Source organism: Heptranchias perlo, unplaced genomic scaffold, assembly GCF_035084215.1.
Source record: "Heptranchias perlo isolate sHepPer1 unplaced genomic scaffold, sHepPer1.hap1 HAP1_SCAFFOLD_52, whole genome shotgun sequence".
Lineage (NCBI taxonomy): Eukaryota > Metazoa > Chordata > Chondrichthyes > Hexanchiformes > Hexanchidae > Heptranchias > Heptranchias perlo.
In genome coordinates this window covers 3,580,642-3,652,730 of record NW_027139537.1, presented here as the reverse complement: position 1 = coordinate 3,652,730, position 72,089 = coordinate 3,580,642, and the positions used below count along the sequence as shown (strand labels likewise).

Here is a 72,089-nt window from a genome sequence, read left to right as displayed (position 1 = left end):
GATACCAGGGGTGAGGGACTTATGCGGAGAGTTTGTAGAAGCTGGAATTGTTCTCTTTAGAGCAGAGAAGGTTATGGGGAGATCTAATAGAGATGTTCAAAATTATGAGGCGTTTTGACAGAGCGAATTGGGAGAAACTGTTTCCTTTGGCAACTTGGTCAGTGACCAGAGGTCATCGAATTAAAATAATTGCAAACGAACTAGAGGGGAAATGAGGAGAAATCTTTTTACACAGATGTTTGTGAAGGTTGGGAACGCAATTGCTGAAAGGAACTTCCAAAAGCTAATTGGACATGAACTTGAAGAGGATTAATTTGCAGGGTGATGTGGATAAAAGTGTCATTAATAGAGTTATTAATAAACACCGCACATTTTTATTCGTATCAGTAATAGTGTAGTTAATAAACACTGCACATTATTATTAGTTTCACTAACAGTGTTAATAATAAATACTGTGCATCATTATTAGCGTCAGTAATAGTGTTATGAATATACACTGGGGATTTACATTGATTCCTGTTATTTCTTTCTCTCTGATCCCCAGTATATGGGATGTCGGTCTCACAGATTCTTGTACCGAGGATCTCTCCTCCGCTCTCAGTACAAACCGGTCACTGACGGATCTGAAACTGGGTAATAATAAACTGGGAGATCAGGAGTGAAACTATTGTCTGCGCCTCTGAGGGACCCGGACCGTAAAATACAGGAACTGCAATAAGTATCAGATTGTGTGAGTTTGTGTTTATAATAACTGGATGACTAACACTGTACATTAATATTCGTACCAGTAATAGTGTTATTAATAAAAACTGTACATTATTATTAGTATCAGTAATAGTGTTATTAATAAACACTGTACATTATTATTAGTATCAGTAATAGTGTTCGTAATAGGCACTGCACATTATTATTATCAGTAATAGTGTTACTAATAAAAATGTACAGTGTTTATTAATATCAGTAATGGTGTTATTAATAAATTCTGTACATTAGTATTTATCAGTACTAGTGCTACTAATAATCCAGATTATTATTAGTATCAGTGATATTGCGATTAATAAACACTGCACATTATTATTAGTATCAGCAATAGTGTTATTAATAGACACTGTACATTATTACTAGTATCAGTAACAGTATTATGAATAAACACCACGTTATTATTGTTATCAACAATAGAGTTATTAATAAACACCGTACATTATTATCAGTAAGTGTTATTAATAAACACTGAACATTATTATTAGTGTCTGTAATAGTGCTACTAATAAACTACATTATATTAGTAACAGTAACAGTGCATTAATAAACACTTTAAATCATTAGTATCAGTAATAGTTTTATTAATAAATACTGTACATTATTATTAGTATCAGTAATAGTGTTATTAATAAACACTGGGGATTTACCCTGATTCCTGTTATTTCTCTCTCTCTGATCCTCAGTCTGGATGATGTCGGTCTCACAGATTCTTGTACCGAGGATCTCGTCTCCGCTCTCAGGACAAACCGGTCACTGATGGGTCTGTCCCTGGGATCAAACTCCTTCACAGACCGATCTGTCCCCGCTCTCCGCTCCCTTACTGACCCGCAGGAGTCTGGAGCGGATCCGGTGAGTGTTTGTGTTAAAAATAAAATATCAATGGGATTCAATCCCTTTTATGGGTAATATTTGTCTGTAATTATTATTGGAATATTAACCTCAGTCTCCCTGTTAATCACACTGTTGTTCAATTTGTTTATTTCCTGTTTAATCTTTAATCTGTTTCAGGTTGAGGGGGAATCGGTTCAGTCCAAATGGAAAGAGACACCTGGAGTCACTGCGGGAATCCAGACCCGGACTGAGTGTGGGAGTGTGAACATTTCAATTTATAACCATTCCCGGTCTCATTATATGAACATTTCAATTTATAACCATTCCTGGTCTCATTATATGAACATTTTTGGCCGATTCTCTGTCCCTCCCCTTTAACCGGCCGCGCTCCAGGTTTAAATCCGAACGGCCCCTTTAACGTTTTCCAGCTCGAGCTGAGCGAGCGTCGTCTCCCATTGTGACGTCAGAGGCCCAGCGACAGGGTCACGAGACTCAGTCACCCGGTCCCACAGCGCTGATTCTGCCGGATATCCGGGACTGGATGGTCCCCAATGGGACACTGGGTCAATGTACAGACAGGAAGGTCCCAGGGTGGGGCTCAGTCTGGACTGCAGTGGGACACTGGGTCAATGTACAGACAGGAAGGGCCCAGGGTGGGGCTCAGTCTGGGCTGCAGTGGGACACTGGGTCAATGTACAGACAGGAAGGGCCCAGGGTGGGGCTCAGTCTGGGCTGCAGTGGGACACTGGGTCAATGTACAGACAGGAAGGGCCCAGGGTGGGGCTCAGTCTGGGCTGCAGTGGGACACTGGGTCAATGTACAGACAGGAAGGGCCCAGGGTGGGGCTCAGTCTGGGCTGCAGTGGGACACTGGGTCAATGTACAGACAGGAAGGGCCCAGGGTGGGGCTCAGTCTGGGCTGCAGTGGGACACTGGGTCAATGTACAGACAGGAAGGGCCCAGGGTGGGGCTCAGTCTGGGCTGCAGTGGGACGTTGGGTCAAAGTACAGACAGGAAGGGCCCAGGGTGGGGCTCAGTCTGGGCTGCAGTGGGACACTGGGTCAATGTACAGACAGGAAGGGCCCAGGGTGGGGCTCAGTCTGGGCTGCAGTGGGACACTGGGTCAATGTACAGACAGGAAGGGCCCAGGGTGGGGCTCAGTCTGGGCTGCAGTGGGACGTTGGGTCAAAGTACAGACAGGAAGGGCCCAGGGTGGGGCTCAGTCTGGGCTGCAGTGGGACACTGGGTCAATGTACAGACAGGAAGGGCCCAGGGTGGGGCACAGTCTGGGCTGCAGTGGGACGTTGGGTCAAAGTACAGACAGGAAGGGCCCAGGGTGGGGCTCAGTCTGGGCTGCAGTGGGACACTGGGTCAATGTTAAGACAGGAAGGGCCCAGGGTGGAGCTCAGTCTGGGCTGCAGTGGGTCAATGTACAGACAGGAAGTGCCCAGGGTGGAGCTCAGTCTGGGCTGCAGTGGGACACTGGGTCAATGTACAGACAGCAAGGGCCCAGGGTGGGGTTCAGTCTGGGCTGCAATGGAACACTGGTTCAAAGTACAGACAGGAAGGGCCCAGGGTGGTGTTCAGTCTGGGCTGCAGTGGGACACTGGGTCAATGTACAGACAGGAAGGGCCCAGGTTTGGGCTCAGTCTGGGGTGCAGTGGGACACTGGGTCAATATACAGACAGGAAGGGCCCAGGGTGGGGCTCAGTCTGGGCTGCAGTGGGACACTGGGTCAATGTACATACTGGAAGGGCCCAGGGTGGGGCTCAGGCTGGGCTGCAGTGGGACACTGGGTCAATGTACAGACAGGAAGGGCCCAGGGTGTGGCTCAGTCTGGGCTGCAGTGGGACACTGGGTCAATGTACAGACAGGATGGGACCAGGTTTGGGCTCAGTCTGGGCTGCAGTGGGACATTGGTTCAATGTACAGACAGGAAGGGCCCAGGGTGGTGCCCAGTCTGGGCTGCAGTGCGACATTGGGTCAATGTACAGACAGGAAGTGCCCAGGGTGGGGCTCAGTCTGGGCTGTAGAGGGACACTGGGTCAATGTACAGACAGGAAGGGCCCAGGGTGGGGCTCAGTCTGGGATACAGTGAGACACTGGGTCAATGTACAGACAGGAAGGGCCCAGGGTGGAGCTCATTCTGGCTGCAGTGGGACACTGGGTCAATGTACAGACAGGAAGGGCCCAGGGTGGGACACAGTCTGGGCTGCAGTGGGACACTGGGTCAATGTACAGACAGCAAGGGTCCAGGGTGGGGCTCAGTCTGGGCTGTAGAGGGACACTGGGTCAATGTACAGACAGGAAGGGCCCAGGGTGGGGCTCAGTCTGGGATACAGTGAGATACTGGGTCAATGTACAGACAGGAAGGGCCCATGGTGGGGCTCAGTCTGGGAAACAGTGAGACACTGGGTCAATGTACAGACAGGAAGGGCCCAGGGTGGGGCTCAGTCTGGGCTGCAGTGGGACACTGGGTCAATGTACAGACAGGAAGGGCCCAGGGTGGGACTCAGTCTGGGCTGCAGTGGGACACTGGGTCAATGTACAGACAGGAAGGGCCCAGGGTGGAGCTCAGTCTGGGCTGCAGTGGGACACTGGGTCAATGTACAGACAGGAAGGGCCCAGGGTGGGACACAGTCTGGGCTGCAGTGGGACACTGGGTCAATGTACAGACAGGAAGGGCCCAGGGTGGGGTTCAGTCTGGGCTGCAACGGAACACTGGTTCAATGTACAGACAGGAAGGGCCCAGGGTGGGACTCAGTCTGGGCTGCAGTGGGTCACTGGGTCAATGTACAGACAGGAAGGGCCCAGGGTGGAGCTCAGTCTGGGCTGCAGTGGGTCAATGTACAGACAGGAAGTGCCCAGGGTGGAGCTCAGTCTGGGCTGCAGTGGGACACTGGGTCAATGTACAGACAGCAAGGGCCCAGGGTGGGGTTCAGTCTGGGCTGCAATGGAACACTGGTTCAAAGTACAGACAGGAAGGGCCCAGGGTGGTGTTCAGTCTGGGCTGCAGTGGGACACTGGGTCAATGTACAGACAGGAAGGGCCCAGGTTTGGGCTCAGTCTGGGGTGCAGTGGGACACTGGGTCAATATACAGACAGGAAGGGCCCAGGGTGGGGCTCAGTCTGGGCTGCAGTGGGACACTGGGTCAATGTACAGACTGGAAGGGCCCAGGGTGGGGCTCAGTCTGGGCTGCAGTGGGACACTGGGTCAATGTACAGACAGGAAGGGCCCAGGGTGTGGCTCAGTCTGGGCTGCAGTGGGACACTGGGTCAATGTACAGACAGGATGGGACCAGGTTTGGGCTCAGTCTGGGCTGCAGTGGGACATTGGTTCAATGTACAGACAGGAAGGGCCCAGGGTGGTGCCCAGTCTGGGCTGCAGTGGGACATTGGGTCAATGTACAGACAGGAAGTGCCCAGGGTGGGGCTCAGTCTGGGCTGCAGTGGGACACTGGGTCAATGTACAGACAGGAAGGGCCCAGGGTCGTGCTCAGTCTGGGCTGCAGTGAGACATTGTATCAATGTAACGACAGGAAGAGTCCACGGTGGGGCTCAGACTGGGTTGCAGTGGGACACTGGTTAATTTACGGACAGGAAGGTCTCAGAGTGGGCTCAGTCTGGTGTGCAGTGTGTCACTGATATTTGGACTCAGTGCACCTGGGTGCCTGTCCCAGTGAGGATTCAGAATCTGGAACGTGTTCCTGTGTACCTGCCTTCCGCTGCCGAAGCTCTAAGCTCTGGAATTCAGTCCCTAAACCTCTCCATCTCTCTCCCTCTCTCCCTTCCTTCCAGATGCTCCTTCAACCCTGTCTCTTTGACCAAGCTTTTGGCCACCTGTCCTAATATTTCCTTATTAGTGTCAAATTTGTCTTATTGCTCCTGTGAAGCACTTTGGCACGTTTTGCTACTCTGAATGCGCTATATAAATATAAGTTGTTGTCAATGTGCTGTGTTAATAAAACTCCATCATTAACATCAGCACAGCCCTCGTCTCCTCATTATTAAATTACTGGTGTTTGTATTTGAAATATTCCACGAAATTACATCACACCTCCTCCAAATGGCATCATACATGTGACCGGTCGACCTATTTAACTGGGTGGCTCTTACCTGGGGTGTGGGGCTGGATATGGAATTTGCACAAAATGGTGCGACGGACTGTGAGCAAAACAGCTCAACTGGGACTCCACAAAATAACTTCCCAACATCAATGTAAAATGTCCGCCACGCACCTGTCACAAAATGGCCGCCATGAAGCTGTCGCAAAATGGCTGCCGTGAACCTGCCACAATATCACAGAATGATACATTACATTATTTATGCAATTCCCTTTTGAAATTTACTTTTGAATCTGCTTCCACCTCCCTTTCCGGCAGTAAATTCCAGATCATAACCACTCGCTGCAGAAAAATAATCCTTCCTCATGTCACCTCTGGCTCTATTGACAATTATTTTGAATCTTTGTCCTCTGGTTACAGACCCTCCTGCCACTGGAAACATTTTCTCCTTATTTATTCAACTAAAACCCCTCAAATGGCCGCCCTGTCCCCTCAAAGTTGTCCCATCTCTCCGAAACACAAGCATCATTTTGAAATTATAACAAACCCTCGAAGCCCGTACAGGGAGGGGTTCACGATTCAGACGTTAATCTCCTCTCGGCCCCTGTTTGTCTCACACTGGGTTAACGTATTTGTATAACATTGCAGGCCGGGCTACTTTAACCCCAGGCTTGAACCTGATTATATCACAACATTCACAATCGAACAGGAACATGTTAAACCGAGGCCCCAAACACAGGGCCCAGAGAGGAAATTAAAGCCCAGGGCAATAAGTCGACCGAGCTCACATGTGCCCTGCTTGGGTGCAGCCTATGGAAGAGGCTTCGGTCGGTTCCCCCTAGAGGAGGCCTCGGTCCGTCCATTCTGGAGAAGGCCTCGTTCGATTGCCTCTTAGGGAGGCCTCGATCGGTCCTCTCCAGGGAAGGAGGCCTCGATCGGTCCCCTCTGAGGGAGGCATTGTTCATCCCAGAGTGATCCCAGAGTGGCTGTCTTTGTATTTAGACCACCGCCACCACAACTAATAATTCAACAACAACAACCTGTGCTAGTACAGTGGCCATCTGGGACAAAATGGCGGCAAGTACCGGACAGAGTGTCCCTAGTGACACCACAGTAACCCCACAATGTCCCAGTGACCCCAGAGTGCACCCAGTGATCCCAGAGTGCACCCAGGGAAACCAGAGTGCACCAGTCACCCCAGAGTGATCCCCGAGTGGCAATCTTCATAATTAGACCACCACCACAGCTACTACTCCAGCAACAACTTGTATTTATAATATATATAATATATATGATACATATTATATCTATTTGGATACGGCCAGCATGTACGGCGGCCATCTTGGACAAAATTACTGCAAGTACTGCGCAGAGTGTCCCCAGTGATCCCAAGGTGACCCCAGAATATCCCAGTGACCCTCCAGAGATCCCAGCGTGCACCTGGTCAACCCAGATTGATCCCAGCGCGCACATCGGTATTCCAGGGTGCACCCAGGCACCCCAGAGTGGCAATCTTTATATTAAGACAACTACCACAACAACTACTACCATAACAACAACGACTTGTATTTATAATTGATATATATGTAACTATGATATATGTGTATTTACAAACGGCCAGCAAGGCGGCAAGTACGGCAGCTATCTTGGACGAAATGGCGGCAGGTCCCGCGCAGAATGTCCTCAGTGATCCCACAGTGACCTCTGAACGTCCCTGTGACCCCGCCCCGCCCCCGGTGACCCCAGAGTGCACCCAGTCACCCCAGAGTAATCCCAGATTGCACACAGGGAACCCAGAGTGCGCCCAATCACACATGAGTGATCCCAGTGTTCACCCAGGCAGCCCAGAGTGTACGCAGTGAGAACAGAGTGATCCCAGAATGGCAATCTTTATATTTAGATAACCACAACTACTGTTACAACAACAATATCTTATATTTATAACATATACACATGGACAGCATGACGGCAAGTACGGCAGCCAAATTGGACAAAATGCAGCAAGTACGGCGGCCACTTTGAACAAAATGGCGGCAAGTATGGCCGCCATCTTGGACAAAATGGCGGTAAGTACGGCTGGCATCTTGGACAAAATGGCGGCAAGTACGGCAGCCATCTTGGACGAAATAGTGGCAATTTCCTCAAAGCTGTTTGACAGGAACATGAGGAGGTCATTCAGCTCCTCGAACCTGTTATACGGGAACTGAAGGCCATTCAGCACCTTGACTATATTTCACTGGAATAGGATTAGGCCATTCAGCACCTCAAGCCTGTGACACTGGAACATGAGTAGGCAATTGAGCTTCTCGAGCCTGTTCCGCCATTCAATTAGATCATGGCGGATCTGCATAACAACTCCATCTACCCGCCTTGGTTCCGAAATCCTTCATATCCTTGCCGAACAAAAATCTTCAATTTCCGTTTTGTAATTTCGTATTGACTCCCAGCCTTAACAGACTTTTGTGGGAGAGAGTTCCAGATCTCCACTACCGTTTTGTGAAGACGTGCTTCCTGACATTACCTCGGAACGGCCTAGCTCTAATTTTAAGTTTATGCCCCTTTGTTCTGGATTCCCCCAACAGAGGAAGTAGTTTCTCTCTATCTACCCTATCAACTCCTTTCATCATCTTAAACACCTCAATTAGATCACCCCTTAATCTTCTATATTCAGGGGAATACTAGCCTTGTCCATGGAACCTGTCCTCATAATTTTACCCGTTAAGCCCCGATATAATTCTGGTCAATTTGCACTGAACCATCTCCAAGGCCAATATATCCTTCCTGAGCTGCAGTGCCCAGAACTGAATGCAGTCCTCCAGATGGGCTCGAACCAGAGCTCTGTACAGCTGGAACATAACTTCCACCCCTTTATATTCCAGCCCTCTTGAAATAAAGGCCGACATTCTATTAGCCTTTTTAATTATTTTTGGAACTGTCCACTAGCTTTTAATGATTTCTGTACTTGGACCCTAAATCTCTCTGCTCCTCCACAGTTCCGAGCTCCTCACCATTTAGAAAACTCTCTGATCTATCTTTCTTAGATCCGAAGTGGATGACCTCGCATTTTCCCACATTGATCTCCATTTGCCACAGTTTTGCCCACTCACATAATCTCTCAATGTCCTGGGAATGCTTGGTGCTTTCGTTTGGTTGGAGAATGCTTTCTATCAGGTCGTTATTTTAAAAAGATTACAATTCATTTTTATTTTGTACTTTTTGAACAAGATCGTTATTCCTCGATCAGTAAAATGACCGTGTTTTTCTGATAGTGGAGACAGTTCAGAGATAGTTTCCCTTTTGTCTACTTTAATTAAGTGAAATTTTGATGATTTAAAATCAGCTGTATTTCTAAGCTTGAAAAAGCAGCTCATCTGTTAGGTGAGGCTTCACTGCCAATGTCTCAGTGTTTCCGCTTGTCCTGATATCAATGTAACATTTGAAGGGCTCCAGGTAATGAACAGTGAAACCCCTTCAGATTATCTCAGCCCACTCGTTCTATCCAGTGCCGAATAGTGCCTGATTTTCAGAGGGTGACAGAGTCACACTACACTGGACCTTGTTTTAGACTTTAACTGCAAAACAAACAGATGAAACAGTAAGAGAACAAACAAATAGTAGCAGTAAGACAACAATTTTACTGTAAAGCTCAACCAGATCCTTACTGTAAAAGAAAATTATCAATAATTCACAAATACTATACGAAACTGTGACCGAACTATCGAACATCCTGGTTCTTTGTTGTCTTTTTCTCACAAACTATGGAAGCTGTCGACTTGATTAACATTCTGAGAGATTCCAAACAGACTCATCAGTTTGAAAAAGGCACGCTGATAAATGGCTTCAAAACAGTGACTGGGAGCCAGTCATTTTAAGCAATGGTCTGTTTAATTCAAAAGAAGCTGCCAATCAGAACTGTCCGAGAAGAAATGACCCCGGAGGTGTGTATCTGAATCAAATGTTTGACTTTGTGAGGTGCGGTCTGTCTTTAAGAGGTGCAGCCTGCCTTTGAGACGTGCAGCCTGCCTTTCAGATGTGAAGCCTGCCTTTAAGAGGTGCAGCCTGCTTTTAAGAGGTGGAGCCTGCCTTGAAGAGGTGGAGTCTGCCTTTAACAGGTGCAACCTGCCTTTTCGAGGTGCGAACCACTCACGCAATATCGGGGCTCCCGTGCAGGTGAGAAGCCGCTCAGCAGCGCAGCCAGGCCTGACTGCTCCCAGGAATCAGGTAAATCACCAGGCAGCACCAATCTCATGGTCTGTCTGCATCTCAACGACCGGGTGCAGGTTAATCACGTGGGGGTTAATCGACCCCCGCGCCCGGATTCGGGGGTGATCGAATTTAACCCCGTACATATCTTTCTATATGTATTGCATAGAATACAGCAAGGCACAGAAACAGGCCATTCAGCCATCTGGGTAAAGAAATTCCCCTGAATTTCTTACTTGACAACAACAACTTCTAGAGTAGAAAATATAATAAAATATATAATCTAACAATATATTTATATATATTGAACATCTAATGTACAGTGCAGAGCAGTACAGAGGTCATTCGACCCGACTGCTATTTCTATTTTATGACAACTACTTCTTGTACGTATTATACAATATAATATATCTTCACATAAATATTACATAGAATGCACCACGTCACAGAAACAGGTCATTCGGCCCATCTGGGTCAAGATTTTCCCCTGAATTCCTCATTTGACAACAACAACAAATTCTTGAACATGCAGTATAAAATAATATATAATATAATTATATAGTTATATATATTTTACATTGAATGTACAGTACAGCACAGTGTAGCACAGAGTCCATTCGGCCAAACTGCTATTTCTATTTTACAACATGTTCTTGTACATATAATATATTTATCTATCTATATATATAGCATAGACTACAGCACGCCACAGAAAGAGGCCATTCTGCCCATCTGGGTAAAGAAGTCTCTCCGGGAGTCCCTGCTTCACGACAACAACAACAGCATTATATATATTTGTATACTACATAGAATTACATCGAATGTACAGCAGAGAATCAGGGGATATTCGGCCCAACTGGGGTAATAAATATCCCACAGTGTTCCCACAGTGACCAAGTGATCCCACAGTGCACCCAGTCATCCCACAGTGATCGCTGAGAGACCCACTGATCCCACAGTGCAATCAGTGATAGTGCCCCAGACATGCACAGTGTCCCTGTGATCCACCGTGCACCCAGTGACCCCACAGTCACCGCAGAGTGAACCAGTGATCCTACAGTGCACCCAGTGATATTGCCTCAGTGATGAAAAGTGTCCCAGTAATTCCAGAGTGTCCCAGTGTTCTCAAAGTGATCCCAGTGATCCTACAGTGCACCCAGTGTTCCCACAGTGCACCCAGTGTTCCCACAGTGCACCCAGTGTTCCCACAGTGCACCCAGAAGTCCGAGTATCCAAACTGCATTTGTGCAAATGTTTGACAGGCTTTCATTTATACAACAACTTGTGTGCATAAAATTTCATGTATATATACATGTTTATAATATTTATATATGACATAGAATGGGTATAGAAGTTTCTCCTGTAACGCCATGAAGCTGAAACAAAATGGCGGCCAGTAAGGCGGCCATCTTAAATAAAATGGCCGCCACTGTCGCAGTGATCCCACAGTGTCCCAGTGATCCCACAATGTCCCAGTGATCTCACAGTGTTCCAGTGATCCCACAGTGCCCCAGTGATCGCACAGTGTTCCAGTGATCCCACAGTGTCCCATTGAACCCACAGTGTCCCAGTGATCCCACAGTGTCCCAGTGATCCCACAGTGTCCCAGTGATCCCACAGTGTCCCATTGATCCCACAGTGTCCCATTGATCCCACAGTGTCCCATTGATCCCACAGTGTCCCATTGATCCCACAGTGTCCCATTGATCCCACAATGTCCCAGTGAACTTGCAGTGTCCCATTGATCCCACAATGTCCCATTGATCTCACAGTGTCCCAGTGATCCCACAGTATCCCAGTGATCCCACAGTATCCCATTGATCCCACAGTGTCCCATTGATCCCACAATGTCCCAGTGATCCCGCAGTGTCCCAGTGATCCCACAGTATCCCATTGATCGCACAGTGTCCCATTGATCCCACAGTGTCCCATTGATCGCACAGTGTCCGATTGATCCCACAGTGTCCCATTGATCCCACAGTGTCCCATTGATCCCACAGTGTCCCATTGATCCCACAGTGTCCCATTGATCCCACAGTGTCCCAGTGATCTCACAGTGTCCCATTGATCCCACAGTGTCCCATTGATCTCACAGTGTCCCATTGATCCCACAGTGTCCCATTGATCCCACAGTGTCCCAGTGATCTCACAGTGTCCCATTGATCCCACAGTGTCCCATTGATCCCACAGTGTCCCAGTGATCTCACAGTGTCCCAGTGATCTCACAGTGTCCCATTGATCCCACAGTGTCCCAGTGATCGCACAGTGTCCCATTGATCTCACAATGTCCCATTGATCGCACAGTGTCCCATTGATCTCACAGTGTCCCAGTGATCCCACAGTGTCCCATTGATCCCACAGTGTCCCAGTGATCTCACAGTGTCCCAGTGATCCCACAGTGTCCCATTGATCTCAAAGTGTCCCATTGATCCCGCAGTGTCCCAGTGATCTCACAGTGTCCCATTGATCTCACAGTGTCCCATTGATCCCACAGTGTCCCAGTGATCCCACAGTGTCCCATTGATCTCACAGTGTCCCAGTGATCCCACAGTGTCCCAGTGATCCCACAGTGTCCCAGTGATCCCACAGTGCCCCAGTGATCCCACAATGTCCCAGTGATCTCACAGTGCCCCAGTGATCCCACAATGTCCCAGTGATCTCACAGTGTCCCAGTGATCCCGCAGTGTCCCAGTGATCTCACAGTGTCCCATTGATCCCACAGTGTCCCATTGATCCCACAGTGTCCTATTGATCCCACAATGTCCCATTGATCTCACAGTGTCCCAGTGATCCCACAGTCTCCCAGTGATCCCACAGTGTCCCAGTGATCCCACAGTGCCCCAGTGATCCCACAATGTCCCAGTGATCTCACAGTGTCCCAGTGATCCCGCAGTGTCCCAGTGATCTCACAGTGTCCCATTGATCCCACAGTGTCCCATTGATCCCACAGTGTCCCATTGATCCCACAATGTCCCATTGATCTCACAGTGTCCCATTGATCCCACAGTGTCCCAGTGATCTCACAGTGTCCCATTTATCTCACAGTGTCCCATTGATCTCACAGTGTCCCAGTGATCCCACAGTATCCCAGTGATCCCACAGTGTCCCATTGATCCCACAATGTCCCAGTGAACTTGCAGTGTCCCATTGATCCCACAATGTCCCATTGATCTCACAGTGTCCCAGTGATCCCACAGTATCCCAGTGATCCCACAGTATCCCATTGATCCCACAGTGTCCCATTGATCCCACAATGTCCCAGTGATCCCGCAGTGTCCCAGTGATCCCACAGTATCCCATTGATCCCACAGTGTCCCATTGATCCCACAATGTCCCAGTGAACCTGCAGTGTCCCAGTGATCCCACAGCACGCCCGTTGATCCCACAGTGACCCAGATACAACTCACATGAGCCCCATTGTGTGCAGCTTGTGGTGAAGGCCTCAGTCTGTCCCATGTGGAGAGAAAGCTCCTTGTCCAAGGATTCCACCTCCTCCCAAAAATTCTCTTTCCACATCTTCATGTTACAGCATTTCCACAAAAAAAGTCCTCTGGAGGGAGAGAGAGATAGTGAAAAGGGATTGATTAGAAACAAAGCAAGCGATTAAAACTGCTCAGCGAGAGCACAGAGCTACCTCACACTCACTCACTCACACACTTTCACACTCACTCACTCACTCTTTCCATTACACAGGCAGCAATCCCTCAGCAAATACCACTGACAAACAAACTCCCCAGTTACAAAGCAGAAAATCGAAAGAAAAGAGAGAAAAGTTGGGAGAAAGAGAGAGACAGAAAAACACTCAGGACAGACTGAAGAGCACAAGTTGCTTCTCTCTCTCTCCAATACAAGTTTGCAGGGTTTTCTCTCCTGTTTTGCCACTAATTGCCTCACTCACCACCCCCACCCCCCGCCTTCACCAACCCTCCCCTAAAAGGTGCTGGTCTGTCTGCCTGTGTTTGCTGCAGTGTCCAAATTGCCCCTGTGCTCATTTTCTCTCATGTTCCTGCAGCAGGGGACAAAAAGCCTGGCCATATTTTGCTACTTCACCCTTTATGTTGCAGTTTGCAAAGGTGAACGAACTTTACCTTTGCTCTTTTCTCTTGTTTTAATTAGCAGTGGACAAACAGCCTGTAGTTTGTGGTCAACTTGCAGTTTGTGGCTTTTTCCAATTAACCAAAGAGTTCAAACAAATTCATGACATTCAAAACAGCCAAAGTAAAAATGTTTTTTTTAAAAACTAATACAAAACAACATCCCTCACACAGTTACAGAAACAATCTCTCAGCAACATTCATTTACACAGAAACAAAGCCCAGTTTATAAAGGAGAAGAATCTGAAGAGTAAAAGATTGAGAGACAGTCTATCGACAACAACAACTTGTATATATATATTAGAGCAACAACGACAACATAAATTTGCATCTATACATATATATGTATTTCCATAGCACAACTACTATTACAAAGCCCCCATAAAGGCTGTGGGGAAAGGGCAGAGGGGGACATGGGACTAATTCGACAGCCCTTTCGAAGAGCTGGCACATGCACAGTAGGCCGAATGGCCTCCTCTTGTGCTGTACCGACCATGAAACAATGAATCTATGAACAACTTCAATGTCATGAACCTGAAACTAAACTGACACCAGCAATGCAGTAATCTTACTGAGGGGCAAGGCGGCCATTTAACTGAGGGGCAAGGCGGCCAATTAACTGAGGGGCAAGTTGGCCATTTATCTTTGAGGAAAGACGACCAACTTACTGGGGGGCAAGATAGACATATTGAACAAATTGTCCGCCATGAAGCTGAATCAAAATGGCGGCCCTGATCCTGAAACATAATGGCCGCCAATAAGGCAGCCATCTTACTGAGGGACAAGGTGGAGCTTGTCATGGTGAGAGACAGGGAGAGGGTTCATTTGCTGTTCCTGTTAAATCACTGTTGCACTACAGTTAAAGATACAAACTGAGTGAGACTGGAACTAGCTGGTGTTTAACGCAAAGACAGCGGTGCAGTGAGGGAATCAAAGACCAAAATGTGAACTTCTGCAAAAAAATGGATTAACACTTGGTTATTTGGACTTAATTCTTACAGAGAAGGAGAGACCAGACATTCGGAGGAAAGGTCAAATGAGCCATTTGGTGTAGAGAATGCAATTCTTGCTTGTATTAAATAAATCAACGGAAAATTGGACTCAATCTGAATGTCGTTCTGATCTGGGATTTGGTTTAATTCTCTATTATTCATATTTTTCTTTAATCTGAAACAATAACAGTATTTGTAACAGTAACAGGTCAGGAGAGTGCTGAGGGACCCTGTCCAGTTTAGTAACACAGCAGAAGGGGTAAGAGTACATTGTGATTAATTACAGAATCCAGCAGCTCACTGGGAAAGTTACACATGGTCCAGATGGAGGAGCAAAAAGGTGCAAAGTGATTTTACACTTTAATTTGGGGCAATTCCTTTTTATCTTCACAAGGTTTAATTTTACATTTAAATAATGGGCTCTTTATCCTAAAGAAACATCAGTCACAAACCATGGCTTTATGAACAAAACAATAATTTATTATTCTGAATACACTAGAAAAAATTACATTTCAATTTAATCAACACGTTGGATTTCTGTCCGATTTAGAATTGCTTTAACACGAATAAAACAACACATTCCGAATTCCCAAAATGCATAATCGTTTGGAAATCCAATGTCTATCTTCGACGAAGCTGATAACGAAAGTTATATCCTTATGGTTGACTCAAGCTTGCCTGGAAGATTCCAGGTATTTTGATGGATACCGTTATAGTGTACCCTGTCTTTGTCTTGTATCCAGCTCATCTGCTTCACAGGCAATCTGTGAACCAGCATCGAGGCATCAAGCTGGGAGGTAGCGAGCAGTCATGAAGATTCCAGGTGAGGTGGTGCTGCGAGGAAGCGAAAGGTGAGTTTGGAGCGGCAGTGGTGGATCTGCGTCTCTCCCCACTCAACTTCTGCCCAGCTGCTTTGTAACATCGAACCACACCTCTGGGGACGGTGGCTTATCAAAAATAGGTTCCTACAAATACAACCCACGATTGTTTTCTCTCAGTGTCCACAACGTAACCAAGTCAAGCCGGCAGGTGTTCAAACCATCTCCAGCCCTCCTGGAATCGTTATTATTTCTATGGTGATCTATCCTCTGCTGTGTGGTCTTTTACAATGTGTCATTAACAATCCTTCCAACAGCCCTTTCTCCTTTTAATCGTTCTTTTACTTCAGACATGCTGAAGCCGATTTAGTCTCAGGCTTTCGCTTATCAGATGACTTTTTTTACGACACAGAGCAGCTGGGAAACTCCTGCAGTAAGTAATGGTCAGGGTCAGGTACACAAGACTGAGTGACTTTATTGAGCTGCCTCCCGGCATCACCTCTCTCTTTGTTTCTCTCTGTGGATCTACTTTTCCCTTTTCCTTCTTTCGATCTGTCTCTTCCTCCTTCCCTTTCCATCTGTCTTTATTTCATTCTGTTTGCTTCTCAATCTCTCCAGCTCTAATTCTGTCTACTTCTTTCTCTCTGTTTCTATTTGACTTTTCGAACTCTTCTTTGCATCTGTTACTGTATTTCATGCCATCTTTCTCAGTCTCTGTTTTAATATTTGTATTTCTCCTCCTCTCTCCTGTTTTCTATTTTCTCCCTGATTTCTGTTCCTCTTTTTCTCTTTCTCTTTTTCGTTTTATGTCCGACACTCTCCTGCTCTGACTCTCTCTCAGTCTCTAGTTATTTTGAATTGATTTCATCTGTCTATTTACCTATCTTCTCCAATCACTTTGTAATTACTTGGCAGTGTCTCTCTCTCTCATTATATGTAATGAGAGAGAGTAAGAAAGTGTATATATATATATATATATATACACTTTCTTTCTCTCTTCATTTTTCCCTCTTGTCTTAATAATTTACTCTTTATTTCTCTCCGTCTCTGAGTAACTCTCTCTGCCCTTCTTTATTTCTGCACTCTTCTAATTGGTACATATATTTTGTCCTTATGTTCTCTCTCTGTCTGTCCCTCTCTCTGGCTCTCGTCTCTCACTCTCTCTGTGTCTCTCTCTCCCTGCCTCTCTCTTTGTCTTTCTCCTGGTCTCAATCTCTGTCTCTCTCTGTGCCACTCTCTCTGTCTCACTCTCTCTCTGTCCCTCTTTCCCTCGCTTCCCACTCTCTATATCTCCCTCTCTGTCTCTCTGCCTCTCCTTCTTTATCTCTCTCTCTCTCTCTCCCACCCTCTCTCCCTCCCTTGCCCTTTCCCACTCTCTTCCCCTTTGTCTCTCTTTCTCTGTCTCTCTTTCTCTGTCACTCTCCAACTCTCTTTGTCTCTGACTCTCCCTTTCTCATTCTCCATGTCTCCCTCTTTCTGTCTCTGTCTCTCTCGAATTGCCTCGCCCTTTCTCTCCCTCTTTCTCGCTCTCTCACTCGCTCTTTCTCACTCTCTCTCTGTCTCCCGTTCTCCCCCTCCCTCTCTCTCTCTGTCCCTCTCTCTCTCTGCCTCTGTCTCCCTTCCTCTCTCCCTTCCTCTCTCCCTCTCTCTCACCATTTATGTGAAGTACACACATCCTGATCAGGTCCACAGAAATGACTTTGATTTCCAGCTTTGCCCATTTTGTCTTGCAGTCAGTTAATTAAAGTCCAGCTGAGCTCTTTAATGCCGCCATTTTGAGCAACAATTCACGTGTTTTCTGCAAAGCAAACCCTGCCTCAATAGGTGAGATTATCAATAAAATATAATCTCAGAATAATATTTAAGATCATTTCATATTTCTGTGCTGCTAATATAAAATGTACTTTCCATCCCCCGGGAAGTGTAGGGGTTGGAGTATGAAATGGGATTTAGTTCTCGTGCTTGAAACCCTTCAGTTCTTTCTTTGATTTCATTAATTTAACAATTAGATTGAGCGGGTATTTCACCGCGTTCTTCAGCTCCTCTCTGAATTTAGTCTGGGTCAGGACATAAATACACGTGTTTGTGCAGGAACTGAGAAGCTGCAGCATCTTTGATGTGTGATCTGTGAGATAACCAGGGTCGATGAAGGAGTAAAAATACCGAATGTCTGCAATTCGCAGATAAATGAAAAATACAACCTTTGTCAGCCACAACAGTATAAAACTGCCCGATATACTGAAGAGTAAAATGATGGATTTCTTTCGGTTCTCCATCTCTGGATCACTCAGATTCTCTCCATTGCTGCGGCCCCGGAGTCCCCTGCGGACTCGACTGGACACTAAAATACGCCTGACTGTCAGAACATTGAACAGAAAAATCAGACAGAACGGGATAAAAGGGGTTAAAATGAGGTGAAACATCTCAAATGCGGACCATGCGGGGGAAGTACGGAAGCTCGGTTTAACCTCACAAAACCAGGGAACATTATCAATTATAACGTAAGGTTCAAATGTAAAGTACGTGGGGACATTCACCAAACAGCCCAGCACACTCACTGTTCCCAGAACCACAGCCGCCGTTCTCTCGGTGCAATATTTAGTTTTCAGCTTCTCACAACAAATGGCCACAAATCGATCAAAGGTGAAAGCGACTGTGAACCAGACAGAAACATCTGTGGCAGCAGCACTCAAGGAGGCAAGAAAACTACACGCGGGAGTAATGAGCAGGAATGAATCTCTGAAATAAATCAGACCAATCCAATTCAATATCACACCAATGATAACGACCAGGAGATCGGCCACTGCCATTCCCACCAGGTAGGCACTGATACATCTGGAGAGACCGCACTTTCCTCGGGACAGGATCACAATCGCCACCAAGTTAACTGTAAGGGAACAGAGAAATTACTGATCAGACCTGCAGTCATGAGGGGAGGATCTGAAGTGAAATTTCCAGCTTTGTTGCTGCATCGAAGTGTGGAAAGTGATTTATTGACCTGAGCAGCGCTTTCGGGCAGAGAGATGTTTTCAAACACAATGATCAATAATGAATTGGGAGATGGATACAGAAAGTGAATAAAGTGAGCACCGGATCCACTGGAAGGGCTGAGTGAGAGCTCAGTGCCGGTGGGGAAGGGAGAAGGGGTTTTACACACCGGCAATCCAGCGGATTAAAGCCAGATTTGGGCTCCAGACGGATGGAAAAGAGAGGGAAGTGTCGGAAGGTGAGAGGACGCGGGAGGTGCAGCTTGTGTGTTACTCTGGGTTAAGAGAGCCGAGAGTGAGTGAGATTGGGAGGGAGTCAAGGAAAAGAGTGGTGTGAATGGACGAGTCGGAGCTCGAGAGGTGTCAGGATTAGATGGTTTGGGAAAACGGACAAACTGAAGGAACTGACGAGACAGAGGATTCATTGCAGTGAGAGCAGAGGCTGGGATTCACAGGGAGAGACTGTACATAATCCAACTATTACATTTCTGTAGTTATTGGTGTCAGGGAACCTGTGTTTGATACAAAATGTGTTCAATAAATTTAATTTGCAAATTCAATGAAACTTAAAATGAAAAGTATTAATACAATTAATCACGTTGTTATTGAACTTATCCGAGCTTGAAAAAAACAGTTTCCGAATAATTGATTACAATCAAGAAATTTCTGATTCTATTTTTGAAGTAAATTTTTAATTATGTTTACTGTTAAGTTGGAAAGTAAGGAACATTCACAAAAACAGTCTGAGGACCTGACAATGATATGAACATGAGGAGCGAGTCCCACAGTAAAAACTCACCCAATCTGACCACATCATAAAAACACCTTCAAATCACATTTTCTCTGTTTAATTTTACTGGAAGTTTCAGCAGTTCATTCGGATGAATTATTCACACCACAACCTCTCGCTTTCCCTCTCAGTCGCCCTCTCGATCACTCACTCTACTCTCTTTCTCAAGTCCATTTTCATATCCTATTAAATCCTATCATCCTGTGCCTGCATTCTGTTCACCAGCCCCGTGTTCCAACGATCCTATTCTCAGTGTCAGTTTATTAAATAGTGAAGCCTCTGTGGAATAGTTTAATGTTTCTACAGATCATTCAATTCTCCACCTGTTCAACAACACTGTTCACTTCATCTACAAATCATGGAATAAACAGAATCGAATGCCTCTCCGAGGCTGATCTCACAATAATTGAGATTCCTTCTCCTGTAATGATAAAGTAAAGTGATAGATGGCGGGATTTTTCAATTAACAAAACGCCAACATCATACTTATAATCTACAGATACACAGAAGGCCTCCTGATTCCAACAGGGACAGTGCAAATTGAGACAACAAAACATCAAAACATTTCATTTTACAATGAAGTCCAGTGACAGTCAGTGAATTCATCCACAGTGAAGCAGAGAAGGAGATGTGAAAGATTCAGCAGCAAACTCAGTTCAGTAACCAGACATCTGAAACGGCGTCAGATACACACATAATGAAATAATATTTCATAACAGTGATCACCAATAAATACATTGAAATCCCAGTTAAACTGAAGCATGTTATTGGGGAGGGAGGACACTGCACTGCCTCCTTGTAACACTGAGACCGTGAGCTGTCTCATTATCAATCATTGAAAACACATTGATGAAAACATATTCCAGGGCAGGTTGGTTCCACAACAAGAAAACCTTAACAGCTCCTGATAATATGATACCAACTCTTCGCCCAGAATCCAGATTCCAATATATTCAGTACAGAGAATGATCCAGTAAGAATGCCAGTGTTGGATATACAAAGTTCATGACAGATATAATGCACCTCCTACATTCCACCATTCAACCAATAGTGCAGAACAGGTGACTATGAAATATGCAGGGGGGAAAACAATTTGCCAAGTACAGCAGCAGAGTTAACACCGATTTACACCATTAACAGCTGAAAGAACGGCTTACCCGGAACTCCAACGGCTGCAAGAACAGGATAATAAATACGTTCTATCTGAACCATCACTGGATATTCCATTTCTGTGAGAAGCACTGACTTCTGTTGGCCTGGAAACCACAGCTCCAGCAGGCACTCTGTGCTGATCCATTCCACCAAGCCCTGATTTATACAGGGGATAAGTCTCCACTGACACGGTTATACTCCTGATCATTGTTATTAGTTACAGTCAGTTTAACAAACACATTATATCAGCAGCTTTGACTCCGATGTAAATAATGTGGTGAATGTAACACAAACATCTCAAAGCCCAGGTTATCAACTTAATCAGATCTCTCTCAGGAATAAAGTTTAAATCTGATCTCATACAGGACTGATCCAACAATAATGAGCAGCTCCATTTACAGTTTTTATATAATTGTATTGACCATGTTCACTCCTGGAGATTCAGTTATAATTTAGACCGATTTCTCCGCTGTGTAGACTGAATCCAGGGACAAAAGCAGACCCGTTTCACTCTGTTCCTGCAGTTTCCCCAGTTAGAATATGAATTGTGAGTCTTTGACAGAAATGACTGTGGGTGATATTAGGGGACGTACACTGAACGTGTCCCATTGACATGCCTCTCTCCGCTATTTTACTGCAGATGTTTACTCGTTTATTCCACATTGGTTCACGGCTCCAGTAAAATTGTCCCCGTGCAACACCGAGATCAGCTCATGACCCGATTTGACCTCCTTCACATAGGCCCCGTGATTTCCTCACCCGCCTCAATTCCTTCCTCAGCCCATTGCCATTGAAACCCTCATTAATGCCTCTGTTCCCTGCACCCCCCCACCAACAGACTCCATTCCTCCGGCACTCCTGGCCGGCCACCCAACCTCCACCTTCCATAAACGTGAGCTCATCCAAAACTGTGTAATCCGTGTCCAACCAGCACCTGGTCCTGCTTGGCATCCCTGACCCTCACCGACTCCCAGTTCCATATTCCTTAAATTTAAAATTCTTATTCCTGGGATTAGATCCCTCCATGGCCCACCCCGCCTTACCGACAGACAACCCATCCAGTTACCTCCTCATTCTCCAGACACTGGCCTCTTTTGCTGGGACTACCCTCAATTGGTTCCACTCACCTATCTGATCATAGTCAGGAGAAGCTTCTCTTCCCAATCCTTGGCTCCCTCCTCTTCATCATCTACATGCTGCCCTTTGGTGACACAGTCCACAGACATGGAGCAGCTTTCAGATGGACGCTGACAAAACCACCGCCTCCCTTGACCCTTCCAATGTCTTTGTGTTGTCAGACCCACACCCTGATTGAGATGAGACACAATTTCCTCCAGTTAAAAATTGGGAAGTCATCATCTTTGGCCCCAAAATCTTCACATCCTTGCCACAGATTCCATCCCCACCGCTGGCTTTTTGATTGGTGAGTTGCTCACCAATCACCAAAGCCCTTACTGACCTGCGTTGGATTCTAGTCTCCAAAGCCTGTCGCTTATTTTTATTCTTTCTTCCATTCAAATCCATCAGAGCCTCACCACTCCCTGTCTCTGTCACCTCCTCCATTCCGATACCCCCTCCCAAACACTCTGCTCCTCCACCTCTGGCCGCTTGTGCATCCGCAGTCCATTTGCCATACTTTTGACAGCCGTGCCTTAAGCCATCTCAACGTTCCAGAAAGCCCAACCTAAGTCGCTCCATCTCTCTCTCCCCCTTTCAGGTGTCAGACGTGGATCAGTGGTAGCAGTCTCGCCTCTGAGTTAGAAGGTTGTGAATTCAAATCCAACTCCTGAGACATGAACACACAATCCGGGCAGACACAACAGTGCCATTCTGAGGCAGCGCTGCACTGTCAGGGGGGCAATACTGAGGTAGTGCTGCACTGTCGGAGGGTCAGTACTGAGGGAGTGTTGCACTGTCGCAGGGTCAATACTAAGGGAGGGATGCATTGTCGGAGGGGCTGTATGGACGCACTGCTGCACTGTCAGAGGGTCAGTACTGCAGGAATGCAACACTGTCAGAGGGTCAGTAGTGAGGGAGCACTGTACGGTCGGAGGATCAGTACGGAGGGAGCGCTAAACTGTCGAAGGAGCAGTATTGAGGGTGTGCTGTACTATCGGAGGATCAGTACGGAGCGAGCGCTATCCTGTCGAAGGGACATATAGAGGTAGTTCTGCACTGTCGGAGGGTCAGTAGTGAAGGAGCGCTGTACTGTCGAAGGGGCAGTATCGAGGATGTTCTGCACTGTCGGAGGGTCAGTTGTGAAGGAGCGCTGTACTCTCCAAAGGGTAGTATTGAGGTAGTTCTGCACTGTCGGAGGGTCAGTAGTGAGGGAGCGCTGTACTGTCGAAGGGGTAGTATTGAGGAAGTTCTGCACTGTCGGAGGGTCAGTAGTGAAGGAGCGCTGTACTGTTGAAGGGGTAGTATTGAGGAAGTGCTGCACTGTTGTGGATGCCGCCTTGCAGACGAGACGTTAAACTGAAGCCCCATCTGCCCTCCCAGGTTGATGTAAAAGATCCCACGGCACGATTCGAGAAAGTGCAGGCGAGTTCTCACCGGTGTCCTGGGCAATATTTATCCCTCACTAAAACCGATTTTCTGGTCATTTATCTCATTGCAGTATGTGGGATCTTGCTGTGTACAAATTGGCTGCAGCATTTCCTACATTACCACAGTGTCTACACTTCAAAATCGGAGCATTCTATATTTGTTACAGCACAGGAGGAGGCCATTCGGCCTATCGAGCCCGTGCGGTTCTTTTTAAGAGCAATCCGTTAGACCCAATCTCCCGCTCGACCCTGTAGCCCTCCAAAGTTTTTCACTTGAAGTATTTATCCAATACTTTTTGAAGGCCATGATTGAATCTGCTTCCACCACCCTTTCAGGCAGCGCATTCCAGATCATAACAATTCGCTGCATTAAAAATTGTTTTCCTCATGTCGCCTTTTGTTATTTTGCCAATCACCTTAAATTATTTTGAACGCTTCTATCAAATCACCTCTTAACCTTCTCTGCTCTAAGGAGAACAACCTCAGCTTCTCCAGACTCTCCACATAACTGAAGTCCCTCATCCCTGGGAACATTCTAGTAAATCTCGTCTTCACCCTCTCTATCTTCTTCACTTCCTTTCTAAAGTGTGCAGCCCAGAATTGGACGCAATACTCCAGTTGTGGTCGAACCAGTGTTTTATAAAGGTTCCTCATAACTTCGTTGCTTTTGTGCTCCATGTCTGTATTTATAAAGCCCTAGATGCCACATGCTTTTTTAACAGATTTCTCAAACTATCCTGCCACCATCAAAGATTTGTGCACATACACCCCCAGATCTCTATGTTCCTGCATCCCCTTTAGAATTGTACCATTTAGTTTGTATTGCTTCTCCTCTTCCTGCCAAAATGTATCACTTCGCAATTCTCTGCGTTAATTTCATCTGCCACGTGTCCGCCCATTCCACCAGCCTGTCTATGTCCTCTTGAAATCGATCACAATCCTCCTTACTGTTCACTACACTTCCCGACTTGGAAATATATCGCCGTTCCTTCATTGTCGCTGGGTCAAAATCCTGGAACTCCCTTCCTAACAGCACTGTGGGAGAACCGTCACCACACGGACTGCAGCGGTTCAAGAAGGCGGCTGACCACCACCTTCTCGAGGGCAATTAGGGATGGGCAATAAATGCCGGCCTTGCCAGCGACGCCCACATCCCGTGAACGAATGAAAAAAAAATCGTTGAGCCATCTGCAAAATTTGAAATTGTGCCTTGTACACCCAATACCAAGTCATTGATATATATCAAGAAAAGCAGTGGTCCCCGCACCGACCCCCGGGAAACACTTCCTCCAGTCAGAAAAACAATCGTTCACTACTACTCTCTGTTTACTCTCACTTAACCAATTTCATATCCATGCTCCCACTGCCCCTTCAATTCTTGCGCTTCAAACCTGTTGACAAGACTATTATGTGGAACATTATCAAACTACTTTTAAAAGTCCATATACACATCAACGGCATTGCCCTCATCAACCCTCTGTTACCTCATCAAAAAACTCAGTCAAGTTAGTTAAACACGATTTGCCTTCAACAAATTCGTGCTGGCTTTCCTTTATTAATCAACACTTGTCTAAGTGACTGTTAATGTTGTCCCGGATTATCGTTTCTAAAAGCTTCCCCACCACCGAGGTTAAATTGACTGGCCTGTAGTTGCCGGGTTTATCCTTACACCCTTTTTTGAATAAGAGTGTAACATTTGCAATTCTCCGGTCCTCGGGCACCACCCCCATATCGAAGGATGATTGCAAGATTATGGCCAGAACCTCTGCAATTTCCACCCTTACTTCCCTCAGCAATTTGGTTGCATCCCAGCCGGACCGGGTGACTTATTTATTTGAGTACAGCCAGCCTTTCGAGTAGTTCCTCTATCAATTTTTAGCCCATCCTGTATCTCAACTACCTCCCTTTTTTCTTTGACTGGGCAGCACCTTCTTCCTTGGTAACGACAGATGCAAAGAACTCATTGAGTACCTCAGCTAGGACCTGGTGACTTAGCCAAACACTTCGAGCCAGGACGTGCAGGAGTGAAGGTAGGAAATGCTTCTACGCACAAATGGTGGGTTAAGTTTGGAACGCTGTTCTGCAAACGGCAGTTGATGTTAGCTCAATCGAGAATTCTAAATCTGAGATTGATGGATTTCTGTGAACCAAGGGATATGGGGCTACGGCGGGTATATGGAATTAGGTCACAGGTCCACCCTGATCTGATCGAATGGTGGAAAAGGCTCGAGGAGCAAAATGCCACCGCCACTTGCTGCCTCCTGATATGTGCCAGCTTCTCCTGCAAGAAAGTGCCGAGTGTGTCTGGGTAATTTTCCTATCATGTTTGAATAGCTGCCAGTGTATGTGGCCTGTGAGTTGTGGGTGGGCGGCTTGCAACGGTGGTGGTGGGTAAGGGTGAGAAGGTTGAGTACTGATGGAAATAGTTTGTTGTTATGTGGGTGATGGGGGGTGTAGTTCATGGAGCAGTGGGTGCAGCTATATGTGTAGTTGGTAGGAGACGCCACTTGACAGTTGACCTCACTCATCTTGACCACTCATGTCAAAGCATTTAACTTCTTCCTGTACTGCATCCATGTTCATGATGCTGTGCGCCTGGCATTGACCTCATCCTCTACTGCCTCCCACGACCTTTTGGGTGTATGTCTGGAGGATATCTTGCCCTCCGCAGATATAGGATGTCACTCGTCAGTCCACCTCTTGCACCAAGGCCTCTGGTGAATCAGCAGAGAACCTTGGTGCACGGACTCTCAGACCGGCGGATTGGTGAGGTCCAGCATGCAGATTTGGAGGATGTGGGATTTAATGGTGCACAACCTTTATTCAACATTTTAAATTAACTCATCAGTATGTAAAAATAGGGATGGGACCTGCATCTGTGCTTTACGTGTGGGATGTCTGATCTCTGTTCAGACTCTGTACAGATATATTCGGCATAAGCTGCACAGAGAGACCTCTGGTGATCAGCAGCCTGAAGGAGGAAGAGGGCTCGGTGCCATCTTCACAGACCGACATGCTGAGGATCAGCAAGTCCTTTCATGCCGGGCTGTATGACGCGAAGCCCAGAGACAACACGACCTCCCAATCCTTCCTGTCCTCTCTCTCTTGGAGGAGAGCGAGCGGGAGAGCCTGGATTGGTCACTGACCTTGGACGAGTTGACAAAGGCCGTCTGGTCCTTCGAGAAGAGTAGATCTCCCAGGAGCGATGGTTTACCCGTTGACTTGTACTCGGCTCTCTGGAACTGGATAGACCCAATCCTACTGGATGTCTACGGGGGTATGCTTCTGGCAGGCAGCATGTCAGAATCCACGAGGAAAGGCATCATCACCCTCATCTACAGGCAGAAGGGGGAAAGGGAATAAATCAGAAATTGGCGACCGATTTCCTTGCTAAATGCTGACTACAAGATTCTGTCGAAGGCCATCGCCGACAGGCTCGAATCTGTTCTGGGGCGGGTGATCCACCCGGATCAGACCTGTAGTGTACCCGGCAGGAAGATCTCTGATAGCCTTGCGCTGCTCAGGGATACGATCGCCTACGTGCAGGACAGAGAGCTGAACACCTGCCCCAGGAGAAGGCCTTCAACAGAATATCCCACGCACACATGATTGACGTGCTATCCAAAATGGGGTTTGGGGAGGGAATCAGCGATTGGAGCCGACTGCTCGACATGGACATCCATTGCACAGTCCTAATCAATGGGCAGGAGTCAGAGCGTTTTCCGATCAGATCTGGAGTCCGACTGGGTTGTCCTCTCTCTGCGGTCTTGTTCATGTGTTGTGTCGAGCAATTTGCTGCGTCCATCAGAAAGGACAGAGTAATTAGGTAGGGTGACGATCACGGGCAACGGAGGCTCTCAGGTTAAGGCCTCCCTGTAAATGGATGACGTCACCGTCTTTTGATCCGATCAGCAGTCGATCCACAGACTGATGGACATCTGCGATCGTTTCGAGCTGGCCTCGGCGTCCAGAGTGAACTGCAATAAGAGTGAGGCCGTGTTCTGTGGCAGGTGGGAGACCCGATCCTTTGATCCCTTCACCGTCAGGTCCGACGACTTGATGGTGTTGGGGATCGGGTTCGGGGGCCCCAGGACTCCACCAATAAATGGGAAGAGCGCGTCGCCATGGCTAAACAGAAGCTTGGTATGGTGGGGGGACGATCCCTCTCCATAACCAACAGGAACCTGGTGATAAGGTGTGAGGTACTCGCGGTGTTGCTCTACGTGGCCCAGGTCTGGCCCATTCCCCACAGCTCCGTCACCACAGACACCCGAGCTTTCTTCCCCTTTGTCTGGATGTCCTAAGTAGAATGCGTCCACAGGGACACCATGTACAACACACTGAGAAAACTGGGTCTATCCAACCGAGCAGACGCAGGAGGTCCCGTTCAGCTGGACTGCCCCCCACCACCTGTCCCAGGTGTAGAAGTTCCTGAGTTGGAACCACTTCGACCACAAGGCCGTCAGACAGTGGAACGTTCAGGGGGCTCTGCAGGAAAATGAGAGGGTGGATCCGATCGACCAGTTCCCCGACCAGAAGGTCGATGCCATTTGGCAGAACGTCTCGTCGCCAGAACTGACCAACGGGCACCAGGATGTGGCCTGGATGATGGTGAGAAGGGCCCTCCCAGTGTGGTCCTTCCAACATGCATGGAAACTCAGCATCACCTCGAGCTGCCTTCAAGGCTGCGGGAATTGGACCGTCGTCTGTTTCCTGGTGGACTGGACCTTCATGCAGAATGTGTGGGGAGAGATGCGTTGGTATCTGTCCCAGTTCATCCCCAACACCTCAGTAACACAGGACGCTGTGCTCTATGGACTGCTCCCCGGGAGGCACACCGAGACAGATATCAACTGCTACTGGAAGACCATCAACTCGTTGAAGGAAACCCTTTGGTCCGCCCGAAACCTGCTGGTCTTCCAGCTGAAGGAGCTGTCCACGACCGAGTGTTTCCGACTGACACACTCCAAGGTCCAGGGGAATGTGCTGCGGGACGCACTGAGGCGCGTTGCGGCCTACGCACGGGCTCTATGGGGAAAGAGCATCGTGTAAAGGCATCCCACCTTTTATTATGCAGAATGTACAATAAGACATACACTGTGTATTGTATTGAAACAATGGGATCATAGTTTGTGCGATCTGTTTTGTATTGTTTTGAATTGAAATTGCGATTCTTACCCTGAACTGCAGGTATCATTAAATATTATGAAATAACGTATATTTTGAAAATTAAATTGCCGCTCAACAGCACTCCTTTGAGCAGCGAGAGACCTGTCCGAAAGACTGAGAGAAGTCTTTTTTGCCTGAAAGTGAGTCCGGTTTGACGTGTTGTTGCACAAAGGCTCTCCCTGCTGGTGAGCAGAGGCAAATGCTCGAGCAAAACAGCCGTGTTCGGACAGACAAAGAAAGATTTCAGGTTTGAGAATGGACAAGTGGCAACATTTTAAGCAGTAAGCAGTCTGCAAAGTTAAGAGAGCGGCCTTGAGCTCAATACTGCTCAATCCAAAAGCACGTTCATTATTTTGAGCCAGAATTAAACCAACGATTTAAGAGTGATTTTGCTTTCAAGTTTTAATCTCTACAAGTTTTCCACACTACCAGCTGAGCTATCGATGGGAAGCAGCAAAGGTCCCTCTCTTTGGTGATTGTTCACCGTGCGCCTTTTGACACTCCCGGACTCGTGGAGTCGCGTGGGCATGACCGAGACTGACTCGGGACCTGCTCATACCGCAGCGCTGTGAGCGTGTGAGCTCCGACTTACTCGACACACCTTTGGCCAGTCGAGCAATGGGGAACGTGTCTGACCAAAATTCAGAAGATTGTTGGTTCGATTTCCACCTGGATGGAGAGTTTTTGCAAACTGCCGATTAGTTTATGATTTTACACCTTGCAAACTGTCCTACTTGATAGAGCTGCCTGGATATTTATACAGCAAGTGCCTTCTTAGTGCAGTCGGCAACGCGTCAGTCTCATAATCTGAAGGTCCTGAGTTCAATCCTTAGAGAAGGCATCATTAAGCTTTTTTTTTCCATCTTTGCTCAAGACCAAAATCAATATTTTTTTCTTCCTGCTGCACACCAAAAGATTTGCTGCCCCTTGACCTCTCTGTACCGTAGCACGCAGTGAAGCTTAAGAAGTACATGGACCATGGGCTCGCAGAAAACTGATGCCACTTTTGTTTCTGGACAATTGACCCAAGTCAAAAGGTGAGTGGAGAATGGAAGAATCTATCTTGCTATCTCTCACCTGCTCAGCGAGCATTCGACTTGAATCATAGAAAGAATACAGCACGGAAGGACGCCATTCGGCCCATCGAGACCACACCAGCTCTCTGCAAGAGCAATCCAGCTGGTCCCACTCCACCGCCCCATCGTTTTTCCTCATGTCATCTTTGGTGCTTTTGCCAATCACCTTAAATCTATGTCCTCTGGTCCTTCACCCTTCTGCAAATGGGAACGATTTCTCTCTATATACTCTGTCTAAACCCTTCATGGTTTTGAAAATCTCTCTCAAATCTCCAGCTTCTCCAGTCTATCCACGTAACTAAGGTCACTCATCGCTGGAATCATTCTAGTAAATCTCTTCTGCACCCTCTTTAATGCCTTCATATCTTTCCTAAAGTGCGGCGCCCAGAAGTGGACATAATACTCCAGTTGTGTCTGAACCAGTGTTTTCTAAAGGTTCATCATGACTTCCATACTTTAGTACTCTCTGCCTCTATTTATAAAGCCCAGGATCCCGTATGCTTTTTTAACCGCTTTCTCAACCTGCCCTGCCACTTTCAATGATTTGTGCACATATACCCCCAGATCTCTCTGTTCCTGTATCACTGTTAGAATTGTGCCCTCCAGTTTATTTTGCATCTCCTCGTTCTTCCTACCGAAATGCATGAATTCGCATTTTTCTTCGTTAAGTGTCATTTGCCATGTGTCCGCCCATGCAACCAGTCTGTATATATTCTCTTCAACTCTATCACTATCCTCCTCACTGTTCATTACCCTTACAAGTTTGGTGTCATCTGCAAATTTTGAAGTTGTGCCCTGTGCACCCAAGTCCAAGTCATTAATATATATCAAGGAAAGAAGTGGTCACAGCACCGACCCCTGGGGAACACCACTGTACACCTCCCTCCAGTCCGAAAAAAAACCGTTCACCACTACTCTGTTTCCAGTCCTATAGTCGATTCTGTATCCATGTTGCTACTGCCCCCTTTATTCAATGCCCTTCACAGTCGCTGCTTCGCACTCGCCTCCAAGTCGCTCCACGATCAGCAGAGAAATCTCGCCTTGGGTTGGCCCCCTCCCTGACGACAATCAATACTTTGCTCCAATCGGTAGTATCGAGAATAAGCAAGTGAGCAACAGCAGTACGGGAAGCCACAGTAATCGTGAATGATGCTGAGAAGAGCCCGAGCCTGCGGAAGGTAGATGAGATCTCAGGAAAGGAACAGCGGCCCCGAGCTTGAGGGAGCAGCGAGAGCCCTGTCTGTCTGCCTGATCGAAGACATTTTTGCCTGAAAGCGGTTTGAAGTGTTGTTGCGCAAAGGCACTCCCTGCTGGTGAGCAGAGGCAAATGCTCGAACAAAACAGCCGTGTTCTGACAGACACAGAAAGCTTTCAGGTTTGACAAAGGAAAAGTGCTCTCCTGTGCCTCAGCGCCAACATGTTAAGCCGCAGGCTGCCTGTAAAGTTAAGAGAATGGCCTAGAGCTACTTACTCCAAAAGCAAGTTTATTACTTCGAACCAGCAAACTTTGATCTGTTAATTGTACTATCGTCCTCCGCTCTACAAGCTGAGCGATCGAAAGGAAGCAGCTTCTGTCTCTCTCTTTGGTGATTGTTCACCGTGCACCTTTTGACACTTCCGGACTCGTGGAATCGCGTGGGCATGACCGAGACTTACTCGGAAACTGCTCATTCTCCAGCGTTGTGGAAGTGTGAGTTACTGCATGCTTTTTGAAAACTGGGCCAATGGAGCAATGGATAACGTGTGGAGGTTCAATTCCCGTTTGATTCGAAAGTTTCTGTGAATTTTTTTTATTACAAAACATACATTACTGCATAAAATTTAAGAATACATAGAGTTAAAACTAAATTTCACAATTTCGAAGCAATACAGTACAATACAGACCGTATCTCACGGTATGAACCGTCCAGTTAAAGGGATCTCATACTGTGATCTCACGGTGTGAACCGACCAGTTAAGGGGGCCTCATCCTGTGATCTCATGCTGTGAACCGTCCAGTTAAAGGGGCCTCACCTTGTGATCTCACGGTGTGATCCATCCAGTTAAAGGGGCCTCATCCTGTGATCTCACGGTGTGATCCATCCAGTTAAAGGGGCCTCACCTTGTGATCTCACGGTGTGATCCATCCAGTTAAAGGGGCCTCAAAGATTATCTTTCGTTCCAGAGTCCGCTCCGTGGAGCAGGACGAGAAGTGCTCGCGTTTCTTCTTCCAGAAGCTGCTCAGGGAGACTTCTGTGATCAGCAGCCTGAAGGAGGAAGAGGGCTCGGTGACGTCTTCACAGACCAACATACTGAGTCCACCCCACCTTGTAATTGGCTAATTTACCTCATGCTCATGCATTAATGTCGCATTTTTTTTTGATAAAGATTAGAAAGTTATTTGAAAAATGTGAGTAATGAAGGAGGAGAGACAGAAAGCGATATAGAATCAACAACAGAGCAATAAACAGGTGGAGGGAGAAACAAATATAGAGAGATAGTGAGATAAAGGTCGATAGATAGATAGATAGATAGCTATATCGATAGATAGATAGATAGATGGATAGATAGATAGATGGATAGGTAGATAGATGGATAGATAGGTGGATGGATAGATAGGTGGATGGAGAGATTTATAGATAGATAGATAGATAGTTAAACAGATGGATGGATAGATAGATTGATAGGAGATATATAGATAGATAGATAGATAGATAGATAGATAGATAGATAGATAGATAGATAGATAGATAGATGGATAGAGAGGTAGATGGATAGATAGATAGATGGATAGAGATATATATAGATAGAGAGATAGATGGATAGTGAGATAGAGCAATAGATAGATAGATAGATGGATAGAAAGATTGATAGATGGATGGATAGATAGATCGATGGAAAGAAAGATAGATAGATAGATAGATAGATACATTTAAAGCAGTGGAGAGACAACGATACATACGAATCGGTCGAAGGAGATTTATATTGATTTTAATAAGGTGAAAAGAACAATGGATATAGTTGAAAGAGGTAAAGAAACATAAAATTAGTCGAAAGAGAGCATGATCGGCAGATTTATAATTAGAGACAGAGGTGGAGATTGGCAGAAGCAGCGATGGAGAAGTGAGTAAGTTGGAACATTGGGTGGGGGATCGTCGGGGAGTGGGTGCAGGAATAGTCCGTCTTTTTGTGATAGTTTAATTGAAATATATTGATTCAATTGAAGATCAATTAGCAATGGGCACCTACAAATTGCCCGGTACAAACTCAAATACCCCTCGCCCCAATAAAGCTATGCTGGTAAAGAAACAACTCTATTCAAACCCAAACTGAACTGCAACAAATCAGCAAAGGTTACTTGAAAGGCATCTGGTGATGAGCTTGAGACGAAATGTCCTGGGGATGTTGTACTGAATTAGGCCGACCATGGAAGGCCCTGCGGTGATATTACGTACCACGTGTTTCTCTGTTCCAATGTTGAGAAAAGACTCGAAATTAATTGAATACAACTGCAGTTCCTGAACGGGACTTCCTCCTGCAGCTTAATATCCTCTTAACAGATTCGCCGCCTGTCAAGGTCAACCTGCTTGTCCTGTTCGGACTTTGACATTTCAGTTAATGATTAATTTTGAGGTACTGTATTCGTTTGAGGTGCTGGATTAGTTTGAGGAAAACTATTAGTTTGAGGTGCTGTATTTGTTTGAGGAACACTATTAATTTGAGGTGCTGTATTTGTTTGAGGAACATTATTAGTTTGAGTTGCTCTATTGTTTGAGGAACACTATTAGTTTGAGGTGCTGTATTTGTTTGAGGAACACGATTAGTTTGAGGTGCTGTATTTGTTTGAGGTATTGTATTAATTCGAGATACTGTATTAGCTTGAGGTACTGTATTAGTTTGAGGTACTGTATTTGTTTGAGGTACTGTATTTGTTTGAGGCACTGAGTTAGTTTGAAGTGCTGTGTTAGTTTAAGATGCTGTACTAATTTGAGGTAATATATTAGTTTGGGGTACTGTATTAGCTTGAGGTGTTGTATTAGTTTGAGGTGTTCTATTAGTGTGAGGTGTTGTATTAGTGTGAGGTACTGTATTAGTGTGAGGTGCTGTATTAGTGTGAGGTGCTGTATTAGTGTGAGGTACTGTATTAATGTGAGGTGCTGTATTAGTGTGAGGTGCTGTATTAGTGTGAGGTGCTGTATTAGTGTGAGGTGCTGTATCAGTTTGAGGTGCTGTATCAGTTTGAGGTGTTCTATTAATGTGAGGTGTTGTATTAGTGTGAGGCGCTGTATTAGTGTGAGGTGTTGTATTAGTTTGAGGTGTTGTATTAGTGTGAGGTGTTGTATTAGTGTGAGGTGCTGTATTAGTGTGAGGTGTTGTATTAGTGTGAGGTGCTGTATTAGTGTGAGGTGTTGTATTAGTGTGAGGTGTTGTATTAGTGTGAGGTGTTGTATTAGTGTGAGGTGTTGTATTAGTTTGAGGTGTTGTATTAGTGTGAGGTGTTGTATTAGTGTGAGGTGCTGTATTAGTGTGAGGTGTTGTATTAGTGTGAGGTGCTGTATTAGTGTGAGGTGTTGTATTAGTGTGAGGCGCTGTATTAGTGTGAGGTGTTGTATTAGTGTGAGGTGTTGTATTAGTGTGAGGTGCTGTATTAGTGTGAGGTGTTGTATTAGTGTGAGGCGCTGTATTAGTGTGAGGTGTTGTATTAGTGTGAGGTGTTGTATTAGTTTGAGGTGTTGTATTAGTGTGAGGTGTTGTATTAGTGTGAGGTGCTGTATTAGTGTGAGGTGTTGTATTAGTGTGAGGCGCTGTATTAGTGTGAGGTGTTGTATTAGTGTGAGGTGTTGTATTAGTTTGAGGTGTTGTATTAGTGTGAGGTGCTGTATTAGTTTGAGGTGCTGTATTAGTGTGAGGTGTTGTATTAGTTTGAGGTGTTGTATTAGTTTGAGGTGTTGTATTAGTGTGAGGTGCTGTATTAGTTTGAGGTGCTGTATTAGTGTGAGGTGTTGTATTAGTGTGAGGTGTTGTATTAGTTTGAGGTGTTGTATTAGTGTGAGGTGCTGTATTAGTGTGAGGTGCTGTATCAGTTTGAGGTGCTGTATCAGTTTGAGGTGTTCTATTAATGTGAGGTGTTGTATTAGTGTGAGGTGCTGTATCAGTTTGAGGTGCTGTATCAGTTTGAGGTGTTCTATTAATGTGAGGTGTTGTATTAGTGTGAGGTGCTGTATTAGTTTGAGGTGTTGTATTAGTGTGAGGTGCTGTATTAGTGTGAGGTGTTGTATTAGTGTGAGGTGCTGTATTAGTGTGAGGTGTTGTATTAGTGTGAGGCGCTGTATTAGTGTGAGGTGCTGTATCAGTTTGAGGTGTTCTATTAATGTGAGTTGTTGTATTAGTGTGAGGTGTTGTATTAGTGTGAGGTGCTGTATTAGTGTGAGGTGCTGTATTAGTGTGAGGTGTTGTATTAGTGTGAGGTGCTGTATCAGTTTGAGGTGTTCTATTAATGTGAGGTGTTGTATTAGTGTGAGGTGTTGTATTAGTGTGAGGTGCTGTATTAGTGTGAGGTGCTGTATTAGTGTGAGGTGTTGTATTAGTGTGAGGTGCTGTATTAGTGTGAGGTGCTGTATTAGTGTGAGGTGTTGTATTAGTGTGAGGTGCTGTATTAGTGTGAGGTGCTGTATTAGTGTGAGGTGCTGTATTAGTGTGAGGTGCTGTATTAGTGTGAGGTGTTGTATTAGTGTGAGGTGCTGTATTAGTGTGAGGTGTTGTATTAGTGTGAGGTGCTGTATTAGTGTGAGGTGTTGTATTAGTGTGAGGTGCTGTATTAGTGTGAGGTGCTGTATTAGTGTGAGGTGTTGTATTAGTGTGAGGTGCTGTATCAGTTTGAGGTGTTCTATTAATGTGAGGTGTTGTATTAGTGTGAGGTGTTGTATTAGTGTGAGGGGCTGTATTAGTGTGAGGTGCTGTATTAGTGTGAGGTGTTGTATTAGTGTGAGGTGCTGTATCAGTTTGAGGTTTTCTATTAATGTGAGGTGTTGTATTAGTGTGAGGTGCTGTATTAGTGTGAGGTGCTGTATTAGTGTGAGGTGTTGTATTAGTGTGAGGTGCTGTATTAGTGTGAGGTGTTGTATTAGTGTGAGGTGCTGTATCAGTTTGAGGTGCTGTATTAGTGTGAGGTGTTGTATTAGTGTGAGGTGTTGTATTAGTGTGAGGTGTTGTATTAGTGTGAGGTGTTGTATTAGTGTGAGGTGCTGTATTAGTGTGAGGTGCTGTATTAGTGTGAGGTGTTGTATTAGTGTGAGGTGCTGTATCAGTTTGAGGTGCTGTATCAGTTTGAGGTGTTCTATTAATGTGAGGTGCTGTATTAGTGTGAGGTGCTGTATTAGTGTGAGGTGCTGTATCAGTTTGAGGTGCTGTATCAGTTTGAGGTGTTCTATTAATGTGAGGTGTTGTATTAGTGTGAGGTGCTGTATTAATTCGAGGTGTTGTTGTAGTTTGTGGTGTTATATTATTTTCAGAATCTGTGTCAGTTTGAGGTGCTGTGTTAGATTAAGGTGTTGTATTCGTTTGAGGTACTGTATTAGTTTGAGATACTGTATTAGTTTGAGGCACTTTATTAGTTTGAGATACTGTATTAGATTGAGATGCTGTATTAGTTTGAGGTATTCTATTAGTTTCAGGTTCTGTATCGGTTTGAGGTACTGTATTAGTGTGAGGTATTTATTAGTTTGAGATGATGTATTAGTTTGAGGTATTATATTAGTTTCAGATTCTTTATCGTTTGAGGTACTTTATTAGTTTGAGCCACTGAATTAGATTAAGATGCTGTATTAGTTTGAGGTATTATATTAGTTTCAGGTTCTGTATCGGTTTGTATTACTTTAAGGTGTTGTATTTGTTTGAGGTACTGTATTAGTATGAGATGATGTATTAGCTTGAGATATTATATTAGTTTCAGAATCTCTATACGTTTGAGGTACTGTATTAGTTTGAGGTACTGTATTAGTTTGAGGTACTGTATTAGTTTGAGAAACTTGATCAATTTGAGGTGTTATATTAGTTTGGGGTATCTGTATTGTAAGGAAAGAGTTAATCTTTATATTGAAGTAATACAAACCTTTAGCTTTTGCCTCTTAAGTAAGGAAGTATAAATCTCTGTTGGGAGAATGAAACTACAATCATAAGACAGATTTGCTTCATTTTATATGCATGCATATGTTTAATATAGAGACGAGTAGATTCTGAAGTCCAGAAACTCTTGGACTGCAGCTGATATCATAATACTCGTAAGTTTAATTATCCTTTTGATACAAACAATTCTCTGACAATCATAACAAGGCCTTTAAATTATTCAGAGCTGGTGTGTATGTGTTTCAGACAGCATTGTGTGCTATTCGTCTTAGCAGCTTCACAGGGAAGCAGGAGAGGTGTGACATCTGTACGATTGCTCCGTATAATTCCATACTGACGCAGCGGGAAAGGGCTGTACTGGTGAGAGATAAACCCCATTCTGCAGAACACGTGGCTGTGTGGAAGGAGCCTGTTTGCAACATAAGGCGACATATAGTGGAGGAGTGTAGTTAGGTGATGAGGGAAGTGATACTCTGATAACATCGAAAATGCTGGAAACCCTCAGCAGGTCAGGCAGAATCTGTGAAGAGAGAAACCGAGTTAATGTTTCAGCTCAATGACCTTTCATCAGAACCAAGTTGGGCAGTTGTGTTAGGTAATGGTATGAAACATAGGAATTGTTTCACTCATGTGAGGTGATTTGGGTACTTTTCTGTCTTTGGACGTTCAAGATCAAAAGTAAAATAAGGGCTCGTCCGGGATCTCTCACATATTTGGACAAACAACCCCGAAGGGAGAATCATAACCCTGGACCAACATGCCCATTGGCAAAAGCCAATGCACTCAAAAGCCATCGTAAAACCCCTTTTGGTGGCTATCCTTGATAAGCAATTATGAGGACAGGTTGCATAGACTGGACTTGCATTCCCTTGAGTATAGAATATTAAGGGGTGATCTAATTGAGGTGTTTAAGATGATTAAAGGATTTGACAGGGCAGATAGAGACTATTTTCTCTGGTGGGGAAAGTCCAGAACAAGGGGGTGTAACCTTAAAATTAGAGCTCGGCTGTTCAGGAGTGATGTCAGGAAACATTTCTTCACACAAAGGGGAGTGGAAATCTGGAACACTCACCCCCATAAAGCTGTTGAGGCCGGGGGTCAATTGAACATTGCAAAACTGAGATTGATTGATTTTGGGGCTAATTCGGGAGTTAAATGACTTTGACATTTTTCCCTGTGACTTGTATAGTTTCGATCGATGAAATATTCGTGAAAAGAGTCAGTGTGAAGAGACTCGGCAGTTCATGTTTCCCCGAGACACTTCCTTCAGACCTGAGACCGACAAGTTTGTCCTTTCCGTAGTGTAGCGGTTATCATGTTCACCAGTTACATGCAGAAAGTCCCCGATTTGACCTCGGAGGGAAACATTTTGTTGGGACTTGCTCCCCATAAACCTCCAGGGTCGAGTTTGTTCATGCGTGAAAGGGGCGACAAACCTTTTTAAATTTAACAACGGCTACACCAGATTCCTTGTATAATAAGCATTAAACATTTTTAAGCAGACTCCTAAAATACAGTATGTAAAATGGGAAGGGATAAAAGTTCATGACATGCAAAGCTCAAAGATTTATTGACGTTTTAATTGTCACTTGGCAAACAAGTTAACATTTCCTTCAGTGTGCAACAGAACGTATTAATGGCGATTAAAGAAAACATTAAATGTCTCACAGACTTGAATTATTTTTGTGCAATGAACTATTCCCAACCACAAGGGAACACTGCATCAAATATTTATATATTTAAGGATATAATAAGTTTTCATACATATATAATCTATGCCATCAGTAGACCTCGTGGTGAAACGGTAGCGCGTCTGATTCCAGATTCTGAAGGCTGCGTATTTAAATCATGTCGAAATCACTATTTATCTTACCATTCATATCAACCTGGATAATTTCGGAATCACTGCTTTTTAATAATAAACGGAACTTTGGTCACTCGTTCATTGTTCATTGCTCCCTGTCATTGATAATTGAAATGAAATGTTAATCTGGCAAAACCGGAGAACAAAATATTAAACAAGCGAAACAAATACTGAGCAAAATTATTTGCAATGTTTTGGGGAAGTGCAGCTGAAAAGCAGAAGATCTGAATGGAATGATCAATCATTGAGCGGAATACATTGCTCGACTTGTTACTCGATTGCCTTCTACACCATGGAATTCAGGAGAACCTGTTTCATGGTTTGCACTGAACCCTTGGAGCGGAGCCAACAGCCGGCTCGCTGCAACAACAGACAAGGAAGTAACAGTTTCCTCAGGCTTGGCTAGCTCAGTCGGGAGAGGCATTCCCCTCGGGATCGTGGGTGCGAGTTGCATCTTTTACGCTGCACTCATGAGCGGACCCCAGCGCTCCATTTTCGCTGAAATGGAGAATTTCTCCGCCATCTTTTTCTTGATATCACAATTGCTGGCGTGCGAGGGAAAAGGGCCCTCCGCTTCACTGTGAGTGCAAGAGACAAGTCTGGAGGTGCCGCGTGGCGTCCAATGAATGTCAAAACTTTAAAAGAAGAGTTAGCGATTCAGGTACACAAACCTCGCTGGTGGGCAAGAGATTTATTGTCAGAGGTTCCAGCCTTGCCTTCATCTCTTGCCCTCTGCGAGGCACTTGTTCCGGTTTAAATTTACAAACTGGGTGAGTTGGTGATCGGGGGGACTGCAGGAGACTCAGCGGCCCTGAGTGAGACACAGAAAAATCCGCCCAAGCCCTGTCCCAATGTACGTATGTGGAAGTAAAGACGGGAGGGGACGGTGTGACGCTCCAGTCATACCCCCTCTCCGGGAACGCCTCGATTTTAAAATTCTCATCCTTGCTTTCAAATCCCACCATGGCCCTCGCTCCCTCACTATCACTGTAACCTCCTCCAGCCTTACAACTCTTCGAGATCATGTGTCCACAAGAGCAGGTCAGAGGCTGGGTATTCTGCGGCGAGTGACTCACCTCCTGACTCCCCAAAGCCTTTCCACCATCTACAAGGCACAAGTCAGGAGTTTGATGGAATACTCTCCACTTGCCTGGATGAGTGCAGCTCCAACAACAGTCAAGAAGCTCGACACCATTCAGAACAAATCAGCCTGCTTGATTGGCACCCCATCCACCACCCTAAACATTCACTCTCTTCACCACGAGCGCAATGTGGCTGCAGTGTGTACCATTCACAGGATGCACTGCAGCTGCAGCAACTCGCCAAGGCTTCTTCGACAGCACCTCCCAAATCCGCGACCTCTACCACCTAGAAGGACAAGGGCAGCAGGCACATGGGAACAACACCACCTCCACGTTCCACTCCAAGTCACACACCATCCAGACTTGGAAATATATCGCCGTTCCTTCATCGTCGCTGGGTCAAAATCCTGGAACTCCCTTCCTAACGGCACTGTGGGAGCACCTTCACCACACGGACTGCAGCGTTTGAAGAAGGCGGCTCACCACCACCTTCTCAAGGGCAATTAGGGATGGGTAATAAATGCTGGCCTCGCCAGCGACGCCCACATCCCATGAACGAATAAAAAAAATCTCTGTGCTCCTCCAATTCTGGCCTCTTGCGCATCCCCGATTTTAATCGCTCCACCATTTGCGGCTGTGTCTTCAGCTGCCTCGGCCCTAAGCTCTGGAATTCCATCCTTAAACCTCTCCGCCTCTCTCTCCTTTAACACATACCTTAAAACCTACCTCTTCGACTAAGCTTTTGGTCACCTGTCCCAATATCTCCTTATGTGGCTTAGTGTCAAGTTTTGTTCAAAAACTCTTCCTGTGAAGCACTTTGTGAGGTTTTACTGCATTAAAGGTGCTATATAAATGCAGGTTGTGTCCTCTGGTTATCGACCCTCCTGCCAATGGAAATAGCTTCTCCCCATCCATTCTATCAAAATCCCCTCATAATTTTGAACACCTCTATTAAATCTCCCCTTAACCTTTTTTTTTTGCTCGAAGGAGAACAATCCCAGCTTCTCCAGTCTCTCCACATAACCCATCCCTGGACACGATGGAAGGCGGAGGGCTGCAACCAGGTTTGCAAATTATTGCCAATCGGGAGCTGGACAAATCGAAAGGAACCGAAATGACAAAGAGCTTTGTGTATCTGTAGATACGCTTTGGGAAACGGAATTGTAGGCGAATAAAGGACTGAGCAGACAGGCGGCCAAGACGCAGTTGAGTCGGCATGTCCCCCTGGAACAGTTACTCTGATGTTGTGGGTGAAATTAAGAGGTCGGTCCATTTAAAGCGCTCCCAGTTACTGCAGATCAGGCATCAAAACCTGATATCAGCGTCAGGTTCAGAATACTTTTTCTTCATTCGTTCATGGGTTGTGGGCGTCACTGGCGAGGCCGGCATTTAATGCCCATCCCTGATTGCCCTTGAGAAGGTGGTGGTGAGCCGCCTTCTCGAATCGCTGGAGTCCGTGTGGTGAAGGTTCTCCCACAGTCCGACTCAATAACAGACAAAGCACCGGTGGGCACGCCGGTTGCAGGAGAGCTGGTTCGCGGTGATATCGATGCTGTGAGCGAGACCAGACCGTTTCCATAAACAATGTCCCATCCTTTATTTCTGGAAAAGTAACACTGATAGTGGACAATTGCATTTCTGTGGCTGCAACATGTAACTTTGGCTAGGTGACACGCTGCTTTAGTGTATCTCGCAAGAAAAAACACCGGGCGGTTTCTGTGGCGCAATCGGTTAGCGCGTTCGGCTATTAATCGAAAGGTTGGTGGTTCGAGCCCACCCAGGGACGAAAATTGCGCTTTTTTTCTTCCCACTTTCGGATTCATTGCCTCATTCTGATCGACCTGAAGCCGGTGCCAGGTTTTAATTCCTGATCTGCAGCAACTGGGAGCACTTTAAATGGCTCCGATCTCTTCATCTCATTTCACGTTTTCTAATGTGTGATTTGGCTGCAAGAAAGCATTCTGTGAACAATGTCATCTGAACATGTCTGATTCGCCATAATTTACACTGCGGTCGGATATCAGGCACATGAAAAAAAACAGTGAAAAGTTTGTGTGGGCGCGATGCTCTGGGATTCCCTGCCTGACCATCGCCACCGATCCTTCTCTGCAGCCTTCCGAAATACAGCGCAGTAAATGTATCCCTGTGAAATGAGCTCCTGGACAGTAATACGGAAATTAGTTTGGCTGAGGGGTTATATCCCTAACACGGAGTTTGCAGTATCAGGTTTCCGTAGTGTAGTGGTTATCACGTTCGCCTTACACGCGAAAAGTCCCCGGTTCGAAACCAGGCGGAAACATTTTAAAACCTTGTTCCCATTAAAAATTAGTAAATATTTAACGATTCACATTGCTGAATAAGATGAACAAAGTCCATATCTCCCAGCCCGGTTAATGCAGTCCGCTGAGAGCAGGCGATGAAAGCCAGCGTGATCGTGGGGGTGAAGGCTGCTTCCAATACTGTCTCATTCCCGGTGGGATCTGGCGGAGATTTGATAAGCCCCATCGATTCAACCAAGGTGGGAGAAATGAAACGGTGTTTGAGAAACATTCATATAAATGATAACATCCAGGATCCTGTCTTCAGAGCGCGTGGTGCAAAGGTCTGACTCCAGATCAAAAGGCTGCGTGTTCACATCACATCGGGGTCAGTGTTTCTTTCACCGCTCACATGAGACTGGATCATTCCCGAATGAAGGTTTTAATTGCTTTTTCACAAAAAAACCCAGAAGTTTGGTCGAAACCCTGACTCAGTACCGACCCAATGGCAGGGAGGGGAGCGCCTGATACTCTCATTTATTTCATGCAACAAACTGACATGAACACTGGTATTGATTCAAAATTGACCTGCAGATGGACACACATAGAAAAAAGACAACCACAGAAACAGACAGCAACGACTTGCATATATTACATATATATACATATTTATATATATGTATATAGCGCCTTTAACGTGGTCAGACGATTTAAGCTCGGTGAACTTGCTTCAGCTTTCTGAAATGTACTTGTACATCCTCCAGAGGTCACGGGAAATATATTTTTTTCCCTTTCGAAAAAAGACGCGAAAAGCAGAGACATGTTTTGTTTTCAAAACGGCTGGAGAAATGGCGGACGATCATAAATTAGGAGTCGCCTTTGAAACATTTCAAGGCGACGACCTAAAAATCACTGAGTGCAAATTTCAAATCACGGTTACTATTTATTTAGGTCTGAAATAAATAACAATAAACATGTCAGTCAGCGCCCGCGGTGAGACGGTGATGAACTTGTTTGTTGTGAAGTTCACCGCTGGGCTAAAGTTGACGCCGTTCAAAAGACGTGAACCCACTCAATGTAAAGGATGAGCTCATAACCAACAGGTCCCGTCAACGTCAAACACCTCCTTTCTTGTTCAATAGAGGGAGCAGAGGCGTGTTCATCATCAGACACCAGCAACTTTAAGAAATGGAACAGATAAAGGCACAGATGCAAGTTCCAAATCTTTTCAATGCAAAGTTATTTCACTTTACTTAAAGTGCCGTGAGGCTGAAACGGGTCCCAGATGATTTGCGTTCACTCGTGACTTGTTTTCCAGTGTTGGTCCGTCAGGTTTGCAATTCAATTTGTGTTGGATATTGAAGATATTTCAGGATGATTGCACAACATACCATGTGTAAAGAAACATCTTGATAACTTCAATCATCGAAAACTCTACATCGACGCTGCAGAGGCCCCAGCACCCCTTTCAATATTGTTTTTTTAACTCACAGTTTTCAAAAGGGAATTGGATAAACGCTTGAATGGAAACATTTTCAGGGCTATGGGGAAACAGCAGGCGAGTGGGACTAACTGGACAGCTCTTTCAGAGAGCTGGCACAGGCACGATGGGCCGAATGGCATTCGAATGGCGCTGTCCTATTCCATGATTCCATTAATAGATCAATTTCCGCCTTTCACTGAGCCTCTCTAAATGGTGCACAGTAATCGTGTCCCTGTGAAATGAATCTGAACAGTAATACGGAAATTAGCGTGGGTGAGCGGTTTGAAACTCTGGTTAGGCACCTAACAGGAAATTTCCCCTCTCAGTTTGATGAGATTATCAATTATCTCCCCCCCTTTCGATCTTAAATGTCTTTATATTTTTTTGATCTCTTCTTCCACTGTCATGCACTCAATGCTAGTCTCCCCGGTAAATACTGAAGAAAAGTGATTATTTAATATTTCTGCCATTTCGCTGTCATTGCCTGTGAGTTTGTCCTGTGTATCCCTTAGTGACCCTATTCCTATCCTAAACTTTCTTTGGCTGTTGATGTGTCCAGAATACTTTGCTTTTTTTGATATTCCTTTTTGCCTTTCTAATAGTTCTTTAGACTTCTTTCCCAGTCTTTTCACATTCCCCCTCTCCTTTATTGTCCAGTGTGGGCCTTTTTCTTTCGTTTCAATTTTGCCCTTATTTCTTTATTCATCCCTGGTGTGTCATTTCTGGCTAGTTTGTTCTTACTTTTTAGTGGGATATATTTCTCCTGGACTCTCTTGATCACCGTTTTAAATGTTTCCCACTGCTGTTCTATTTCTTTGTCCAGGTCATTAATATGTCAACCATTTCACCGTTCGAAACTTCTCAAGTCACATATCCATGACAAAGCCAGTTGCTTTTGTGGGAGGAGCAAATCGACTTGGCAGTAAAATCAGCTGCAGCCCAATCCACAAATAAAATATTTCCACGTAACAATAAAGATAACAAATGTCAGAAGTGGGATTCGAACCCACGCCTCCAGAAGAGACTACGACCTGAACGCAGCGCCTTTGACCGCTCGGCCATCCTGACGACCGATTTCATGTTTCATTCTGCATCATTTCTGCACTGTTGGCCAGTGAAAGCATCACAAAAGTTTAAAATGGCACTCGCCTAACGTGGGGCTCGAACCCACGATTGAGAGCTTCCTGCTCTGTCCGACTGAGCTCGCCGGGCCTGAGTGTTGTTCACCGCCTGATCTGTCATCACAGCAAGCAGGAGAAAGACTCCATTTCGAATTATTGCAATCAATTCTGAGGGATCGGATGAACTGTCACTTCGAAAGTCACGGATGAATCAAGGGCAGTCAACATGGATTTGTCAAGGGGAGGTCGTGTCTGTCTAACCTGATTGAATTTTTCAAGGAGTTGACAAGCAGGATCAATGAGGGTAGCGCAATTGATGTCGTCTACGTGGATTTTAGCAAGCCTTTTGAAAAGTTCCCACATGGCAGATTGGTCAAAAAAGTAAAGGCCCATGGGATACAAGGGAATGCGGCTTGTTGGATGCAAAATTGGCTCAGTGGCAGGAAGTTAATGGCCGACGGGTGTTTTTGCGGCTGGAAGGCTGTTTCCAGTGGGGTGCCGCAGGGCTCGGTACTTGGTCCTTTGATTTTTGTGGTATCCATGAACGATTTGGACTTAAACGTCGGAGGCATGATAAAGACATTTGCAGGTGACACAAAAATAGGCCGTGTGGTTGATAGCGAGGAGGAAAGCTGTAGACTGTGGGGGTTCAGGCAATTTTCTGATAACAAAGCACTCAATCTATCTCTGAACGAATCTTGAACGAATACGTGTGTTTGACCCGGCACAGGCACGATGGGCCGAATGATCTCCTCTTGTGGACTAACATAATACGATGATACCAAGTGTTATCAGATGGAAAAGCAACACATTCCAAATAAAAGCAGAGAGAGGAAACTAGTCTAACAGCAAAACAGCACGGTGAGATATTGTATTTGGGAAGGATGAGGAGGGTTAGTTTATCATGGTGGTAGTCACATAGGGTATCAATTGTGACTTTGATAAGGACCATTTCATGCTGCGACAGTCTCTGGTACTGTGTGTGAGTGTGGGATTCATTCTGTATCTGTCTGTCTCTGGTGCTGTATGTGAGTGTGGGATTCATTCTGTATCTGTCAGTCTCTGGTACTGTGTGTGAGTGTGGGATTCATTCTGTATCTGTCAGTCTCTGGTACTGTGTGTGAGTGTGGGAGTCATTCTGTATCTGTCAGTCTCTGGTACTGTGTGTGAGTGTGGGATTAATTCTGTATCTGTCAGTCTCTGGTACTGTGTGTGAGTGTGGGATTCATTCTGTATCTGTCAGTCTCTGGTACTGTGTGTGAGTGTGGGATTCATTCTGTATCTGTCTGGCTCTGGTACTGTGTGTGAGTGTGGGATTCATTCTGTATCTCTCAGTCTCTGGTACTGTGTGTGAGTGTGGGATTCATTCTGTATCTCTCAGTCTCTGGTACTGTGTGTGAGTGTGGGATTCATTCTGTATCTGTCAGTCTCTGGTACTGTGTGTGAGTGTGGGATTCATTCTGTATCTGTCTCTCTCTGGTACTGTGTGTGAGTGTGGGATTCATTCTGCATCTGTCAGTCTCTGGTACTGTGTGTGAGTGTGGGATTCATTCTGTATCTGTCAGTCTCTGGTACTGTGTGTGAGTGTGGGATTCATTCTGTATCTGTCAGTCTCTGGTACTGTGTGTGAGTGTGGGATTCATTCTGTATCTGTCAGTCTCTGGTACTGTGTGTGAGTGTGGGATTCATTCTGTATCTGTCAGTCTCTGGTACTGCGTGTGAGTGTGGGATTCATTCTGTATCTGTCAGTCTCTGGTACTGTGTGTGAGTGTGGGATTAATTCTGTATCTGTCAGTCTCTGGTACTGTGTGTGAGTGTGGGATTCATTCTGTATCTGTCAGTCTCTGGTACTGTGTGTGAGTGTGGGGTTCATTCTGTATCTGTCAGTCTCTGGTACTGTGTGTGAGTGTGAGATTCATTCTGTATCTGTCAGTCTCTGGTACTGTGTGTGAATGTGGTATTCATTCTGTATCTGTCAGTGTCTGGTACTGTGTGTGAGTGTGGGATTTATTCTGCATCTGTCAGTCTCTGGTACTGTGTGTGAATGTGGGATTCATTCTGTATCTGTCAGTCTCTGGTACTGTGTGTAAGTGTGGGATTCATTCTGTATCTGTCACTCTCTGATACTGTGTGTGAGTTTGGAATTGATTCTGTATCTTGTCAGCAGTGTGTGTGAGAGTTTGTGATTCATTCTTTATATAAAACTGTGTGTTAGTGTGGGAATCTTTCGGTATCTGTCAGTCTCTGGTACTCCATGTGAGTGTGGGATTCATTCTGTATATACAGTCTCCAGTACTGTATGTGGGAGTTGAATTCATCCTATATATGCAGTTACTCATACTGCATGTTAGTGTGGGATTCATACTGTACCTGTCAGTCTCTGGCACTGTGTGTGAGTCTGGGATTAACTGTGTGTCTGTCAGTCTCTTGTACTGTATGTGAGTTTGGGATTCCTTCTGCATCTGTGAGAGTTGGATTCATTCTGTGTCTGTGTGTCTCTGGTACTTTCTCTGAATGTGAGATTCATTCTGTATCTGTACGTAATTATTCTCTCAGATTACATTATGGCGTTCAATATTGTAGCTTTAATATCTCAATGTTTAAATCGTTTTACTCCTTGTTTAATTGGTAAATATGGACATACTTTAGGATTTGATGCTGGAGGTTTTAATCAGATTATTTGTGTGCTTTTTGGAGTACTATTAAATCTGTATCTCTGTGAGTACTATTGTGGATGATAATGTATCTCTCAAACTGATAAGGTGACATTTTTGAATTGGTATGTAATGTGTAGATCAGTCTGCAGAAATGGAATTGATACCGTATCTTTCAGTCTGATATTGTATGGAATTTTTGGACTGGTATGTAATGTGTATCTCAGTCTGCACTAATAGAATTGGTACACTATCTTTAAATCTCATTCTAGGAGTGCATTCTGAACAGGTATCTAATTTGTTTCTCAGGTTTACTATCTTTCAATATTTCTCACTGAGATACTCTACCTGAGTATTGGACTTGTATGCAATTTGTATCATATGATACACTTTTCGAATGGATATTGCATGTATTAAAGTCATGTGTGTGAGAGTTCTGGGCTAGTATTCAATTTGAATCTCGGGGTACATTATTGGGATTCATTCTCTACCTTTGAATCGGGTACCATGTGTGATTTCTATCTGGTATTTAATTCGTAGCTAATTTTGCCCTATTGTGAGATTGACACAGTGCCTTTCACTCTGAGAGTGTGATTTTGGACTGGGATTTTTGTATCTACCTCTCAGCGGGACTGAGTTAGGGGGAAATGGAACAGTGTCAGCCTCACCTACTCTGCTTGACTGTTGCATTGAAAATGTGTCTCTGGAAATTGTGATCAGTGTGGGACTGACTACTTCTGCTGTCTGAGACTGTGGAACTGATGACCTGTCTGTGTCTCTTTGCTCTGTGAGTGATAATATACTTACTGTGTGTGAGAAGGAGCTGGCTGTACTGTTCCTTCTGCCTCGGGTGGAGGAAGCATCACATTTATTCTGTATCGTTCAAGGGTTTGCCTGTGGAAAGAAAATTATCTCTTGTTACTCAGAAACATGTGAGGTCGAAAATACAGAAGTGATCAGTTTAATATCTCTGTTAATGATCATTTTGAATATCCACAAATGAAATCCAGTGATACAAACAGTGTCAGTGTCTGACTCCACTGCAGTACTGCAGCACTCAGCTTCTGCATACCAGGTGTGTTGGGCTGTTTTACAACAATTTAATAACATCCAGACACGGCCCAACCCCTGCACTGATCCATGAATGGGACGACCCGATGGGGCAGGGACCTTTGTACAGGTCAGGTTTCTAATCCCCTCTCCCATGGGACTAACCGTTCAACCGAAACCAAACAGCCGCTGTTTAAAATGTGTCCTTCACACTTCTCACCTGATGCCTGCAATAGATGCTCTTTGTATAACTCCCCACATCCTTACTGTCCGGCTCTGTTTCCACTCTTCACTGTCCAATAACAATAAACAGGGTGAGGCTGGAACTAAACCAGGACCATTCACTACTGGTTTGGGGAGAGAAAGCAGCAATGATTTTAATAGCAGGTTCTTCCCATTCTCTCTCCCTTCCCCTGGACACACCCTGTACACACACAGTCCGAGAATGACCTCTCCCTTCCCCCCTCTCACTCCATGTTCCGGGACCAGTTCCTGATCCACTCCGCCTCTTACAAACAGCCCCCGGACTCCCCCTGACCTTCCCCCGGACTCAATGCCGATGTCTGAGCCCATCTGCGGACACGGTCCCGAAGCGATGATCTGCTGTAACGAGGCTGCTCTTTGCTCCCTTCCCCCGGGGGCCGTGATCTCTCCATTCCCGGCTGTTTTAAACCATCTTCTTCCGCTCACTGAGGGAATGGCGCCCACAATTCCCAATCCAAAAATCGATGGAAACTTTCCCCAATTGGAATTTTTCCGAGTCTGAGCAAAGGAAGTGGGACTGGGGGAAAGGTCAGAGGGAATGGGGTCCACAGGCAGTGCAGGAACAGGAACCAGAATGGGAAACAGATGGGATTCCACCAGTGCCTAACGCTGGAATCCAGACTGACTTTACAATCTCCAACTATTAAACTAGATGTTTCCATCCCTACTGTTTCTCTCGGGGTCTTTTGATGGTAAAGAGCCTTTCAGAGATAAAGTGAGCGGCTGTGAAATCAGCCAATGGATTCCCTTCATTCATGGCCCCTACAATGTGCGACTGAGAGAGGATTTCTCAAACCAATCCTGGAGAAACATGGGAGGAAAGTGGGAGTCGGTGTATTTGCTGGGACCGTGTAGGGTTAATATCAGGCAGCAACAGTCGCAGATTAATTTAACCGGAGTGAAACTGTAGGTCACTGAGAGTAATATCGAACAGCCCTGAGCTGTAAAACTGCAGATAGTACAACAGTCATTAGAGGGTTAAATGTGACCCATTGTTTCTGTCCCTCTCTGTACTGTCCCTGAGTGTGGGATTAATAGTGTTTCTGACCCTTGTACAATATCAGTGAGAGATGAGATTGCATCTTCTGTCTCTCCAACGCGATCTTTCTGGATAAAACGGCACTTTACCGGTCAGTCTGGAACTAATACTGTTAACGTCTGTCTGTCACTGTGTCTCACCGCTCTCTCTGTCTCTATCACCGTGTCTGCCTCCCTCTCTCTCTCTCTGGTGCTGTATATGAAGGTGGATACTGGTATTGAGCGTGATTTGGACACAGATAGGGAGTGCAAGACTGATACTGTCTCTCTCTCTCTCTATTGCTGGACATGAAAGTTGGATACTGTCTGATATAAAATAGAGAGAATGAGATGTCCGGGCCGGGCCTCACTGTAAATGGGGATGTTTCGGCTCCAGTCCCAGTTCATGGTCATAATCTTTTCACAGATTCAGGGCGAGAGTCTCTGTGAGACGGGAACACTGGTGGAGAAACTCCGCGTCATAACTCAAACCCCAACAGATGAGATTCTCCAAATAAGCTGGAATAAGGTGTTTGTAAAACGCTGAACCCGTCTGGGAGGGGATGTGTGGGGAGATAGAACAAGGAAACAGACTGAAATGGAGGAGCCGAGTTGATTGTTATAGAATGGACTGAATTTAGGCAGGAATATTAACGATTTCTCATTGTAACGGGGCTTATTTGAAAGCTTCGGGTTTTGGGAATCCTTGAATATGAAGCCCGGGTCTGTCAGGGTTTGTGCGGAGCGCTGAGGTTCGGTTCTATTATCGATAAACGGTTTGAAACTGTCGGATGGAGAGAACTGGAGGTGGAGCTGGAAGATCAGAGGCCGCTCTCCGCTCTGTCACTCTGACTGTCTCCTCCCCTCCCGATTTCTCTGTTTAATCCCCCATATGGAACCAAAGCGGGTCGGTGGACTCGAAACACGGTTTACTCGTTAACAGGACGAAAGGCGAGTCATGTTCCTGATCTCCTGGGCACCAAGCAATTCACTGTTATTTGTTTCTGTACAGAGTTACATTTCAGTGATTCCCCAGTGAGTTTGATGCGTTCTGTAAATAATCCAACAAAATAGAACAGAAACGGAGCGAAGCGCTGAATCCCACAGATGTAGAAAGGTTAGTCGAGCAGTTCTGGTGATTCTTTACGAGCCCAGCATGGCAAGTAGTTTAAATAAATACAAGAAATCTGGTGATGTGTGGGCTGGGGTCTATAAGTCACCGTTTAAAGTACCGGACTGTGGTCACTGCCCCGACTCCAGTCCCATTAATTCCTCATCTCGTCCACAACGAGACAAAAGCAGCTCAAAGCCACACTGGTAGCATGATATCAGGGTCTCCCTTCAGACAGTAACCAGTCCTTTCACAGATACAGAGGGTGGCTCTGAAAAGAGCCTTTACATCGAGTTACATTGAAACTACAGCACAGAAACAGGCCATTCGGCCCAACTAGTCTATGCCGGCGTTTATGCTGCTCATGAGCCTCCTCCTTCCTTACTTCATCTAACCCTATCGGCATATCCTTCTATTCCTTTCTCCCTCATGTGCTGATCTATCTTCTCCTTAAATGTCCCTCTGTTATTTGCCTCAGTCACTCCTCGTATTTGCAAGTTCCACATTCTAACCACTCTCTGGGTAAAGCAATTTCTCCTGAATTCCCTATTTGGTTTATGAGCGACTATTTTATATTTATTACCTGAAGTTTTGGACTCCCCACAAGTGGAAAAATTTTCTCTACATCTGTCCTAACAAACCCTATCATTATCTTAAAAACCTCGATCAGATCAACCCTCAGTCTTCTCTTTTCCAGTGAAACGAGACCCAGTCTGTTCAGTCTTTCCTGATAAGAATATCCTCTCATTTCTGGTATCATCCTTGTGAATCTTGTCTGCACCTTCTCCAGTGTCCCTATGTCTATAATATGGAGACGAGACCTGTTCGCAGTATTCCAAGTCTGGTCTAAACAAGGTTCTGTACAAGTTTAACATAACTTATTTGCTTTTTAACTCTATCCCTCTAGAAATGAATCCTAGTGTTTGATTTGTCTTTTTATGATCTGATTAACCTGGGTCGCTACTTTTAGTAATGTGTGTATCTGTACCACTAGATCCCTTTGCTCCTCTATCCCGTTTAGACTCTTATTATCCAAGCAGTGTGTGACCTCCTGATTCTTCATTCTGCAAGTTTATTAATGGCCTCTTGCATTATGATGCTTTCTTCCTTTGTATTAACTAAATCCCCCAATTTGGTGTCGTCCACAAATTTTGGAATTGTACTTCCGATTCCCGAATCCAAATCGTTAATGTAAATTGTTAAGAACAGTGGTCCCAGCAACTGGAACTCCACTTCCCACCTTTTGCCAGTCTGAGTAGCGACCCTTAACCTCTATTCTCGGCTTTCAGTTTTGTAGCCAACTTACTATCCATTCTGGCACCTGACCCTGACTCCACGGGCTCTGAACTTAGCCATGAGTCTACAATGTGGTACATTATAGAAGGCCTTCGGAAAATCCAAATATATCACATCTACTGCATTAAACTTGTCTACACTTTCTGTTCCTTCTTCAAAGATTTCAATAAGGTTGGTCCTGTCCTTTGGGTTATCAGATTAAGCCTTGGCCGGTTTATTTGCTCTTGGAGCTCACAATGCTGGATTTCTTCGGCAGCAGCACGGCCTGGATATCAGACAACACCCTGAGTGATGGTCACCCGTCCCAGCAGCTTGTTGAGCTCCTCGTCGTTGCGGATGGCCAGCTGCAGGTGTCTGGGGATGATGCGGGTCTTCTTGTTTGTCCAGGGCCGCGTTGCCGGTCACCTCGAGGATTTCAGCCGTCAGATACTCGATGCACAGCAGCCAGATAGACGGGGGCTCCGGCACCCACACGTTCAGCATGGTTCCCCTTTCGCAGGAGCCTGTGAACACGGCTCATGGGCAACTGCAGTCCGCCCCGGGATGAGCGAGACTTGGCCTTGGACCGAGCTTTACCGCCGGTTTTTCCTCTTCCAGACATTTCCACAATCTCACAAACACTTTCACAAAGAATGAAGAAATCCTCCCGCACTCGCCCTTCTTATACCTTCTGGAGGAGTACAGTGGGGGCACTTGTGATGGGTCTCTCTCAGAGTGTTTACACTGCCCGCTCACCCTCACTGATATTCTATCTTTGAACTGCTGTAATATTGTCCTTTAGTAATATTGCTGCTCCTCCTCCTTTCCCTATTTCCCTGTCCTTTTTAAAGTTCTTATGGACTTGAATATTAAGCTGCCATTCCTGCCCAGTTGGTAGTCAGGTCTCTGTAATGATTTAATGGAATTATTTAACTTTACTCAATGGCTGATGTGAGCTGTGGTAAAATGTATTTCCAGCTGGTCAAGTATTGCAGGTATCGACTGTCTCTTCAGTCCGATATCAGGTGAAGAATTACTGGCTGGTGTGGAATTTCCATTGATTGGGGGTTGGTGAAATCTACTGGGCGGAAACAGGAACTGCAACAGAGCGAGAAAGGATCCGTCAGAAACCAGTTCAAATGAAGAACAAAATCCAACAGCCTGCAGTGTCTGTTCAGGATCTGATGTTTGGGAACTATTTTAATGTTGATTATTTTCAGCGATGGTGGTATAGTGGTGAGCATAGCTGCCTTCCAAGCAGTTGACCCGGGTTCGATTCCCGGCCATCGCAATTAAGTGTTCTTATTAGTTTATTTCCATCAGGAACTCTTAAGTTTACAATCGAATTTGATGCAGTTCAGTTGGAAATTGTTTCCAAGACAGAATCGAGTGTAATTGCAGTAAAATGTTATCAACCTTCATTTATTTTCCCTATCGAAGGAAAAGAGGAAAAACATGCTGGAAATACTGATTTGCCAAGGGTCGAATGAGAGTGAGGAAGGGAAATGATATGTTAGCCTTTTTTGGAAGGGTGTTGGAATATAAGAGTAAGGAGGTCTTGCTACAATTGTAGTATGAGGAAATATTGTGCAAAATTGGACAATATTGGTTGGAGTTTAGAAGAATGAGAGTTGATCGCATTGAAATGTATAAAATTCTTAGACGGCTTGGCAGTGTGGATGCTGAGAGTCTGATTCCCCTGGCGGGAGAGTCAAGAACGAGAGCTCATACTCTCAAGATGAGGGGTCGGCCATTTAGGACCAACATGAGGAAACATTTCTTCACTCGAAGGATTGTGAATCTTTGGAATTCTCTACAACCCAGAGGGCTGTGGATGCTCAGTCGTTGAGTTATATTCAAAGCTGAGATCGATAGATTTTAAGAGAGCAACATGCATTATAAAGAGTTGGACGACCATGCATTATAAACAGTGAGAGCACCATGCATTATAAAAGTGAGAGCACCATGCATTGTTATCAGTGAGAGCACCATGCATTTAAAAAAGTGAGAGCACCATGCATGACAAACAGTGAGAGCAGCATTGATTATGAACAGTGAGACCAATATGCATTTTAAACAGTTAGAGCACCGTGCATTATAAACAGTGAGAGCACCGTACATTATAAACAGTGAGAGCAACATGCATTATAAACAGTGAGAGCACCATGCATTATAACCAGTGAGAGCACCATGCATTATAATCAGTGAGAGCAGCATTGATTATGAACAGTGAGACCAATATGCATTATAAACAGTGAGAGCACCATGCATTATAAACAGTAAGAGCACCGTGCATTATAAACAGTGAGAGCACCATGCACTATAAACAGTGAGAGAACCATGCATTGCAAACAGTGAGAGCAGCATTGATTATGAACAGTGAGACCACGATGCATTTAAAACAGTGAGAGCACCGTGCATTATAAACAGAGAGAGCACCATGCATTATAAGCAGAGAGAGCACCATGCATTGTAAACAGTGAGAGCACCATGCATTATAAACAGTGAGAGCACCATGCATTTTAAACAGTGAGAGCACCACGCATGATAAACAGTGAGAGCACCGTGCACGATAAACAGTGAGAGCACCGTGCACGATAAACAGTGAGAGCACCATGCATTATATACAGTGAGTGCACCATGCATTACAAGCAGTGAGAACACTATGCACATTAAACAGTGAGAGCACCATGCATTATAAACTGTCAGAACACCATGCATTATAAACAGTAGGAGCACAATGCATTATAAACAGTGAGAGCACCATGCATTATAAACAGTGAGAGCACCGTGCATTATAAGCAGTGAGAGCACAAAGCATTATAAACAGTGAGAGCACAATGCATTGAATGCAGTGAGAGCAACATGCATGATAAACAGTGAGAGCAACGTGTATTATAAACAGTGAGAGCACCATGCATTATAAACAATGAGAGCAACGTGCATTATAAACAGTGAGAGCACCATGCATTATAAACAGTGAGAGCACCATGCATTATAAACAGTGAGAGCAACATACATTATAAACAGTGAGAGCACCATGCATTATAACCAGTGAGAGCACGATGCATTATAATCAGTGAGAGCAGCATTGATTATGAACAGTGAGACCAATATGCATTATAAACAGTGAGAGCACCATGCATTATAAACAGTAAGAGGACCATGCATTATAAACAGTGAGAGAACCATGCATTATACACAGAGAGATACCAAGCATTATATACAGTGAGAGCACGATGGATTATAAACAGTGAAAGCACCATGCATGATAAACAGTGAGCGCACCATGCATTATAAACAGTGAGAGCACGATGCATTATATACAGTGAGTGCACCGTGCATTACAAGCAGTGAGAGCACTATGCACATTAAACAGTGAGAGCACCATGCATTATAAACTGTCAGAACACCATGCATTATAAACAGTAGGAGCACAATGCATTATAAACAGTGAGAGCACCATGCATTATAAACAGTGAGAGCACTGTGCATTATAAGCAGTGAGAGCAACATGCATGATAAACAGTGAGAGCACAATGCATTGAATGCAGTGAGAGCAACATGCATGATAAACAGTGAGAGCAACGTGTATTATAAACAGTGAGAGCACCATGCATTATAAACAGTGAGAGCAACGTGCATTATAAACAGTGAGAGCACCATGCATTATAAACAGTGAGAGCACCATGCATTAAATACAGTGAGTGCACCATGCCTTATAAGCAGTGAGAGCACTATGCACATTAAACAGTGAGAGCACCATGCATTATAAACAGTGAGATACCAAGCATTATAGACAGTGAGAGCACGATGCATTTTAAACAGTGAGAGGACCATGCATTTCAACCAGTGAGAGCACCATGCATTATAAACAGTGAGAGCGCCATGCATTATAAACAGTGAGAGCGCCATGCATTATAAACAGTGAGAGCGCCATGCATTATAAACAGTGAGAGCGCCATGCATTATAAGCAGTGAGAGCACCATGCATTTTAAACAGTGAGCGGACCATGCATTATCAACAGTGAGAGACCAATGCATTTTAAACAGTGAGAGCACCATGCATTACAAACAGTGAGAGGAGCATTGATTATGAACAGTGAGACCAATATGCATTATAAACAGTGAGAGCACCTTGCATTAGAAACAGTGGGAGCACCATGCTTTATAAAGAGTGAGAGCAACATGCATTATAAACATTGAGAGCACCATGCATTGTAAGCAGTGAGAACACCATGCATTTAAAACAGTGTGAGCACCATGCATTATAAAGAGTGAGAGCCCCATGCATTTCAAACAGTGAGAGCACCGTGCATTTTAAACAGTGAGAGCACCGTGCATTATAAACAGTGAGAGCACCGTGCATTTTAAACAGTGAGAGCACCTTGTATTTTAAACTGTGAGTGCACCTTGTATTTTAAACTGTGAGTGCACCTTGTATTTTGAACTGTGAGAGCACCGTGCATTTTAAACAGTGCACCTTGTATTTTAAACTGTGAGAGCACCATGCATTATAAATTGTGAGAGCACCATGCATTAAAAACAGTGAGAGCACCATGCATTGTAAACAGTGAGATACCAAGCATTATATACAGTGAGAGCACCATGCATTTTAAACAATGAGAGCACACTGCATGACAAACTGTGGGAGCACCATGCTTTATAAGCAGTGAGAGCACCATGCATTATAAACCGTGAGAGCACCATGCATTTAAAACAGTGAGAGCAACGTGCATGTTTATCAGTAAGTGCACCGTGCATTTTAAACAGTGAGAGCACCGTGCATTTTAAACAGTGAGAGCACCATGCATTATGAACAGTGAGAGCACCGTGCATTTAAAACAGTGAGAGCACCAAGCATTTTAAACAGCAATTGCACCTTGTATTTTGAACAGTGAGAGCACCGTGCATTTTAAACAGTGAGAGCACCGTGCATTTTAAACAGTGAGAGCACCGTGCATTTTAAACAGTGAGAGCACCTTGTATTTTAAACCGTGAGTGCACCTTGTATTTTAAACTGTGAGAGCACCGTGCATTTTAAACAGTGAGAGCACCTTGTATTTTAAACAGTGAGTGCACCTTGTATTTTAAACTGGAGAGCACCGTGCATTTTGAACTGTGAGAGCACCGTGCATTTTTAACAGTGAGAGCACCGTGCATTTTAAACAATGAGAGCACCGTGCATTTTAAACAATGAGAGCACCGTTCATTATAAACATTGAGTGCACCGTGCATTTTAAACAGTGAGAGCACCTTGTATTTTAAACTGTGAGAGCACCTTCTATTTTAAACTGTGAGAGCACCGTGCATTTTAAACAAGGAGAGCACCGTGCATTTTAAACAATGAGAGCACCGTGCATTTTAAACAGTGAGAGCACAGTGCATTTTAAACAGTGAGAGCACCGTTCATTATAAACATTGAGTGCACCGTGCATTTTAAACAGTGAGAGCACCTTGTATTTTAAACTGTGAGTGCACCTTGTATTTTAAACAGTGAGAGCACCGTGCATTTTAAACAGTGAGAGCAACGTGCATTTTTATCAGTAAGTGCACCGTGCATTTTAAACAGTGAGAGCACCTTGCATTTTAAACAGTGAGAGCACCTTGTATTTCAAACTGTGAGTGCACCGTGCATTTTAAATTGTGAGTGCACCTTGTATTTTAAACTGTGAGAGCAACGTGCATTTTAAACTGTGAGAGCACCATGCATTTTAAACAGTGAGAGCACCGTGCATTTTAAACAGTGAGAGCACCGTGCATTTTAAACAGTGAGAGCACCGTGCATTTTAAACAATGAGAGCACCGTGCATTTTAAACAATGAGAGCACCATACATTTTAAACAGTGAGAGCACCGTGCATTTTAAACAGTGAGAGCACCGTGCATTTTAAACAGTGAGAGCAACGTGCATTTTTATCAGTAAGTGCACCGTGCATTTTAAACAGTGAGAGCACCTTGTATTTTAAACTGTGAGTGCACCGTTCATTTTAAACAGTGAGAGCACCTTGTATTTTAAACTGTGAGAGCACCTTGTATTTTAAACAGTGAGAGCACCGTTCATTATAAACATTAATGCACCGTGCATTTTAAACAGTGAGAGCACCTTGTATTTTAAACTGTGAGAGCACCGTGCATTTTGAACAATGAGAGCACCATACATTTTAAACAGTGAGAGCACCGTGCATTTTAAACAGTGAGAGCACCGTGCATTTTAAACAGTGAGAGAACCGTGCATTTTAAACAGTGAGAGCACCGTGCATTTTAAACAGTGAGAGCACCGTGCATTTTAAACAGTGAGAGAAACGTGCATTTTTATCAGTAAGTGCACCGTGCATTTTAAACAGTGAGAGCACCTTGTATTTTAAACTGTGAGTGCACCGTTCATTTTAAACAGTGAGAGCACCTTGTATTTCAAACTGTGAGAGCACCTTGTATTTCAAACAGTGAGAGCACCTTGTATTTTAAACAGTGAGAGCACCGTTCATTATAAACATTAATGCTCCGTGCATTTTAAACAATGTGAGCACCGTGCATTTTAAACAGTGAGAGCACCGTGCATTTTAAACAATGAGAGCACCGTGCATTTTAAACAATGAGAGCACCGTGCATTTTAAACAGTGAGAGCAACGTGCATTTTTATCAGTAAGTGCACCGTGCATTTTAAACAGTGAGAGCACCTTGTATTTTAAACTGTGAGTGCACCGTTCATTTTAAACAGTGAGAGCACCTTGTATTTTAAACTGTGAGAGCACCTTGTATTTTAAACTGTGAGAGCACCTTATATTTTAAACAGTGAGAGCACCGTTCATTATAAACATTAATGCACCGTGCATTTTAAACAGTGAGAGCACCTTGTATTTTAAACTGTGAGAGCAGCGTGCATTTTAAACTGTGAGAGCACCTTGTATTTTAAACTGTGAGTGCACCGTGCATTTTAAACAGTGAGAGCACCTTGTATTTTAAACTGTGAGTGCACCGTTCATTTTAAACAGTGAGAGCACCTTGTATTTTAAACAGTGAGAGCACCTTGTATTTTAAACTGTGAGAGCACCTTGTATTTTAAACAGTGAGAGCACCGTTCATTGTAAACATTGAGTGCACCGTGCATTTTAAACAGTGAGAGCACCTTGTATTTTAAACTGTGAGCGCACCTTGTATTTTAAACAGTGAGAGCACCGTGCATTTTAAACAGTGAGAGCAACGTGCATTTTTATCAGTAAATGCACCGTGCATTTTAAACAGTGAGAGCACCTTGTATTTTAAACAGTGAGAGCACATTGTATTTCAAACTGTGAGTGTACCGTGCATTTTAAACTGTGAGTGCACCTTGTATTTTAAACTGTGAGAGCAACGTGCATTTTAAACTGTGAGAGCACCATGCATTTTAAACAGTGAGAGCACCGTGCATTTTAAACAGTGAGAGCACCGTGCATTTTAAACAATGAGAGCACCGTGCATTTTTATCAGTAAGTGCACCGTGCATTTTAAACAGTGAGAGCACCTTGTATTTTAAACTGTGAGTGCACCGTTCATTTTAAACAGTGAGAGCACCTTGTATTTTAAACTGTGAGAGCACCTTGTATTTTAAACAGTGAGAGCACCGTTCATTATAAACATTAATGCACCGTGCATTTTAAACAGTGAGAGCACCTTGTATTTTAAACTGTGAGAGCACCGTGCATTTTAAACAATGAGAGCACCATACATTTTAAACAGTGAGAGCACCGTGCATTTTAAACAGTGAGAGCACCGTGCATTTTAAACAATGAGAGCACCGTGCATTTTAAACAGTGAGAGCACCGTGCATTTTAAACAGTGAGAGCACCGTGCATTTTAAACAGTGAGAGCACCGTGCATTTTAAACAGTGAGAGCAACGTGCATTTTTATCAGTAAGTGCACCGTGCATTTTAAACAGTGAGAGCACCTTGTATTTTAAACTGTGAGTGCACCGTTCATTTTAAACAGTGAGAGCACCTTGTATTTCAAACTGTGAGAGCACCTTGTATTTCAAACAGTGAGAGCACCTTGTATTTTAAACAGTGAGAGCACCGTTCATTATAAACATTAATGCACCGTGCATTTTAAACAATGAGAGCACCGTGCATTTTAAACAGTGAGAGCACCGTGCATTTTAAACAATGAGAGCACCGTGCATTTTAAACAATGAGAGCACCATACATTTTAAACTGTGAGAGCACCGTGCATTTTAAACAGTGAGAGCAACGTGCATTTTTATCAGTAAGTGCACCGTGCATTTTAAACAGTGAGAGCACCTTGTATTTTAAACTGTGAGTGCACCGTTCATTTTAAACAGTGAGAGCACCTTGTATTTTAAACTGTGAGAGCATCTTGTATTTTAAACTGTGAGAGCACCTTGTATTTTCAACAGTGAGAGCACCGTTCATTATAAACATTAATGCACCGTGCATTTTAAACAGTGAGAGCACCTTGTATTTTAAACTGTGAGAGCATCGTGCATTTTAAACTGTGAGAGCACCGTGCATTTTAAACAGTGAGAGCAACGTGCATTTTTATCAGTAAGTGCACCGTGCATTATAAAACAGTGAGAGCACCGTGCATTTTAAACAGTGAGAGCACCGTGCATTTTAAACTGTGAGAGCACCGTGCATTTTAAACTGAGAGCACCGTGCATTTTAAACTGTGAGAGCACCGTGCATTTTAAACAGTGAGTGCACCGTGCATTTTAAACAGTGAGAGCACCGTGCATTTTTATCAGTAAGTGAACCGTGCATTTTAAACAGTGAGAGCACCTTGTATTTTAAACTGTGAGAGCACCTTGTATTTTAAACTGTGAGAGCACCGTGCATTTTAAACAGTGAGAGCACCTTGTATTTTAAACAGTGAGAGCACCGTGCATTTTAAACAATGAGAGCACCATACATTTTAAACAGTGAGAGCACCGTGCATTTTAAACAGTGAGAGCACCTTGTATTTTAAACTGTGAGTGCACCGTTCATTTTAAACAGTGAGAGCACCTTGTATTTCAAAGTGTGAGAGCACCTTGTATTTCAAACAGTGAGAGCACCTTGTATTTTAAACAGTGAGAGCACCGTTCATTATAAACATTAATGCTCCGTGCATTTTAAACAATGAGAGCACCGTGCATTTTAAACAGTGAGAGCACCGTGCATTTTAAACAATGAGAGCACCGTGCATTTTAAACAATGAGAGCACCGTGCATTTTAAACAGTGAGAGCAACGTGCATTTTTATCAGTAAGTGCACCGTGCATTTTAAACAGTGAGAGCACCTTGTATTTTAAACTGTGAGTGCACCGTTCATTTTAAACAGTGAGACCACCTTGTATTTTAAACTGTGAGAGCACCTTGTATTTTAAACTGTGAGAGCACCTTGTATTTTAAACAGTGAGAGCACCGTTCATTATAAACATTAATGCACCGTGCATTTTAAACAGTGAGAGCACCTTGTATTTTAAACTGTGAGAGCACCGTGCATTTTAAACTGTGAGAGCACCTTGTATTTTAAACTGTGAGTGCACCGTGCATTTTAAACAGTGAGAGCACCTTGTATTTTAAACTGTGAGTGCACCGTTCATTTTAAACAGTGAGAGCACCTTGTATTTTAAACAGTGAGAGCACCTTGTATTTTAAACTGTGAGAGCACCTTGTATTTTAAACAGTGAGAGCACCGTTCATTGTAAACATTGAGTGCACCGTGCATTTTAAACAGTGAGAGCACCTTGTATTTTAAACTGTGAGTGCACCTTGTATTTTAAACAGTGAGAGCACCGTGCATTTTAAACAGTGAGAGCAACGTGCATTTTTATCAGTAAATGCACCGTGCATTTTAAACAGTGAGAGCACATTGTATTTTAAACAGTGAGAGCACATTGTATTTCAAACTGTGAGTGCACCGTGCATTTTAAACTGTGAGTGCACCTTGTATTTTAAACTGTGAGAGCAACGTGCATTTTAAACTGTGAGAGCACCATGCATTTTAAACAGTGAGAGCACCGTGCATTTTAAACAGTGAGAGCACCGTGCATTTTAAACAATGAGAGCACCGTGCATTTTTATCAGTAAGTGCACCGTGCATTTTAAACAGTGAGAGCACCTTGTATTTTAAACTGTGAGTGCACCGTTCATTTTAAACAGTGAGAGCACCTTGTATTTTAAACTGTGAGAGCACCTTGTATTTTAAACAGTGAGAGCACCGTTCATTATAAACATTAATGCACCGTGCATTTTAAACAGTGAGAGCACCTTGTATTTTAAACTGTGAGAGCACCGTGCATTTTAAACAATGAGAGCACCATACATTTTAAACAGTGAGAGCACCGTGCATTTTAAACAGTGAGAGCACCGTGCATTTTAAACAATGAGAGCACCGTGCATTTTAAACAGTGAGAGCACCGTGCATTTTAAACAGTGAGAGCACCGTGCATTTTAAACAGTGAGAGCACCGTGCATTTTAAACAGTGAGAGCAACGTGCATTTTTATCAGTAAGTGCACCGTGCATTTTAAACAGTGAGAGCACCTTGTATTTTAAACTGTGAGTGCACCGTTCATTTTAAACAGTGAGAGCACCTTGTATTTCAAACTGTGAGAGCACCTTGTATTTCAAACAGTGAGAGCACCTTGTATTTTAAACAGTGAGAGCACCGTTCATTATAAACATTAATGCACCGTGCATTTTAAACAATGAGAGCACCGTGCATTTTAAACAGTGAGAGCACCGTGCATTTTCAACAATGAGAGCACCGTGCATTTTAAACAATGAGAGCACCATACATTTTAAACTGTGAGAGCACCGTGCATTTTAAACAGTGAGAGCAACGTGCATTTTTATCAGTAAGTGCACCGTGCATTTTAAACAGTGAGAGCACCTTGTATTTTAAACTGTGAGTGCACCGTTCATTTTAAACAGTGAGAGCACCTTGTATTTTAAACTGTGAGAGCACCTTGTATTTTAAACTGTGAGAGCACCTTGTATTTTCAACAGTGAGAGCACCGTTCATTATAAACATTAATGCACCGTGCATTTTAAACAGTGAGAGCACCTTGTATTTTAAACTGTGAGAGCATCGTGCATTTTAAACTGTGAGAGCACCGTGCATTTTAAACAGTGAGAGCAACGTGCATTTTTATCAGTAAGTGCACCGTGCATTATAAAACAGTGAGAGCACCGTGTATTTTAAACAGTGAGAGCACCGTGCATTTTAAACAGTGAGAGCACCGTGCATTTTAAACTGTGAGAGCACCGTGCATTTTAAACTGAGAGCACCGTGCATTTTAAACTGTGAGAGCACCGTGCATTTTAAACAGTGAGTGCACCGTGCATTTTAAACAGTGAGAGCACCGTGCATTTTTATCAGTAAGTGAACCGTGCATTTTAAACAGTGAGAGCACCTTGTATTTTAAACTGTGAGAGCACCTTGTATTTTAAACTGTGAGAGCACCGTGCATTTTAAACAGTGAGAGCACCTTGTATTTTAAACAGTGAGAGCACCGTGCATTTTAAACAATGAGAGCACCATACATTTTAAACAGTGAGAGCACCGTGCATTTTAAACAGTGAGAGCACCTTGCATTTTAAACAATGAGAGCACCGTGCATTTTAAACAGTGAGAGCTCCGTGCATTTTAAACAGTGAGAGCACCGTGCATTTTAAACAGTGAGAGCAACGTGCATTTTTATCAGTAAGTGCACCGTGCATTTTAAACAGAGAGCACCTTGTATTTTAAACAGTGAGAGCACCGTGCATTTTAAACAGTGAGAGCACCGTGCATTTTAAACAATGAGAGCACCGTACATTTTAAACAGTGAGAGCACCGTGCATTTTTATCAGTAAGTGCACCTTGTATTTTAAACTGTGAGAGCACCTTGTATTTTAAACAGTGAGAGCACCGTTCATTATAAACATTAATGCACCGTGCATTTTAAACAGTGAGAGCACCTTGTATTTTAAACTGTGAGAGCACCGTGCATTTTAAACTGTGAGAGCACCGTGCATTTTAAACAGTGAGAGCAACGTGCATTTTCATCAGTAAGTGCACCGTGCATTTTAAACAGTGAGAGCACCTTGTATTTTAAACTGTGAGTGCACCGTTCATTTTAAACAGTGAGAGCACCTTGTATTTTAAACAGTGAGAGCACCTTGTATTTTAAACTGTGAGAGCACCTTGTATTTCAAACAGTGAGAGCACCGTTCATTATAAACATTAATGCACCGTGCATTTTAAACAGTGAGAGCACCTTGTATTTTAAACTGTGAGAGCACCGTGCATTTTAAACTGTGAGAGCACCTTGTATTTTAAACTGTGAGTGCACCGTGCATTTTAAACAGTGAGAGCACCTTGTATTTTAAACTGTGAGTGCACCTTGTATTTTAAACAGTGAGAGCACCTTGTATTTTAAACTGTGAGAGCACCTTGTATTTTAAACAGTGAGAGCACCGTTTATTATAAACATTAATGCACCATGCATTTTAAACAGTGAGAGCACCTTGTATTTTAAACTGTGAGAGCACCTTGTATTTTAAACTGAGAGCACGGTGCATTTTAAACTGTGAGAGCACCGTGCATTTTAAACTGTGAGTGCACCTTGTATTTTAAACTGTGAGTGCACCTTATATTTTAAACTGTGAGTGCGCCTTGTATTTTAAACTGTGAGTGCACCGTGCATTTTAAACTGTGAGTGCGCCTTGTATTTTAAACTGTGAGAGCACCGTGCATTTTAAACTGTCAGAGCACCGTGCATTATAAACAGTGAGAGCGCCGTGCATTATAAACAGTGAGAGCGCCGTGCATTTTAAACAATGAGAGCACCTTGTATTTTAAACAGCAATTGCACCTTGTATTTTGATCAGTGAGAGCACCGTGCATTTTAAACAGTGAGAGCACCATGCATTGTAAACAATGAGAGCACCTTGTATTTTAAACTGAGAGCACCGTGCATTATAAACAGTGAGAGCAACGTGCATTTTTTTCAGTAAGTGCACCGTGCATTTTAAACAGTGAGAGCACCTTGTATTTTAAACTGTGAGAGCACCGTGCATTTTAAACTGTGAGAGCACCGTGCATTTTAAACAGTGAGAGCAACGTGCATTTTTATCAGTAAGTGCACCGTGCATTTTAAACAGTGAGAGCACCTTGTATTTTAAACTGAGAGTGCACCGTTCATTTTAAACAGTGAGAGCACCTTGTATTTTAAACAGTGAGAGCACCTTGTATTTTAAACTGTGAGAGCACCTTGTATTTTAAACAGTGAGAGCACCGTTCATTATAAACATGAATGAACCGTGCATTTTAAACAGTGAGAGCACCTTGTATTTTAAACTGTGAGAGCACCGTGCATTTTGAACTGTGAGTGCACCTTGTATTTTAAACAGTGAGTGCACCTTGTATTTTAAACAGTGAGAGCACCTTGTATTTTAAACTGTGAGAGCACCTTGTATTTTAAACAGTGAGAGCACCGTTCATTATAAACATTAATGCACCATGAATTTTAAACAGTGAGAGCACCTTGTATTTTAAACTGGGAGAGCACCGTTCATTATAAACATTAATGCACCGTGCATTTTAAACTGTGAGAGCACCGTGCATTTTAAACTGTGAGTGCACCTTGTATTTTAAACTGTGAGTGCACCTTATATTTTAAACTGTGAGTGCGCCTTGTATTTTAAACTGTGAGTGCACCGTGCATTTTAAACTATGAGTGCGCCTTGTATTTTAAACTGAGAGCACCGTGCATTTCAAACTGTCAGAGCACCGTGCATTATAAACAGTGAGAGCGCCGTGCATTTTAAACAATGAGAGCACCTTGTATTTTAAACAGCAATTGCACCTTGTATTTTGATCAGTGAGAGCACCGTGCATTTTAAACAGTGAGAGCACCATGCATTGTAAACAATGAGAGCACCTTGTATTTTAAACTGAGAGCACCGTGCATTATAAACAGTGAGAGCAACGTGCATTTTTTTCAGTAAGTGCACCGTGCATTTTAAACAGTGAGAGCACCTTGTATTTTAAACAGTGAGAGCACCATGCATTGTAAACAGTGAGAGCACCTTGTATTTTAAACAGTGAGAGCACCTTGTATTTTAAACAGTGAGTGCACCGTGCATTATAAAGTTGCAACAATGTCCAGAGCAGGTGTGTGTGAAGCCCAGGGAGAGAAGAGAAAACACACCCAGGGGGAGGGTTGGACCCTGCAGCAAACACTGAGCAGCTCAGACAGGCAGAGCGGAACCGGTTGGAGGCATTCAGAGGAAAGGCAGGGGAGAAACAAGCTGCAGACTTGGATTCGGGCGAGATTCTGTGCAACTGGGGGAGTGTGAGGGAGAGAGTGAGAGAGAGGGGAGAGGGAGGGAGAGAGAGAGGAGGGATAGGGGGAGAGAGCACCTTGTATTTTAAACAGTGAGTGCACCTTGTATTTTAAACAGTGAGAGCACCTTGTATTTTAAACAGTGAGAGCACCGTGCATTTTAAACAGTGAGAACACCGTGCATCTTATATTACATTCTGCACATTACAAGGTGAGGTGGACTCAGTCCATATCTTATATTACATTCTGGACAATACAAGGTGAGGTCGAGGTCGAGATTGAACAGGGAGGGGCGAGTTTCTAATTCAAACAGGAGAAAACAGTTGAGGGAAAAGCTGTTGACCTTTCGCTGACAGCAACTGCCAGAATTAAAGTTGCAACAATGTCCAGAGCAGGTGTGGGCGAGGCCCAGGGACAGAAGAGAAAACACACCCAGGGGGAGGGTTGGACCCTGCAGCAAACACTGAGCAGCTCAGACAGGCAGTGCGGCACCGGTTAGAGGGATTCAGAGGAAAGGCAGGGGAGAAACAAGCTGCAGACTTGGATTAGGGAGAGATTCTGTGCAACTGGGGGAGTGTGAGAGAGGGAGAGGGAGAGGGAGAGGGAGGGAGAGGGAGAGAGGGAGAGTGAGAGAGAGTGAGAGAGGGAGTGGGAGAGAGAGGGAGGGGGAGAAAAAGAGAGAGTGAGAGAGGCAGTGGGAGGGAGGGAGTTCTTGCCTCTTGCTGTGCCTTTTTAATCCCTTGCTTTTGTATTTTAATCAATTCCCTCTCTCTCCCCTCAGGAATCTTTTTGATGAAATGCTGCAAGGAGATGATCCAGAAAGAGACATTTTGTGAGGAGGAGGAGGAGTGGGAGATATCCTGGGCCAAGCATCGTTCTCTCCGCTGGGGACTGACTGACTGAGACCTTCACCACAGCCTGGACCCGATGGGGAGCACGTGAGTAATGTCTGGGTTACTCTGGGGTCACTGGGTGCACACTGGAATCACTGGGATATTCAGGGGACACTTGGGGTGGTCACTGGGACATTCAGGGGACACTGGGGGGGGTCACTGGGACATTGTTGTGGTAGTTCTTATTGTTGTGGTGGTGGTCTGAACATCAAGACCGCCACTCTGGCATCACTCTGGCATGACTGGGTGCAAGCTGGGAACCCTGGCTGCACCCTGGCATCATTCTGGGTTGACTGCGGGATCACTGGGGACACTCTGTTGGCTACTCATTAAATATCTGGTGTACTCAGTCCATATCTTATATTACATTCTGCACATTACAAGGTTGGGTGGACCCAGTAAATATCTTATATTACATTCTGCACATTGCAAGGTGAGTTGGACTCAGTCCATATCTTATATTACATTCTGCACATTACAAGGGGGGTTGGACTCAGTCCATATCTTATATTACATTCTGCACATTACACAGTGGGTTGGACTCAGTCCATATCTTATATTACATTCTGCACATCACACAGTGGGGTGGACTCAGTCCATATCTTATATTACATGCTGTACAATACACAGTGGGTTGGACTCAGTCCATATCTTATGTCATATTCTGTACAATGCACAGTGGGTTGGACTCAGTCCATATTTTATATTACATTCTGTACAATACACAGTGGGGTGGACTCAGTCCATATTTTATATTACATTCTGTACAATACACAGTGGGGTGGACTCAGTCCATATCTTATATTACATTCTGCACATTACAAGGGGGGTTGGACTCAGTCCATATCTTATATTGCATTCTGCACATTACACAGTGGGTTGGACTCAGTCCATATCTTATATTACATTCTGTACAATACACAGTGGGGTGGACTCAGTCCATATCTTATATTACATTCTGCACATCACACAGTGGGTTGTACTCAGTCCATATCTTATATTACATTCTGTACAATACACAGTGGGTTGGACTCAGTCCATATCTTATATTACATTCTGGACAATACACAGTGGGTTGGACTCAGCCCATATCTTATATTACATTCTGCACAATACACAGTGGGTTGGACTCAGTCCATATCTTATATTACATTCTGTACAATACACAGTGGGTTGGACTCAGTCCATATCTTATATTACATTCTGCACATCACACAGTGGGTTGGACTCAGCCCATATCTTATATTACATTCTGTACAATACACAGTGGGGTGGACTCAGTCCATATCTTATATTACATTCTGCACATCACACAGTGGGTTGTACTCAGTCCATATCTTATATTACATTCTGTACAATACACAGTGGGTTGGACTCAGTCCATATCTTATATTACATTCTGGACAATACACAGTGGGTTGGACTCAGCCCATATCTTATATTACATTCTGCACAATACACAGTGGGGTGGACTCAGTCCATATCTTATATTACAGTCTGTACATTACACAGTGGGTTGGACTCAGTACATATCTTATATTACATTCTGGACAATACACAGTGGGTTGGACTCAGTCCATATCTTATATTACATTCTGTACAATACACAGTGGGTTGGACTCAGTCCATATCTTATATTACATTCTGTACAATACACAGTGGGTTGGACTCAGCCCATATCTTATATTACATTCTGGACAATACAAGATGGATTGTACTCACTCCATATCTTATATTACATTCTGCACATTACAAGGTTGGGTGGACCCAGTAAATATCTTATATTACATTCTGTATATTACAAGGTGAGGTGGACTCAGTCCATATCTTATATTACATTCTGGACAATACAAGGTGAGGTAGAGGTAGAGATTGAACAGGGAGGGGCGAGCTTCTAATTCAAACAGGAGAAAACAGTTGAGGGAAAAGCTGTTGACCTTTCGCTGACAGCAACTGCCAGAATTAAAGTTGCAACAATGTCCAGAGCAGGTGTGGGCGAGGCCCAGGGACAGAAGAGAAAACACACCCAGGGGGAGGGTTGGACCCTGCAGCAAACACTGAGCAGCTCAGACAGGCAGTGCGGCACCGGTTAGAGGGATTCAGAGGAAAGGCAGGGGAGAAACAAGCTGCAGACTTGGATTAGGGAGAGATTCTGTGCAACTGGGGGAGTGCGAGAGAGGGAGAGGGAGAGGGGTAGAGAGAGGGAGAGAGAGAGAGAATGAGAGGGAGAGGGAGGGAGAGTGGGAGGGAGGGAGAGTGGGAGAGAGGGAGGGAGGGAGAGTGGGAGGGAGGGAGAGTGAGAGAGAGGGAGTGGGAGAGAGAGGGAGGGGGGAGAAAAAGAGAGAGTGAGAGAGGGAGTGGGAGGGAGGGAGTTCTTGCCTCTTGCTGTGCCTTTTTAATCCCTTGCTTTTGTATTTTAATCAATTCCCTCTCTCTCCCTCTCCCCTCAGGAATCTTTTTGATGAAATGCTGCAAGGAGATGATCCAGAAAGAGACATTTTGTGAGGAGGAGGAGGAGTGGGAGAAATCCTGGGCCAAGCATCGTTCTCTCCGCTGGGGACGGACTGACTGAGACCTTCACCACAGCCTGGACCCGATGGGGAGCACGTGAGTAATGTCTGGGTTACTCTGGGGTCACTGGGTGCACACTGGAATCACTGGGACATTCAGGGGACACTGGGGGGGTTACTGGGACATTCAGGGGACACTTGGGGGGGGGTCACTGGGACATTGTTGTGGTAGTTCTTATTGTTGTGGTGGTGGTCTGAACATCAAGACCGCCACTCTGGCATGACTGGGTGCAAGCTGGGAACCCTGGCTGCACCCTGGCATCATTCTGGGTTGACTGCGGGATCACTGGGGACACTCGGTTGGCTACTTGCCGCCATCTGACCAAGATGCCGGCTGGCGCAGCCGCCATTTTTCCAAAATGTTGGCCTGGCTGTCTTCCATTTTGTCCAATGAGGTAGCCAAGTTGGCCTCCATTTGGTCCAAGGTGGTGACGACGCGGGCCTCATTTTGTACGGCATGGGAGCCGCGTGAGCGGCGACTTTTTAAAAAATGTTGGTCGCGCTCGCCCCCATTTTTTCCGGGACGCACTCCCCGCTGGCCTCCATTCGGTCCAAGCCCGGCTGCTGTACCTGCAGCCGTGCTGCCCCTGTGCAAATACACTTCCAAATATACAAATACATCATAAATATACAGGTAATATATATATATTATAAACACAAGTCAGTAAGAGCTTGAGTGATTGGTGAGTGACTCACCAATCAAAAAACCAGTGGTGTGGATGGAATCCCTGGCCAGGATGTGGAGATTGTGGGGCCAAAGATCATGACTTCCAATTTTTAACTGGAGGAACTGGTGGCTCATCGAAAACAGAATGTGGACCTGACAACACAAAGATATTGGAAGGGTCAAGAGAGGCGGTGGTTTTGTCAGCGTCCATCTGAAAGCTGGTCCATGTCTGTGGACTGTGTCACCAAAGGGCAGCATGTGGATGAGGAAGAGGAGGGAGCCAAGGATTGAATCTTTAGAAACATCAGAGATAACGGTGATAGGGTGGGAAGAGAAGCTTCTTCTGGCTCTGATCAGATAGGTGAGTGGAATCAAGTGAGGGGACTCCCAGCAAAAGAGGTCAGTGTCCGATGAATGAGATGGTGACGGGTGGGTTGTCTGTAGGTATGGAAATGGGGAGGGTTTTAAACCCAAGGATGAGAATTTTAAATTTAATGGATATGTAACTGGGAGCCAGTGAGGGTCAGTGAGTCCGAGCAGGACCTGGTGCTGGTTGGACACGGACAAGAGTTTTGGACGAGCTCACGTTTATAGAAGGTGGGGATTGGGTGACCGGTCAGGAGTGTATTGGAGGAATGGAGTCTGGAGGGTACAGAGACATTGATGAGGGTTTCAATGGCAATGGGCTGAGGAAGGAATGGAGGTGGGTGAGGGAATCACGGGGCCTTGTGATGGAGGTCAAAAAGGGTCATGAGCTCAGCTCGGTTTTACATGGGACCAATTTTACTTGAACCGTGAACCAATGTAGAATAAACGGGTAAACATCTGCAGTAAAATAGCGGAGAGAGGAATGTCAATGGGACACGTTCAGTGTCCGTCCCCTAATATCACCCACAGTCATTACTGGGCTGCAATCCTCAACCTGCCCTTTAACTGTCCTCGTATCAGAGACTCACAATTCATATTTTAACTGGGAAACTGCAGGAACAGAGTGAAACGGGTCTGCTCGTGTCCCTGGATTCAGTGCACACTGCGGAGACATCTGTCTAAATTATAAATGAAACACCAGGAGTGAACATGGTCAATATAGTTATATAAAAGCTGTAAATGAAGCCGTTTATTATTATTGGATCAGTCCTGTATGAGAACAGATTGAAGCTTTATTCCTGAGAGAGGTCTGATTAAGTAATATCGTGGACTTTGAGATGTTTGTGTTTTATTCACCACATTATTTACAGCGGAGTCAAAGCTGCTGATATAATGTGTTTGTTAAACTGACTGTAACTAATAGCAATGGTCAGGAGTATAACCGTGTCAGTGGAGACTTATCCCCTGTATAAATCAGGGCTTGTTGGAATGGATCAGCTCAGAGTGCCTGCTGGAGCTGTGGTTTCCAGGGCAACAGAAGTCAGTGCTTCTCACAGAAATGGGATATCCAGTAATCCATCAGATAATACGGATTTATAATCCAGTTCTTGCAGCATTTGGAGTTCCAGGTAAGCTGTTATCTCAGCTGTTAATGGTGTAAATCGGTGTTAACTCTGCTGCTGTACTTGGAAAATTGTTTTTTTTCCCTGCATATTTTACACAGTCACTTGTTCTGTTCTATTGGTTGAATGGTGGAATGTGTTAAGTCTCTGCTCTTTCAGTATTGAGGCGCTGCATTATATCTGTCATGAATTTGTCTATCCAACACTGGCATTGTTACTGCATTATTCTCTGTACTGAATGTATTGGGCTAAGAGTTGGTATCAGACCATCAGGAGATGATAACAGTTTCTTGTTGTGGAGCTAACCTGTCCTGGAATATGTTTTCATCAATGTGTTTTCAGTGATTGATAATGAGATAACTCACGGTCTCAGTGTTACAAGGAGGCAGTGGAA

At 44.6% G+C, this 72,089-nt stretch overlaps 5 non-coding genes across 5 annotated transcripts; 4 read left to right on the top strand and 1 right to left on the bottom strand.

Moving 5' to 3' along the window:
- Positions 1-29,175: 29,175 nt before the first annotated feature.
- trnam-cau (transfer RNA methionine (anticodon CAU)) lies at positions 29,176-29,248 on the top strand. Its single transcript has one exon. It is a non-coding gene; the product is annotated as a tRNA-Met (tRNA).
- An 11,997-nt stretch (positions 29,249-41,245) lies between these two features.
- On the top strand, positions 41,246-41,319 carry trnan-auu (transfer RNA asparagine (anticodon AUU)). The gene has a single exon. It is a non-coding gene; the product is annotated as a tRNA-Asn (tRNA).
- Positions 41,320-41,759: 440 nt separating this feature from the next.
- Positions 41,760-41,832, top strand: trnav-uac (transfer RNA valine (anticodon UAC)). The gene has a single exon. It is a non-coding gene; the product is annotated as a tRNA-Val (tRNA).
- A 2,427-nt stretch (positions 41,833-44,259) lies between these two features.
- On the bottom strand, positions 44,260-44,342 carry trnal-cag (transfer RNA leucine (anticodon CAG)). Its single transcript has one exon. It is a non-coding gene; the product is annotated as a tRNA-Leu (tRNA).
- Positions 44,343-52,985: 8,643 nt separating this feature from the next.
- On the top strand, positions 52,986-53,057 carry trnag-ucc (transfer RNA glycine (anticodon UCC)). Its single transcript has one exon. It is a non-coding gene; the product is annotated as a tRNA-Gly (tRNA).
- The last annotated feature ends 19,032 nt before the right edge of the window (positions 53,058-72,089 follow it).